The 72,089-nt window shown below is 39.0% G+C and overlaps 2 protein-coding genes across 4 annotated transcripts in view; one reads left to right on the top strand and one right to left on the bottom strand.

Annotated features, from left to right (window-relative positions):
• Window positions 1–4,672: 4,672 nt before the first annotated feature.
• INO80C (INO80 complex subunit C) lies at window positions 4,673–32,058 on the bottom strand. Its single transcript, XM_029958901.1, has 5 exons — window positions 31,853–32,058; window positions 14,579–14,756; window positions 11,873–11,984; window positions 10,123–10,190; window positions 4,673–5,454 (listed from the first exon to the last, which is right to left on the bottom strand). Exons 1-5 carry the CDS (start codon window positions 32,056–32,058, stop codon window positions 5,323–5,325), a joined length of 696 nt encoding a protein of 231 aa, XP_029814761.1. The 3' UTR covers window positions 4,673–5,322.
• Window positions 32,059–58,128: 26,070 nt separating this feature from the next.
• Window positions 58,129–72,089, top strand: part of GALNT1 (polypeptide N-acetylgalactosaminyltransferase 1) — an 88,756-nt gene continuing 74,795 nt past the window's right edge. For 2 of the 3 annotated variants that reach the window (XM_018070074.2, XM_018070073.2), the window contains exon 1: window positions 58,129–58,227. The gene's annotated coding sequence lies outside the window, so the exon portion shown is untranslated. The remainder of the gene's footprint in view (window positions 58,228–72,089) is intronic. The other variant, XM_018070076.2, reaches the window with a different exon arrangement.

The following is a 72,089-nucleotide window of genomic DNA, read 5'->3' on the forward strand; positions in this document are numbered from 1 at the left end:
GCACAGGTAGATAGCTGTCTTCAGAAATTCCAAAACCTGATGCTGAGAACTTGCTTGTGTGTGACCTGTGCTGAAACAGAAGTATCCACACACAAGACATTTATTCTTCTTTACCACAAACTATGCTTTGCATTCAAGACTTGCAGAGAAAAGGGACATTATTCTCATGGGCTATGCCTGGTTAGAGACTTGTAAATGATTTCTTCACTTGAGAGAAGAATAGTTTTTACATCCCAGATTTTGGACACTGGAGAAGAATTCAGATAGTACATGAACCAGATGCAGTTTTCTGGGTGCTGTGCTGGGTGCACTGGAGTCAAGTAACAAAGCCACAGCAGTCAGAATGTGAAAACTGATGGGAGCTCTTGCCTAGAGAACATGCTGGTAAACAGCAACCACAGCCAGTCCCAGAACCAATTTATTGTCTAATCCACTAATATTATGTTTTTTATGTACAAATTATTGATTTTAGGCTACAGTGTCAGAGACAGCAATGTTCTCTGCATGTGACCTCATAGTTCATAAACCATGTGCAATTACACAGGCATTACTTACCAGTATTTTAAACAGTGTTTGTTAATTGTTGTTATTATCTCTCACAAGAGATTAGTGCCATTGCTGTCTGTAGGCTGTGATTTACAGTAGTGTAATCATCTGAAAATACTGGATTTGTTAAGCTTCTCAGATAATACAAAAACAAGTCAAGCAATACTTACAGATACCCAATGGACTTAAAGAAAATGTTTTTCTTTCCTCAAGATGTATTATTTTATTACATTCCAACCATCCACTGGCCAACAGGCCAAGTGGTCTCTCATTGGGAGACACATACTAAAATGAGAAAAATATGAAGGAATTTCTATGAATTAATATTAGTGGTATGATCATCTTAGTGTGTCTGAAGTGTCCAGTAACAATACATACACCACTTGACTCTTCTTGCTTAAAAGTCAGGGTTTTTCTCCCAGAACCTCACATCAAGTCTGTGAAAGTCTTCTTCCTTGAAGTTATTCAGATAGAAAAACTATGTGCTATTTGTTTTGACTATATAAACAATGTACATTGTTAGAGATTGTAAGAGGCCTTAAAACCAGTTGCTAAGTTTTCTAATAAATAATAAATTATTGTTGTATGGATTTATTAAAGATTACTTAGCCCTTCAGAAGAATATTGTAATCATGCTTTTCAAGCTTTTTTCTTTAATAGAGTAGACTTAGAAAAACCTTTTTATGCTTATACTGGTTAATTTTTACTTTGATATTTTTCACCAGTAAAAAGCCTACCCCTTTGTTTACCTTTATTTCCTTGTGGTTTGGTGGGGTTTGACACTTTCAGGCCTCTATCAAAGGAGATCAAGGCACATTTCCTTGCATGTGCCTGCTACTCCTATCCTCCACTGAAGCCCATATATAGAAACTCCATAGGGATCCAGGAGGTTATGATGGGAGAAAGCCAGGAAATATGGGATAGTGAAATGCAGGGGCTACAAAACGAGCTGGCCCAAGGCCTCTCTGAATTGAATTTTGCTGCTTTCCAGGACGTGGGGCCAAGGTCATTCCTAGTACAGACACAGCCAGGGGAAGGGCTGGGGCAGGAAGTTTCCATGGGTACACACCTGCTGTTTGAACCAGCAGCGAATAATAAAGGCAAGAGCCCTGGAGCTCCTACACCCTGCTTTCCCATACACTAAAGAGCATGGAGGCAGCAACTGCAGCTGTTGAGAGCTTCATTCCTCTCATAGCTCTCAGTGAACCCCTTTCCTTGGGAGTAGCTGGCTCCGCAGTCCCAGAGCCCCACGGGATCCAGCCTCTACCCCAGCTCAGCACAGCATCCTTTCAGCGCCAGGGTTTAGGCCACATCAGACGGTTCAGCTACAGAGGTTCTGCTGTCCTGAGGCTGACCACTGCAGAGGCAGTTGCCTGCTTTTTCCTGGCCTTTGAGAGCAAGCAGATCCACCCAAAGTATGGGGTAAATACAAGCTATTGCAGTCTTAAATAAAAACAGAAAACCCCACAGTAAGCTGGATGCAACACACCATCTCCAGTATTTGCTGGACCAGTGGTGTGTGTTAGGTAGGTAGCTGCATAGGGAAACAGGAGCTTGGCCTCTGGGATAGGACAGATGAGGCAAGGAAAATATGTTTTCCACCTGCCAAAAAGACTAAGGCTAAAGCTTTGCCAGTTGGACTGCTCCTTGCAAGTTGCTGGACAAGCTCAATTCCCATTAATGTCAGTGGGATTTCTGTGGGAGCTTAGCAACTGGTGCACTGTAAGCCGTTACAGGGGGACGACAGGGGAACATATTAATGCAAATGCATGTGAGGCTGAAGCCATCCATGGTCTGTATTAAGTAATGCATTCAGGTGATGCTTCCCAGATAGTAACAGTCGTATTAGAACAGATTAGTCCTCACTCTGACTGCTGGCTTTCTGCTTTATAGATGTGGCAGTGCTATTAGTCAAAACATATTCTCCCCAAGTCTGAAATGGTATTTGTTGCTGCTTCTCTTTTCCTTTGTCCTTTTTTCAATTTAAATTCAACTTATGTATATTTATCTAGATAACATCCTGTTTATATATAAATGTACTTCTCAATTTTCACTTCTTCTAAAGCTGTCAATAAGACACTTTAGAACTACTCTGTGGCACTGATAAGCTTTTCACTTATCTATATTTTCTCTTATATAAAGCATGGGAGGTGTTGGTCTGTTCTCTCAGAGAGGGCACTGATGAGAGCGCAGGTTCACATGCTGTTCCCAAAAGGAACCCAGCTGGACTGAACAGCATCGTACATGTTGGCTGCTAGATCTATTCTGTCCTCAGCTTCCTGCTAAAACAAATTTGTTTTGATTGTTCCACATAGTAAACAGTCGTTGATCAATGTAATGCTGAATGGTGCTGGTGGCTGATTCATCACTCTTGGCTTGACTACTGCACAGTGTAAGGAGTAAAAGGGAAGTACTAACGACTAGGAAAAAATAGCCAACAATGGAAGAAACATGGAAAGGAAGAAAAGGGAATCTAGCAGCCATCATATGGATACAGAGCATTGAGAGAAGAGTCACTAATGTTTCTTCCAAATCTAAGATGTATTTACTTTATGATGCTGATTTATTCAGCAGGACACTTAGAATTTGCAAATGAAATGCATAAATGCTGTGCAGCAGAAATTAGCCAAGAGGCAACATCTTAATACAGAGTGCAGTAGTGCATGGAGCACTTCTGATAGTGGAGGAACCTGGGCTCCTACACAGTCATTCCCAAAGAATGTTAAAAATATTTGTGGGAGGGAACAAGCTCACAAAATTGATTTTGTGAGCTGCTGTCTAGTTATTTAAAACAAAAATGATCTTACAGCACTTCTATGTGTTTTTTCATATCAATGCTAAGCTTATCTTATAAACACATCTTCAGAATGTAAAGTAAGTTAAACACATCCATTATAAAACTCGGATGCAAAGAGAATGTGGCTTGGATGCTTACAGGCATGCAGAGAGATATCCTGTCTTATTCTTTTTTGTACTGTGATACAGTTGTAGCCTAATCTGATATCTAGGGCTTTGAAGGATCTATTGTAAGCACGTCAAAGACTTAGAATTTGGTTTTGGTAATATTAGATCACAAAAACTGAGGAATGAGTCCCACCAACTTTCATTAAACAATGTACGCCATTATTGCTTTTCCTGGTTTGGAGTTGAAATTAAACTAGCATAATAACACTTTGCATATTTATTCTTTCAATGAGAAAAAAATAATCTTAATTGTCATGTCTATAGAAATGTGCATTTAAAGTGCAGCTTAGAAACTAACTAGTCAGTGCTGTGTGCTGCTTGGGCAGTCAAAGAGAAGAATGTGCCTTGCACAAGATCCTGATGTCCATGATGGAGCTTCTGTGCGACAGAAGTGCTGTCCTGTGACCAGCACCTTATCTTCTCAGTGACCTGGGAAGTCCAGAACTAACAAGCTATGGTACAAGACTTCCACTTGGCAGTTTTATACATGGGAAGAGAGCATTTCCACAGCAAGGAGTAACTTGCCTAGCAGCCCTTCAGGCTAACACCCACTGGCTCTGAGAGATAAGGGAGGGAAGTGCCACAACTAAAGGGCAATTTATGGAGTATGGTAGTGAAGGCTGTGTGACTGGGGGCTAGAAGCAGTTGAGCCTGAACTTGGAGTCCAGATCAAAACCCTACATGAGCCTAAGGCGGGGACAAGGATTCAGAAGTCAGAAGATATCAAATCAGCAGCTTGTCATAAGAAAGAGGACAGAAAGGAAGAATGGGCAGAAAACCCTCTGCCCCCTTGGCCCCTAGACTTTGTTTCAGGAAGTCATGGTCATTCTGACACTTGTCAGCCATCACCCCAGCAAGAGTCCAAACTCTCCTTCAGTCTCTTTTCTCAAAAATGTGACAATGTTCACTTGCTCTCAGTTATTCTTTCAGTGTCTCATGGTGCTAACTTCAGTGCTCTCATGTAGAAGGTCTTGCCTTTCTGAAGACCATCTGGGTAGCAGAACACTCCCAATGGACAGTGGAACTCCTGCTCTTCAGCATCTTTTTTTAAAAGTCTGGGAAATAAGTACTTTTTTTCATACTAGTTAGTACTAATACTGTTCCAACTAGGAAAGGTAGAATAGTGAGGTTGAGAAATGAAGCACTCAAAAACTGCAAAGTGTCACGATTAAGAGTTACCCAGTGATTTGATTTAATCCTGTTATGTGTATTCATTAGAGTGCTTTACAAACAAGTATGAGTCCAACTTTATTTATGCTGGCAGTGCTTCAATGGAAATATTTGTGTGAAGCTGTTCATTTCCACAGTGCTCAGTACCATAAACAGTCATCACAATAGCAGTACTTGCTAGGTATTTTAGCTTCATTTTACAGATGGGACAAACTGATTTATAGCCAAGTGGCAAGCGCAGCTGGTAAGGGGGTTTAGATGTTTGGGTATCTTGGTGCCTTTTCCTTAATTCAGATGAGGATTCCCTCTGAGCCAGGGCAGTACATAAAATATACAGGGTGGAGATGAAATCCTGTCTCTACAGAAATTAATATAAATGAGACATTATGGTGCAAATACATATCCTTAAGGTCTAAGTTATTCTGTTCACCAAACCAAATTGCTAACAAATTGGCAAACTAACAAATATCAGCATTTATGAAAATTAAATCCATATGTTCTTCAAATGCATGTATCATCAACTACTTCCAGATGTAAAAATCCGTGGATAGTTTTAAAGAACCTCAGTTCCACAGTCAGTTTCCATCATGATGCTCAAAATTAGCACTGTTCACAAGCGATGTACGACAATATTTAGTCTCTTCAGGAAACAATACTTGTTGCTTTCCTTAGAGCTAGGTATCCTGTAACCACATCTGAAGGGAGCATCCGAATATAAGCAAATTCTTCGATAGTACTGAACCTTAGTTTGCTCTGGGGATCTGTGTAATTTGCCTGAAAAACAAACAGTGGTAGAGACACTATTCAAATAAAATTTCAAATCATAATAGTAAAAAAGTGTCTTAATTACAAGACCACAAAATAGTGAGTTTCTCTTCCCAGTAACAGCACTGCTGTTCTACCACGTGACCAAAAGTTTGTCTCTTTTTCTTTCTCCTTATGTCAGAACTTATGAGACGTTAACAGACCCCTATAAAATCACATTAGAAATGCATTAAACATAACAGAGGGCTGAAATAAGTTACATACAAAACACAGCGCAAAAGAAATTCCTCAATTCTAAACTCACCCTAGCAACTCTGTGCCTTGTGCAATCTCTTGCAAGGCAGCTCTCCAAGCAGTCAGGCTGCTGCCAATAAATTACCCACAAAGAGGCTGAATTATGGGCACTCTCATAGCTTTGGACTGCTTTTCTCTTGCTGCATACAACTTAGCTTTTAATTTACTTTAAAGTGGTTGTTAAAGCTAGGGAGTCTCAGCTTATGGTTCTGTGCCTGAACCGATAAGAAATTTGAACTCAGCATTGTGTTTTGCTACAGATGCCTGCTTTTAGGATAACAGCCTGGCCAGCTCACCCTGGGCTATGCTTGTATCCCCAGCTATATTTGGACCCTGGATGCCTGGGAGTGGTGCCAGTTTCCTTCTATCCTCTCCCCTTCCTTGTTGCTACAGAAACCTGGAGCTCGGATGAGCTCAGGGGTAGGCCAGGAGGCTGTGCTGGGAGAAGGCAGGCTCCAGGGTATTGCCTCTCCACCTTCAATCTCCAGGACAATCATTGCCTGTTCAGCAATGGATTACCAAGCATCTCCCAAAACTTTGAAAGTGTTTTCCATACCGCTCTTTAACATGAGATGGTGGCAGGCTGCAAGGCACAGGCAGTTGAGATCCCTTAAGACATTGTTACTAAAAATAGAAAAGGCCAGAAAGAGCTGGAGTATTCTCCCCCTCCATACTGTTATAGTGCAGAGGCCTCTACCATTTTTATGTTGGGAAGCACCTGTTGACTACGATAACAATCCAGTTAATCGTTTGGTGTGATATGACTCAGAAAATTTAGTGTTATTTGTAGCTTGTTTCTTTACAAAGAAATGCCACCAGGTTAATTAAATGTAGTCAGCTAACAGTCAAGTCATCAATTAATTTTCAAACATAGAACATTAGGAATAAATTTATCAGTGGTGGTAACTTCATGGTTACAGCAGGTCTAAATTTATTTTTATTTCAAACTTTACCTCTGGCCTCATGTAAGAAAAGGCTAACCAATTAGACAGCTTTTCAAATGTGCATGATTCAGTAATAAACTAGTCAAGCAATATCTGCAATTTGTATTATGCACCAATCTAGGTTAAAAATACTATGGCAATTCTCCACCATTCTGATACTTTGTATTGGGCTGCACTGTTTGCAGACACTAATGTATGATAACTCATTTATGCCATGACTTCAGTCTGAAAACAAACTTTACCAATACTTCAGCAATAATTAAACAGATTAGAAGAGTAAAGCAAGATGATTTTGCAAAGAAAAAACTCTGTCATGTTTAAAAAACTAAGTCAAAGGCCAGAGAGACATACTCTTAAAACACAATAAACTAGTTATCTCAATCTGTTTCTATAGTAACAGGGCTCATCCATTTTCAGAAAAGGAAGAGAAATATAAACATTTGAAGTTTTGGTGGTTTTTTTTTAATCTCCTTTACAATAAATTACTCTGTTTTGCATGTTAAAATATCTAAATATATATCTTGCAAGTTTATTTTCCAGTGTCAATATAGTAAATAATAGCTTTTGAATTCTAAGCTGCCTTACAAAAATACATAGGTTGTTCTGCTGAGAACATTGGTAAATTTAATTCCATTTGTGTTACACATAGAGAGAGAAGAGGATCAGCAGAATTTAATTGTGGCATTTAATACAACTGCAAGTATACTGATTGAGAGTGTTTTAATATATTTCTCTTTTTGTACCTGCTAGACCATTTAATTCTTCCCTAAATGGGTAATGCTAAGGAATTTATTTTCTTTTTTTTTTTCCCCATGGGGAATCCAGCATTTCCATAGAAAATATATTCTTACACAAATGCTTTTAGATTTTACACAGAAGATACAGGGGCATTTTTCTAATACTAGATTTCTAAAATATTCTATTGTCCTACATATCTTTCCACTAGGAAATGATCTTGAAAGTGTATTTAGCGCTTCTTATGAAACATTTCTAGACTAGCAATTTAAAGGACACGCTGTCTCGGTTATTTTAATAAAAAAGATTTTTTTAAACACAGTAATTTTATCATAGTCTGGAGAACCTTGCAGGCCAGGTAAAATAGGAAACTTGACTCACAATGCAATTAGAGGATGGAAAATTAAGGGGAAAAAAAGTGGAAATAGAGAAGAAGGAAACAAAAGAAGCACTGAATGGATTTGTATAGAGAGTATTTATACTGAGCTAGAATACTTAGAGCACATAAATCACTGATGGAAAGCGGGAGATGGTCAAGAAAGCTGGGGAACTGAGAGAATGATTTATTTCCTATGACTAAACTGACCCTTAACTGGTAGGGATGTGGTCTCCACTCACATTTACATCCTGCATCATCACCTTGCTATAGGTGCGACTGACTAGTTTTGAAATGCATCAAAGGTCAGCGCTGGAAAGCATTATATCTCCTTGGAGGTGGGCCAGTGAAAGGAACTTATGCTTCTATGCCTTCTGCCCCACAGCTTAGCAGCAAACAGAGCAGAGATGTTGCAACAACTTAATAACAGCTGGTGTGAGCACTACTAACACTTGCAAAGCAGCTCTAAGGGGAGAGGATAGAGAAAAGATGAGCACCACTAAGTGATCCAGTATAGAATTTTTGCTATGTTGGTGAAATCTGCTCATTATTATTTCATATGCCCACCTATCCCCCATTCCTCTATCCACTGCATCTTTATATAGAGCAGGAGTACTTATGCAAAGTGCTTTATTCAACTGATCCCTGCTCCTCCTCTGAAAACAAGCTGCTATTATATCAAAGCAATACTGCTACAAGTACAAGAATGTAAGTCTGACTGGCTGGAGGGAATTATTTTCCCTCAGTTTGTGAGCAGTCTCTTCCATTTGCTGTCTGCCTGTTCATCTGTGAGGGAAATGTTGCTTTCCCATTCCCTCTTGAACACCAAGGGTTACCATCCTCTATCTGAGCAACCCACTCCATTTCCAAATCACATTAGGAGGCACAGGCTGCAAATATGCCACCTCCTAGGTGCCTTATTTAAATGTGTTAGTTATAAAATTAAAAAGTCAAAGAAAACACATGCTAGAATGTGCAGAATTACAGCTGGTGCTATAGCTGTTCTTTGATGCCTCACACTGTGTATGTACTATAAGGCAGTCCTTAATTAAGGGCTCACTCATTTTGTTTCCTACTGAGGACTTTCACCTGATTCAGTGTACAGAATGCAAATGGTATGTTAACCTGCATCTGCATAACAAATGTGTACCTTTAAAGACATCTCTTGTGAGGTGATATCAAGCCTGTGAAGGCGGGCTAGTGCCCTATGGATGAAAAACAGATTAAACCAGGAAAAGGGGCCCCAGAAATTCTGTCTAAGATTCTTTGGCATTATAAAGTCTTCATTACTGTAGTTAGCTAGTGTAACCATTACTTAAGCAAAATACAACATTCACATTCATTTCAATTGCAATAAATACACAGGCTTCTGCAAAATAAATCACCGGGAGCTGACGGTGAAAACTGAAAAGATATGCTGTTACTAACAACCGTTTTGTTTTAAGTAAAATTATTCATGTCACAAAGGAACAGTTTCAGCAGCAGATACAAATTTTTTGCTGGGCAGAATTCAATGATTTACTCCTATTTTGTGCCAACAGAATCTCTGGGGAATTCAGGCACCAAATCGTAACTACTGAGACTTTTTGGAGCATGTGCAAACTATCTAAGTCAAACGTGAGGGTGGGGGGTTTTCCCCTTTTTCTTTTTTCTTTAACAAAAATATGTAAAAGAGGCCATATGTGACACACAGGATATACATCTGCCAAACTCCAAGTTCCAGCTCTGAAGCATGAGGGTATTTGAAATTCTCAAAAGTCTACGCCAAGTGTCTGTTTCTGGCTGATTTGTTTGAGGGAAAGTTTGAGAGCAATGATAACAAAGATTTTTTTTAAACTGGGCCAATCAATATAATTTTGCCTAATCTCATTATTGAAAATTGCTGAGCCATCTTTTTAAACTTCCTCTACAAGATACGATGAAATAGATTGGCCTCATGCAAACATTCAGCATGGAAAGTTTCAGTCAGTGTGGTTATAGCTTGGCAATGCTAGCAGTCATGAAGACTGTGGACTACCAGCTTTCAATGCAATGATCTAGAGAATTAGAAATGGTGGGGACCAATGTAGATTCTACAGCTGAGGAAATGGTGTCATAGGAGCCACCTGGCAGGACAAGCTATTTAATCTGTCCTGACATTTATTAACAACCTAAGGATTTTGTGAGGTAGTGATAGTAGCTGGGATTTGGCCCTAAATCATTAGATAACTATTAAGACCAAGGCTGAATAGGAACCTCAGCACGTACATCTTTTACAAAAAATGCACCAGCACTACTTCATTGTGGAAAGTTAGATGCCAATTTTGGAGGGAAAGATAAAATACTTACTGGAAGTCCTGAAATGTCAGAATATTTCTTGGTAGGCTTAAAGGAAGGAGGAGCATCAATATTAAAATCTAGAGACAAACAAAGGGATAAACTCAGTGTTTTATGTATATTTTAATACATAATTTCTGAGATCTCTATTAATTAGCAAGACCAAGGCAAAGAAATATGAAACAGAATTACCTCTGAAAACATTTAGCCTGTAATCACTGTAAATCACAGCCTGATCCTGCTCATCTCTCTAATGGAGTTCAGCAAGCAGAACTTCCCTCCCCAAAAGGAAAAATGCAAGACCTATTCAAACTGTGTTGATTTTTTCCAAGTCTTAATGAATTCCCTTACAGTCAGTCACATGCAAAGAATAGCCTTTATCATATGCATGTTATATGTTAAGATCATGAAACATTGCTCAAGATCGAAGCTCTGAAATACTATAATCCACAAAAGCAAAGTAATCTTTTAAATCAGTTAAATCTTTAAGCATGTACCACTTTAAGCCCAGTCAGTGACCTAGAAAATTGTCTGAATGTTTAAATTAAGTGGTGGAAATTGCTGGGTTTTGGTGCCCTTTAGATGGCAACTCTCATTCATAAACATTTTTCAAGATACAGTTGGTATGTTTAAGCAGTTAAATCCCCAATTTTGGATGTTTACAAAAATATCTTGTACCTGACTCATTTCTTTGTTCTTTTATGATCTCATTTGCAACTCATTCAGATGCTATGATCAATTCAAATGCTCCCTTCACATCAGATTTTTAACATATCATCTCATAATTCAAAAGACCCTAATGCCACAGACAGCTGGTTTTAAATATGAAACTGAATTTCTCCTTCCTCCTTTTTAAAAAAATCCTGTAAATTTATGGTTGCAAACAGAGCATAGTAGAAATAGCAACATCAGCAGATTGTCAGTTACAATAGCCAGGAACACACAGTAGTCTGCATTTTTCTTTAACAGTTGTGTCTAAAACACTTCAAAAAATGGCAAGCTATTTTTGGATAAAGTACCGCATCTGACAAAAAGTATATGCATATGCTCAATTCTGAAATGCCTCCACTTGCCTAAGTAAAATCTGAGGATCCCATTCTGCCTCCAGCTAAGTTCAATAGTATCCTACTTTACAAGTAGACTTGAAGTAAATCTAGATTAAGACCACTGCTGTTAACTCTGCTCCTGTGGATGTACACCAGCTAGGACTGCTAATCAGGACTGATAATAATGTAGTTTCAGCTGTGCTGTACTAAAGAGGGGATGTAGGATTTAAATCTCCCAAGAATCTAGGATAAGGGGCTAGATAGGAAGCTTGGGCTAAGGTCTAAGCTTCTGCAGGTATGTGGCTTAGCAGAATCAATTTGAAAATAGTTCAAATATAGCTAATCGAATAGCAGCCACCCATCAGAAGACCTCTGGGCTGTATGCAGAGGAAGAGCAGGCTCCTAATCAGTGAAGAGGTGACAAAAACCTGATGGGAATAAGGGTTTCTGACCTGGTTTGGATAAATACATTTCCTTTATTAAACTCTCTCTCCAAATGTATTTGAACTTTGTCGTGATACTCGAAGTTATTTGCTTTCCCCTGATTTCCACTTGGGGCTCACCATTGTGATTGGACTAGTCTTAAATATAGTACTGACCCCTGTTCAAGCAGGATATGGCATGCACTGATGAAATAATTTAGATTTGTTTTAAAGAAAGTTATTTGTGAGGATTCTATTATTTATAAATACATGCGAAGCGTCTAAGCAGCTTACAGCTAGGATCATTTAGTTGCCATGGCAATGCCCTTTCAGAAGCAAGAATTTGTTTTAGGTTCTTCCAAGTTCTGTTCTTCTTGCCAGCTGCTGCTCCACCAATGCCGGAGTGCTAGAATTAAAAATATGGTGTTTAGAGAAAAAAATAAACAAAGAATACTAATAACACTTCTATTCCATAGTCTTTCTGATACGTCTCATCTTGTCATGAACCATTTGTTATCCTCACTTATTTCATCAGTAGGATAATATGTACACTTTAATCTTGGCTGCAAGAAAAACAAAGCTTTTTGGACTGTGTCAAAGCTTCTATGTTTTTGATTAAATGAGGGAAATTAAAATCTGCTCTTCACATGGAAATAGAAAATCAATGTGGTTAGGTTTAGCCTGAGATTACAGGATTCTGTATGTACTCCCTTCGTATTAGAACTTATTACTATGAAGCTGTGTCTGAAATTGTGATTACACAGCTAAATTTCCTCTCTCCTTTTTATGGCATATTACAGGTGAAACTCTAGCTCTTTTATAAATTATCCATGACTGTAGCAAACACAACTGATCTTGCAAAATGTAATAAATACTATGAGAAACTTTCTGGAAATTTTATTTTTCTTTCAAAGGATAAAAGACAGGATAATAGAAAAAGAATAATAAATAGAATGTTGGCTGCCAAGACAATTTTGCATTTTGAAAGGTACATTAATGGAAGGCTTGTCACAGGTACTATAATGGTATTTTCAGTTATCAAATGTGATTGCTAAAGACTAATTTATTTATGTCCCTCCAGAGATAGAAGCTGCGCAACATACTGTAATACTTCTAAATGATCAAAGGACACAGATTTATAGCTCTATGTCAGAAAAGAAAATGTTCTTACAATTGGGGAGTTGTTATTTTTGTCAATAATTACTACCTGCCACATGAGTCTCACAGAAACTCAGCAAAGTTCCACAAACAGTCTTCTGCTGTGAATGGTTTCTAAATTAACCTGTTAAATTGATGAGAATCATAGGAGGAAAGATTCAATGAGAAAGCTTTTTTTGTAGACATAAGATATATTAAGATAAGATATATGACCTGAGCTACTTCTGCACTAGTGAAATTCAGAGAAAGCTGGAGCTAGGACAGGTGGAGCTACTGCTCTATAGCAGATATTGCTCTATACAACTGTCAGAAGGTCTTCTTCCCCTTCCCCATTGCCAAGGAATGTAAATTCCACTCAGAAAGTTTAGGAAAAGGTAATTTCTTCTTTATTCTAGGCTCTTAAGTATATCCTCTGCTGTTAGCTAATGGTTCAAACTTTGGCATATGTATGACAGATAGGTACTATTTAATTTATTTTCTTCCTTTTAATGCAAATTAGGTGAAAGGATGCAAAAAGTCATCCAAATTGTTACTACTAGGTCATACCAATGAAATACTAGCTAAAACTCAATGCATTTCTTCTCAAATTAGTAATTGTATTGGAGAGGACAATTTCAGATTTTTTATTATAACTGCCTATTATTTCTGCAGCAGTTGCCAAAGGCCCTGTACATTCATTATTATGTTAAGCATGCAGACATTAGTATTGCCCCTTTGGAAATAGTGACATTCTCTAAGAACTGAAGGATCAGCGCAAGGCCTCTTGGCTATTTAAATCCTATATGGAAGCTACATGGAATGCCTTTGGGCACAGAAGGAGCTTTTCCAATAAGCCTCATTTCTCAAAGATGCTGGTGCTTGCTGGAGGATTAGTGAGCAAACTATACAGTCGTTTGAATGCCCCACTCATGACAGAAGTTGTCTGCAAAGCAGATATAGAGTGACTTGCATGTCAGAGGTAAATTTTATACCCCCTGCCAAACCTGTACTTAGTCAGCTGTGCGATGCCCAATTACCCAGGGTTTATGCTGTGAGATATTGTACCTTATTCATACAGAATGAAATCTGTGATAAAACCCTTCTTTCTAAGTACTGGCTTAGGACCAGCAGTCTGAGAAGTTTGCTTGTCTAGAAAGCATTTGTACAGTGTGCCAATGAGTTAGTTGGCTTTGGCACAGCAAGATAAAAAGATATTAAAAACAAACTAGCAGTGACAGCATTACTAGCTGTAATCTTCCTTCACCTTCTCCCCCAGTTTAAACCTCAGAGTGTTTAGGAGCCTGCATTTCATCAGCTGTCAGCATTTACATGACTGAATGCCGGCAGGCCAGTCTTCTGGCATTTGCTTCTAAATCTAGCAATGACGGGAAGAAGACACTACAAGTCTGTTAAGAGTTTCAGGGACCAGAAGAGGAGCAAATGCCATTCACTACTGACTGTCTGGCTGATTTCTAGTTCAATTGCTTTGCAGCCTGCCTTGGCTGGGAACTGGAACATGGGATTCCTACCTTTCACAGCGGTGTTAATTGTTCCTCTCTAACTTTGGTAGTTTGTGAGATACCACATCATAAAACTTCCAGACTTACCTGGATCTAGTAGGTTTTCTGACTCCATTCCAGAATTTAATATAGCTGTTCTGTCTCTGGACCAGTGCCATTTTCATGTTATAATATAGTCTTTGCACCATAGAATTGAGGTAAATTTCTTAAAAACTGTCAACCTTTTATTTGGCTGTTAAGCTGATTTTGTTAATATTTACATTAGGAATACAGTTACTGGAATCTTAGTTAATGTTTTATGGGAAAAGTTTAGAATTTCAAATTGTTAAAATAATATACTTACGATGAAGTTTGGATCTTTAAATGGTAAGGGCTTGACGGTAGTTTCCACTGATCCTGTGCTGGAGTCTGTGTTCAGAAATTTATTTTCATTCATGGCCTCTCCCCCTGCACTCTGCAGAAAAAATACAATCTTACTGCTTGTTACTCTGAGCAAGTTTAACTGGAGATGGAGCCGTCTGCTGTATTACCTACCTGTTGCCTTTTTAGCCTTCCTATGTCTTTTGAATCTTTAAAGATGTTGCAAGCCAAGAGTGGGGAAGCATGAAACAGAGCATTTATCAAGCAATTTACAACTGACACATAAAGGGGAGGAAGGGGATAGAGTGGCCAAAGCCCACTGAGTAAAAAACGCATTCAGTTTACTTCAGTATTAATGAAAGCCATCTCTGTATAAAGTGCAAGATGGCATGTGCAACCCGAAACAGCAGAAATGTACACTGGATCTATTTCAGAATGTTCTGTATAAAGTATTAATAGGAATATATAAAATTTATAAAAAGTTTTTTCTCAAGATTCTAGAGAAAAATTGATCAATCATCTTATACTTCATCCTTGGCTTCAACTGTGCCTGAGTGAGGACTGAGAGAAAAAGTATATTATTATGTATTATTTTTATATACAAGCCTCACAAAATCTACCTGTGTGCTATAGGTTTTCCAGGCTTCTTTTATGGTTTATTTATTTAGCAGGAAGAGCAGTTGGAGAAGGTGTGTGTGTGACTGGAAAGCTAAAAAAGTTGTGCGGTGTTCTAACCAATTTCTGATAGTTCTGCACGGCTGAGTTTGAGTTTTTCTTTTATTTTGTCAGTGACCTGTAAGTCTCCACACTACTAGAACTAGCCCATGCTACATACGTACATGTTTCTTTTGAAATCCTATAGGGAAGCCAATGAGAATTTTGTCTCCAAGTTTGGCATTTTAGTCAATAGGATATCATACCTTGATTTTTTTTTTTCACTTGGAGAACAAAAAGCTTGGCTAAAAGCTAAGTCAATATTTACTGAATGGGTGGTTAAAATGCTCCTTTATGTTACCTTCAGACAGATAATACTTAAAACAAAAAATATTTTCCTGTAAAAACCTGTATTCAAAACCTTTTGTGTTGGTACAATACTCATTTAAGTAGGAGAAAAAAGGATCATTATTATTGTGATTTATGGGAGTACTTCTAGACACTGAGACTATATAGCAAAGGCCATGATTCATCATATCCTTCTCCAAGTGATTACAAGGGAAGTGTTTTTACTCTTAACTACATGCATAAGTAATTACAGGATTAGGAACTAGGCAAGTTGAACTCTTCTTTGGGAAAATACTTCAATGATTCTGCAGTGCCTGTTTTTAACACAGCAAAGAAACGTCTTAAACACTGAAAGTATTGTATAAAACAAATGTTTCTAGTGCCTTATTCAAATAAAATATATTAATAGAAATAATCTATTTTCAAAACAATAGTCAGTCCTCTGTAAGTAGGGGGAATACTGCCATAATAATATCAGCAGAAGCAAACTGAAGTCTGTACCTTAAACTTGATTCTTCCCTTAAGAGAACAGACAACATTAAAAGGCAGTGACTGTCAGAGAAACAGAAGAAATGCAAATGGATATTTAGAAACATGTACATTATGTGGCAGTGAGCAGAGAAAATACCTTAATAACTCCTGAATAAAGTGGCTTTATACAATGAGTTTCTAGGTTTCAAAGTATATTCTTGCACATGCATGCTTCCAGCACTTCAGATTTCAGCAGCAAACATTAGTCAGTCTTAAGAAAGACAAGGCCTGAGATACAAGATACTTCTGATGAATTAATTATCTCTGATACTGCTCATTATCAGTGTAAATTCTCTAAGTGGAGGAATCAGCAGTCACAGTTATTCTTCAAAGCATTCTTGCCTCTTCTTTGGTACCATCTGGTCTGTGTTAAATCCAATCCCACAGATAATTACTTTATCACTTTTGTCCCTTCAGTGATCTTCTCCTAAGTATTCTGGTTTTTATGAAACAGGCTTTGAGTAGCATTTCACCCATATCTCAAAACAGTAACTAATATAGTGAGACAGAGCAAATAAAAACAGTTAAACAGTAAAAGAAACTTCCTTACACATATAGTCCTTAATTTCTGCAGCTGGATATACTTACATACTACACTGTGTGGATTCAGTGATAATCTTGTTAGTGCATTGGGAAGGAAAGTAAGGAATTCTTCCTGGCAGGAAAATTCCTCAATGTAAATTCTATATGTCATTTCTTTTTCGGACCAACTCCTAAGGGATTTCAGGTATTAGTGCTGCTAAGAGTTGGGCTAACTCTCATTACAGGCCAGATGCTGATTTTCTTTTTGCCGGTATCCCTTGCACAGTGGCAGAGGCAGCAGGATCTGGAGCAAGAACTTCTGCTTTTTTAGGTCATAAGGACACTCAAGTCATACTCCAGTCCCAGTGAGAAACAATGCCAGCAGTAGCTTCTGGATGTGTCATGGACAATTTGAGAGCAGAGGTTTCCTCTCCAAGGCAAAGGGTGCAGGCTTGTGTGCAGGACTGTAAAGCATACCTGATTTCAGAGACCTGTGATAGACTGGGAAGCAAATAAGACCGAGTACTATGATACCAGTTAATGCTGGGAATTGAGATAAAGACATACTGTAGAGGCATGTCAGTTCCCTCACTCAACATTGCTTGTATGAAAACTCTGATTTTTAGCAGTGGCACTATGGAAGAGACACACCCACCTAACATGCTTTTCTTTCTGGAAAAACATTAAAGAGTTGAGAAGAAGCACTGCTTCCAGAATAATGTGCTACTGCACAGAGCCATGAACTCCGGCAAGTACAGAGCTTTGAAATGCTCTTTCCATGCAGCCTGCAGAAGTCTCAGCTGATATCCTCTGCAGCTTTATAGCCACAAACTGCAAGTGTCTCCAGAATCTACAAATCTGTCCAGCCTATGTTTTAAATGTCAGGATTTAAAGTATAGGAAACATCATGTAATGCTTCAGGACTTTTTTTGGAATGTTTTTTTAAAGTCAGGGGATATGGATCTATCTTTGTACTGCAAAACTCACATTTCCTGAAAGTGAATAATACAGTGATAAAACAAACCATTATTTACAGCCTGATGAAAGATTCCTCAGTGAACGATTACTGCACAGTAAAGGTAATCTTTAACTTTTAACATCAGTTGAACAAATCTCTCCCAAATGTGCTTGTTTTCTTGGTCATCCAGATTGGAAGACAGTACATTCTTCACTGTCATGTGCTGGGACAAACAAACAGAAAGAATTCAAGTCCCCTTTGTAGTCCTGTGAAGTGATGGTGGTCTCATGAGCACAGTGAGGAAGTGCCTGTCACCAGCGAACACACACTACTCAATGTGTGCCGTAACCCCCAGCCACACGGGGGGCAACTTCCCCTTCCTGCCCATTTCACAGCCAATCCCCAGAACATTTGGCCTACCCAGCCAGTCTCTTAGCTAACTCTCTCACCCCCAGAGTTCTAGGATAATCCCAAATGCTTTGCTGTGGGGCTAGAAAGAAGGTGTAATCATGTGCTGAAACTCTCAAAAGCTTCTTTAAAGCTTCTTTTTAACTGATCTTGTAAACAATCTTTATGGAGAATTCAATATACACTCCAAGGAGAGAGCAGCTTTTAACGTGCACTTTATAACTAAATTGTGTCTCTTAAATGGTGGTTTATGTAACTAGAGCTACAGGGAATTTGTGCTACATTAGTCACTAAGCAGTATATGTTTTCCTCCATAGTCTGTTGAAGATTATAGCAACAAAGACTTTGGAGTGGCTTTACATTTACAGGGTACACCTGCATGGGAAAATGAAAGTGTGATTTCAGTACAGCTGAACAAACTTATGCTAGTTTTACCTCAGGTAATGATAAAAACACTGCAGTAAAGACTTCATCTAAGCCATCAGTAACTATATTCATCCTCTCCCATTAACTCTTGCTCTGGCTGTTAATCCTCACTGAAGTCCATGCTGCCATACCTTCTCACGTTACCCCTCTCTGTTCTCCTCCTCCTCCCAGTATCCCCCAGGCATAGTATTCCCCCCTGACTGAAATAGTATGTATTAAAAATCATAGGCAGTGGGTCAATTACAGGCTTCTTACAGCGCCACTTGTGCAATTTTATTCCCTCTGTAAAGTTGTGTTTATGCGCTTTAGCTGAATTTTAACTACAACCACAGGATGACAGGTTGGCAATCCCTATCGCCTTGGACAGATGAGAGCAATAGTGAGGGGGTCAGATTCTATTCTGCATTTCTTTTCACGAGACTATCTATCGAGTATTCAGTGCATCCCTGCAGGATGGGACACTGCCTTGCCTGGTATGTACAAGGACTGGGTGACAGTCACCCAAGGGAGGAAGCTGGCTGAGGACTTCACTTGGTTGATAGCAAAAGTTTGACAGTGAAAACCTTCAGCAAACACTTGGGAGTCCCAATAAGTTGGTTGTAAGAACAGCCAAGTGTGGGGAAGAGACCTGAGTTAAGCTTTGCTACCTTTACACTGGTTTCTTTTGAGTAAAGCCAAACCCCAGGAATGAGCCTAGTTTGGACCCTGCTGTTTATGCTGCCTGTAGTGGGAGAAACCACACTGGGAGGCTGCCTATTCATATACTACTTTCAATATTGGGTTTTGGTAGATCTATTAATTTTTTAATATATTTTGTTCCAAATTCCCTACTGCAGATGTTTTCACATGATTTCCAAAGATTGCTCCATCTGTCTGGTTTTATTTAGAGAGAGAACAAGCAAAACTTGTAGACCACAGAAGCTGAATTCTTTGTTTTGGCTATTTCTAGGTAGAATCAGCATTGTGGGGTTTGGGATGGGTGTCTGTGATGGGGCTAAATACCAGGTGGATTAGCTTATTATAAAAGTGCTTGTTTGACTCATGATTTTTTTTTTTTTTTTACCCAGCAAGGATTAAAACTGTGCAGTATATTCTAAAGTATCATTTCTTACTTATTTCTGTTTTGATTATATTCTGTAAGAAGTTTTTTTATTATTTTAGACTAATAGGATTTTATGAAGTATAAAAAAACCCTTAAAAATATGAAATAAAAAAGTCAAAGACATAAATATATGCATTTCTGGCATCCTATCACTGCATACCATGCATGTCAAGGCTTAGAAAAAAAAAGAATTTGCACATCACTGAAGGTACACTATGATCGCCAATGGCCATTTTCACTAGGTGTTACAGTTTTACGTGCTAAAACAAAACTTACAAACAGAAGGCAACTGAACAGTGTGCTGGTAAATCAAAACCTAAATGCATAAATAAATTCCATAAGAACTGGAAAGGGAGTTTCTAGTTTATGGAAGCAAAAAATGATACTGAAAACATTGCTGCAAATCATTCATCAGTTTTAACAATACCGGATATAATTCCTGGATATATATATATCCAGGAATTATAGATGAAGGTGATTACATATGTTGTCTTTTGGTTTTGTTTGGTTTCTGCATTCAGTATTTCTGAAATGCTGGCTTTGTTCCACAGTGATGACTAGGGTGTTGAATGTCATTGCTGAAAAACAAGAGGGGTCTGGTTCTAAATCAAGCCCTCACCCCTGGTGATAACTTTGCCCCAAGCAGCCAGTTTGGCTTACTGAGGAACCCACTTGCCTCCAACCTCTGTATGTGAAATTCAATAAACAGTTTATATTATTTTTACTTACTTTTGGTAGCTGATTTTCATAATCACAATATTAGAACAATATTGTTTTAACTCAGCTTCAATAATGGCATATGTCTAATTATTCCTGTAGTAGGTTACTTCTAAAGCAGCAATATCCAACTTGTAGCAATTTACTCAGCTTTTAGTTGAGTGTAAGTTCTGTGATATCCTGACAGAGCTGTGGCATGCAGCCAGGGAAGAAAATGGTAATTTATAAAATCGATGGATAATACCTGTATTTTCACTAGCAGACAATTACAGTGAGTGAGAATGCCATGTGGAAACAGAGCACGAATGTCACTAGATGACAGCAGCGATGATATGAGTAGACATTTTAAAATTGGGAGTAGATCTTGAATGTCAGCTATTTAACGGACTACCAGCTAATACTGCTCATACTGGAACATATATTAAGCTGTTTGATTAATATATTAGCTCTCACTATAACAAGGCTGGCCCAGGCTTTTGCACATTCTGAATATTTGAATCATTTAACTTTGCATGATGACATGACAGGAGCCATTAAAACTTGAACACGTACCCTCTGGCAGACAAAAATGCAGCTCTTTACATTGCTGGGAATAATTTACAGAGAAAGGTGTCAGAATTAGATGTGCTTAAGCTCAAGTTAAAATGATGGCTAAAAAATTTCTCATTGCCAACATTCTTACCATAGTATATTTCTGAAAGCAAACTCACTGAAGACTCAGAATGTAAGAGTGAGGAAACAGCACTCTTTTGAACAAGGCTGACTCCATGTATGTGACAGAAGGGTTTGCTGGAAACTTATTCAGTAAGATGTATAAACAAGTTCCTCATCTGGTTGCATTTTACTAGTTCTTGGGTTCAGCAGGAAACACCTTTTTGCTCTTCCTTTCATTCACTAAAATAAAGCCAAATAAAATTTCCCCAGCCTTTTCTCTCTCAGCACTGGTACATGGTAGCATTTTAGGAATGTTCTCCCTTCACAGAATGTCTTACCTTATTTTGGGATAGGATAAAAAATAGTTAAGCTTGAAAATGTTCAAGTGCCAGGAGGGAAAAAACCCCTAATTTTGCATATTCACAGCAAACTTTGTTCCACAGAAAAAAATCAGAAAAACTGAATTTACTAAACAAAAAATCCCTGAGTAGTAGCCAGCTGAAACCAGCTATGAAGTACAGTGCAGATCATTGTCCTTGATTTCAAGCAGCTAGTAGGACTGGCAATATATTCATGTATACGGTGTAAACTGGGAGTAAACCCACTTAAGTCAGTGGGTTTAATAATTATAAACTCGTCTCAAAAGACAAAGGTCCTGGTATAGGTTTCTGCTTCCACTGACATCAAAAGTAAATCTCCCAAAGGCCTGACAACAAAAATATTTTTGTTTAAATTACCACGTTGTGCTCAGATGCTACTGCTGCTTTCACTTATAAAGAAAGCTGAAGGAGGGTTGTTAAAAACAAATATAACAACATAAATCTTGAAATTAGATCGTTGGATTATTATAATAATAGTCTATAATTCCAAGTACATGTCACTAAATGTACTTCTTCTTCTATGCAGTCCCCAAAGGACTTCTGGGTCATGTGCCAAACTACTTATCTGTGCGAGACTTACAAAATCTGCCCTTCCTAAAGTTCTTTCTTTCCAGCACTTCTCTCCCTCTAGCTTGCGGAGTATTTCTGCTGATTATCAGGAGTTAATCAACTAAGCAAATTAACCCCAAACATGTGACTGAAATTTAGCTATAATCTCTGCTGTTAAGTATATAAGAGCTAGGGGGGAGGTTTTTGAAGCAGGACATGGAAAATATTCCAACTGCAATCTAAATAAACACAGATAATACATAAAGAGACATACACTGTCCGGATAGCACTCTCTACCTTATGCTTTCAAACTTTTGCTGCTTTGAGGTGAGTTAAAACATCTCACATTTCAACTGCCTTAGAAAGGCTGAATAAAATTTTACTCATGCACTAAAAGATTGGACTGTCACAAAGTGATGGATGGCTTTCCTATGCTCTCTGTAGGGCATTTCAATACCATAGACTCCAAGCGCTCTTGATTAAAAGGCGACATTCTCATTTAGGGTCCTGTCACTGCCTGAGCTTCAAACCATTATCATTCACCTGCACTGGTGCTTCCAGTGACAAAATACTTACAAAAATGTATAAAATACTAATTACTTTAGTCACTTTGATAGAGGTATAAAACACCCTAACGCAAAGCTCCATTATACTGTGTGAGGGCTTGAATTGAAAATTAAAAATGCAGCCGAAGGGGGAGTAAGATTTTAATTACACTCCCCACCTCTCAAACATTTCTTAAAAGTCTAGGGGAAAAAAATGTAGCAATTCCATGACACAGGATCTCCTTTCATAATGCTCACTTAAAAAAACCCCAAAATTAAGCCAGAAAAACTCAAGTTTACTTTCCTCTCTTCAAAATTATTACACCATCAAACACAGAAAAAGACTAACAAGCTTCAATAAAAAGCTTGGATTTATTCTCAGGGGATTTCAAATGCCAAACATGTTTTTCCATTTAAAACTTTCAGGTACTGTGATAGGCAAAATTTCATAACTTACAGATATTTAAAGGAAAAAAAAATTACTATTTCCTGTGGGGAAAAGCCTCAAATAAAATGTAATTGAGACGCAACTGTGAATAGCTGCATGCTATCCCAGAAAAGCTTGCTTTAATTTGCATTTGCCACAAAGCTGCCTTCGGCTTAAATAATTGCAAAGGATCTCTTACTTTTAGATTTCATTTGGTGGATTGGGATTACTCCTTGCTTATAAAGCTTGACAGTTTTCTTTATTAAGAAAATTGTAACTTTGACAAATTCACAAGCTGAATGGCACACTGAAGCACCTCTGAATCTAAAACTTTCAGTATATGTGGAATCGAAAAGCACATGTTAGGTCATACTTTCACCAAGGGTAAAAGTGAGCCCAGCTAACAGAGTATTTTGATCCCTCTAGAGAAAAAAAAAGTGCTTCTAAATTGATGAGCTTTAAGACTGAAAATGGATGGAAGCATACCAGCAAAAAGGACTATAGTAAATCACAATTGAATTTTTATAAAAACTGCCAATACGTTCCTTTCTCTATCAGAAAAATTCAGTTCAGTCAAGGACTTTGGCTAAACTGCTTCTTAAAGTTTAAAATACATCATTTGATACATAACAGTTAAGGTCAAAGTACTTCTGGAGAAAAGAGTGGAGGATTACAATATGCTCATGTGCTGTTAACATTGTAATGCTGCTCAGGGAGCATACCAGAATCCCTCTGTCAAGTAACAGGCTTCAGCCAAGGCAGAAGAAGGATCCAAGTCCATTCATCTACATGTGACTGAATCAGCGACAAGCAAAGCAAAAAGTTATTGGCTCCTATGACTGATGGGAAAGTAATTTGATTCTGAAAAAAAAAAAGAAAATCAGTTTCTTGATTGTAGTTTATTCTGTAAAACATTATCCATTCTGACAGGAAACAATGTTTGAGTAACAAAGAAAAACAAAACAACATTAGTTTCAAGTGAAAACAGAGTGTATCTTTCTTTCAGAGCTCCTATTCTATCTACCTTGCTTAGGAAAAAACACGCTGGGATTAGAATAGTCAAATTTTACCTTCAAGACGTTATGGACTAACTGGTCAAAAACCTATACAGAAAATGAAATTTTACTTTTGTATTTTTCCTATTTTTTTACACATTTTAGCACTTTCTTCTGTCTTTCTTGTAACTTTAAGTAGACAAAAATTCTAATTTTATTTCATTTCTGCTAACTACACTACTACTGCATTGCAGTCTAAAGTTACTCAGAAGGTTTTTCCATTTGTGTACAGTTACATAAGACTGTCATACCTGAAAACTATCTCAGAAAGACAAAGGTTAGGTACACTGATGTATGGAACATTCCACTTCTACAGGAACCGAGAGTAAAAACATTCTTTCTACAAACCTTCAAAAAGTTATCAAAGGCATAACGTATCAGAGAGTACTAATTGTATCAGATGCGCCAAAGGTCTTTTAAGGAAGACAAGAAAAGAAACTATACCTTAGTTTTTAAAATCCTTCAGACTACAAATGCCATCTTTATTGTTTGTCTCATATTATGGGACAAAAAATCTGGTTGCACATGCCCTGAATACTGTATTCACTTTCCTTCATCTAGTAAACTTAACACCAACCATTCCAGCTTGAAGAGCACACCAGGTCTCCTGTACTCAGCAAAATTGTAGGTGCATTATCCTATGGATACCTACATTTAATTGGATAATGAAAAAAACCCCTAATGACTGAACCAAAATAAACATACGGTAAATTCTAATTTAGATGAAAATAAGGTAATACAAGTATCTATTGTACGTTATTTTGAGGCAGCTCAGGAGGAAAAGGGAGGAGAGAGTTGTATGGTAGAGCTAATTTCAAGGCAAATTTCTCAAATATTTCTGCAGAAACATTTGTACAAGTAGGTGGTTGTTTATTCAACTATAAAAGTTCTGTAGCACTTCACCCTGATACTATATATTGAAGCTGAGGAACTGCAGCAGATCTGAAAAGCGCCAGACAGTTCAGTGTTTTGCTTATACACTTCTATCCCGACTGCCTTTTTTGCTGGACTTGAAACAGAACAGAACTATTAAAAGACTTTTCCACTACATTAGAACTAGTGAAGTTTTGCTATCACATCCACTATCGTAGGTGAAAGGGAAACATAGTATTTCATATTTTGTGGTTGGTTTAACAGGATTCTATTTTAGAATATTTCCCGCAATGAATTATTCAGCAAACAAACAAAATACCTCTTGGGCAGATGAAAAGTATGATAATAAAAAGGGCAATTCTATATCTGTATAAAAGGCAATTCTGGCTGCAACATATAGGTTTTACAAGAAAATGGAATTTCTGACTTGAGAAAATTCAAGGTCAGTAATGTGAGACTCAAACTAGCATCTCTAGTTCTAGACTACGTAAACAAAGGTAATCAATTTAAGGAATAAAGCCTTTCCAGATTATCAGTTTCGTTTGAGGAGCCTGAATACACAGCATATGTCAAGGAAAAATGGCCTTCTCCTATTTCAGTTTGTTCATTTTAACAGTTAATTTTGCTGTAAGAATATTGTCCTGTTCTTTCCAGGGAAGAGCAGTTCTATGAAAACTTAACCACTGTTACAGTGTAGGAAGAATTAATGCTGTTCATGGATATGAATTCTGCTGTCAAGACCAGGTGTATTTCACAACACAGTGAGTGTCACAACTTTTATGGCTTTCTGCAGGTCTAAATAAACAGCTAATCTTTCCGTTTGTTTTCTTGGAAAATGTTAATCTTTTTGTTTTGAAAAATGTGCTCAAAACCTTCCCAGGCTACCAAACTAATATTTCTATTAGCTTTTCTAATCCAAAATAAATACACTGATAAAACTACCAGTGCCTTGCTACAGCAAGAACTGAAGTTACTACCTAACACAAGTATTATACTTTAGAAAAATGTGAAAAACAGTCTGATACCTCTATAAATCTGCACTATCTAGACAGTTAAGTTATTCCACATTTTCTTTTGCTAATCTGAACCTTTTAAAGAACTAACTGGATTCTGAGACCACTTTTTAGCATTACTACCTCTCAGAAAAAATGTCATTCTAAGGTACATGCATGAGGTGTTTTACATTGCTCTTTCTTTCTCAAAAAATGACCCATCCTATTCTATCTCCTTACAATAGAAGCAGTGAGCCATCTTTATTAACTCTCCTAAGTTTCTTCCATGTTTATTATGAATCTTGAAATTAGATGTGATCACAGTAAGACTCCATTTCCGGTTAGCTAAAAGAAAGATTAAAATTATCTACTAGGATAAGTGGAGAAGAGTAAAAAACCCACGACACCAGCATACTGAAACCCATAGTAAAAGTCAACACACGTGCTTTTGCCTTTCTACAACATAACCCATCTGTGTTTACTCTAAATTTGAAATCTAATCACATTTGGTTGGGGGGTAGATAATTCTCTGAGACTGGCACAGTATGGTTTAGAAATTCACACACTTTTAAGATTGCAGGTCATCTGAAGCCTTCAAAATGGTATACATGTCAAGTAAAGTCAGATCTTAGCTCTGTTTTGACAGTGTCCATTTTAACCAGATTGCTCTATAAAAACAATGCCCTTTTTAAAAATGAAGCTAAACTTAAAATACACACAAATGTTGGCAGATTTCTCTAGAAAATCTGCTAATTATCTTTTAATTACCATTTTTCCCCATCAGGCACAGAGAGATTCTGGATCTTTAACAGATTTGACTTCAAATGTGCAAGTGACAAAAACTGGATAATCCTGGCTCTCATTAGTGAACTGCCTGAAAATAAGATGTTTTTTGGGATGAGTATTTCAGCTATTCACTTTCAGCTTTGTTGCAGAAAGTATCTTTGTGGTGCAGCATCTGAAAGGATTGGGAGGTAAAAGCAGTGACCCTCTGAGAACTTCATACAGAGAACTGCAGGTTTGGGGAATTTTCAGTGCTCTGTGGTCTGGTGACATGCAGTGTGATGCCAGAGTATGTTACCTATGCGTAGGATAGCTATCTCAATTTAAACACTACATGCTCAAACTCTTGTTGAGACATGTCAATTTGTTTTAAAGTGGCTGCTAGTTTTGTAAGAGCTAAGACTCTTTGGTAGGGTTGGGAATAAGTGTGCAACTGGCTGAACTTGAAGAGCTCACCTTAGCAGCTCTTACCAGTAACTAGCAATCACCTGTAATGTATCAAGATATCTATACTTTATCAAAGTCTCATTTAAATCAGTTTAATTATGTTTGAATTAACATCCCATGGGAACACATTATATCTTTTAAAGATATCACTCCAAGCAAGCAATAGCTTCAGACTGGCACTGCTTCATTGGTTAAATTCACATATTTTCAGTTACTGTCATAATTTTAAGGGCTGAGAGATGTTTTAACACAAAAAGTGTAGTCTAATGCATAATGACGATAGCTGCACTAGAGCAGATATATGTCCCAGAACATGGAGAACAGTAGTTCACCTCAGCAGTTGCAGTGGTACTTGCCAATTCTATAGTTAAACTCCTTCACCCTAACCTCGTTTTTCAGGAAATTACAGCCAGATCAAATGGACTCTTTAAAACAAAGTAATTTTTAAACTGATGTGATGGTTTCCTACTAAAAGCGATAGGTTTGGTAAAATAGCGTAACAGGAGAACTGATTAAATTTACTGATGGTTCAGGGTCCAATTCTATGCTATTTATGTACTAGGGTAAGCTCTCTGTTTTTAGTGGGCAGCTTCTGAGTATGTAACAGCAACCATGTATATATTTAAGTCCACTTGTTGAACTTACAGCTCTCTATCAGAACTTTGAAATCTGATGATCTTCAGTTTATGACATACAATCATAATTTAGTTATCTTTAAAATAAAAATGGATTTCTAAGAGCATCTTAGAGTCACTCGGGTTTTTTTCATGTTGTACATTAGAAGAGTTTATTTAAGAGGATGGTAACTTTAAAGCATTTTGATTTTATTTTCTAATATTGTTGTATAGCTTTTATTTTTAAGCATAGAACAAGAAATACAGAAAGTGTTAAGTATACAAATGAGAGCTAGTTACATAAAATGAAGGTTACTAGTATTGCTGCAATAATCCTAACTGTAGATAAAATCCATATATTTAATAATTTAACTTCTAAATACCACTACAACCTTTATTTTCTAAATAGTACCAAAATCTGCTGTTATAAAAGCAATGGAGAGGAGAGAAGCAAAAAATATTCTCTGTGTATTTCTGTACTTTACAGGGCAGTTTACATCAATTAAAAATGTAAGACAAAACATGATGTCATTCTCAAAGTAAAGTGTTTATTATACTTCATCAGGTTAAGTCTAAAGTTGTTTCACAAATAATGCAAGCAAATATAGATTTACCACAATATTTAGCATATTTTCTCTTTTTAATTGTCCTATGAAAAAATCAGAGATTTTTTTTTTCCAAATCATTCTCTTATCTTACTGGAAATTTTATCTTTAAGCTTGTTGGATGTCACAGGCAAGCATTTTGTTTCATTAATTACATCTAGAATATACTCTTTTTAAAGCTCCCTGTTGCTGTATAATTTATAAAAATAATGGTGTGAACACTAAGGTAGAAGAACCAGTGGCATTTTAAGACCAGTGTCAAAGATTCTAACCCAGGCTAAGTGAGAGTAATTAATAAGACAGAAGACCTGGAGACAAGTCCACACAAAAGCCAGCAATGGAGCTGAATCAGCACAGCAGCTGTTGGGAACCACTGGGCAGGGACATCTGACTGAATGGTGCTGTGTAAATCACTACACAGCACTGGTTTTGACACATTAATGTTACCATTTAATATACATAATAATCCTCAACATTGCTGCAGCAAAGACTGAGGTCTTTTTCAGTGGCACAACAGCATGGGAGGAATACTTGTGTAATGCTAATGAAAGTGAAGTAATCAATTTGCAATCATACTTTCCTGTAAACTCATTTTAACAGACATTATATCTAAAAAGCATGTGTCTCCTTCTGCTGACATGACTGACAAGCCCTACATACAATGTGCTTCCAAAACAAACATGGCTCAATACCTTTGGGTCGGTAACTCATACAAATCCCACAGAATGTTCTGAGTTGGAAGGGACCCACAAGGATCATCAAGTCCAACTCTTAAACTGAATGGCCCATATGGGGATTGAACCCATAACCTTGGCATCATGAGCACCATGCTCCAACCAAATGATGGAGAATGTTTCTTAGTAATGCTCCTAAAGTGTGTCTTAGAGAAAGTAACAATTCACATGCTGGAGAAACAGAATCAAACTGGAGTTTAAAAAAATCTGTATGCTGTGTAATTCTGCATGCCTTCTTGTAGGATACACACTGTTACTCAAACTAGTTGATTACATTGCTAGGTTTAAGCAAATTTGTTATATAAAAAATAAACACATTTTTTAAATTTACACTCTTACCAGACTGGTCTGTCTTTCAGGGTGAGCACTGTGATAGCTACTTGTAACACAGAGCGCACAAAAGAAAAAAATAAGTATGTGTTTTGCAGAACTTACAAAAATCTTTTTTTGTTTAATTTCACAATGATGGAATCAGAGATGTGGGTATGTTCACAGCTGGAACAATGTGAAGTGTATTTTCACATAGGTTGGCACAAGGTTCTCAGCAAAAGTTACTAGTTAATATAATGGAAAGTCCCCAGATTCTAAGTTGACCCCTGCAAGTAGTTATAAACCTCCCAGTAGGGATTCCCTTACCTGTAGTTTGCTACTTAACTAAGAAATAATTCCCTATTTCTCTATCCCTTTCAGAATGTCAGTTTGCTTAAAATAGAAATCATTTAATGCTGACCTATGGCAGGACACATTTAGCTTCTAAAGGGCTGAAAATAGGCTATAAAAGGCTGTAAAATATCAAAGGGGTTAATTAGGAAAGTGAATGGTCAGAAGATTAACAAATGCTACCTCCAAACTTGTGCTGAAACTGGTGTGCATGAAAAGTGTATAATCAGACTACCAGATGAATGTCACTTGTTTGGAGTTAAAAAAACAAAATAAAATAAAAATCCCACATGATTGGATATTTGGTATATAATATATTCAGAAAAAGTATTTAAGTCATGGATGACCTAGTCCCTGACTGACTGAGCCACTTAAAGATTGAGTATATTATAAAAAAAGAGAGCATTAAGTGCTTGTTGACTGGCTACATTTTGAATAGCTCATTAGACTAGAATTATTGTTTCATTGTGTCACAGGTTCCTTATCCAGAAAAAGTATATTACTCAGCAATTAACCAAGGTCTTTTAAGGACTGCTGGAGATTAAGATTAAATAACATACAGCAGAAGAAGGTGCTCGATGATCAATGTTTCTAAGTCAAAAAATGCAAAGTCCCATTTCATTTCTGTTTGAACTGCCTCACTCCAGAGCTAGTCAGCAACATTGAATGAGATTGCCAGAAGATCAACGAGCTGTTCCTTGTCCCACTCCTGAGGTTACTTTTTCTGAGACTCATTTTTTCTTTTCCTTATTGGATTGATCTGCACTGCTGAAGTCAATCAATGTATACGCTAACTCGGACGCAGTGTTGAGAAATTACATCTTTCTCCACTGAAACCACTTGTGAGAAAAATTACAAAAACTGTTTATCAAGCAGTATTGAAACACAGTTTCAGTAAGAAAAGTCTTATAATACTGGAAGCTGTCCACAAGCTTTAGTTTGGCACCCACTTCAGAAAACAGTTTTAGAGGTAGAAGGGTTTGGGGAATTTTTTAAATATAAATGATTCTATACACATTTAAATAATATATAAATAAATAATGTTTTATATCTGCACACACACACACACACACACACACACATGCACAGAGCAGCTTGCTCCACAGGGGAAAATCCAGATTGTTATCTGTATCCCACCTTGAAAAAGTTGTGAAACATGATGTGGTGCAGTTTGTTAGTGACTTGAAGCACTATGGTGTGTACTCCCTCTCCTAGGGATAAGCCCACCAGACAAGAAACCGTGGAACTGCCACAGGGTGAAAACAAGTGTTACAAGAGGATCATCCAAATGAGGAAGGGTTTCTGCCTGTGCTCTGGCATGTGCACAATGGCTTTTATTTGCCTGGAGAGAAGATCTGCTGAAAAACGCATAAACATTCCCTTGATCTGATGGCTCACGTGAAAATAAGCAACCTAACTAGCAGTAGGGCATACTTTGTAGCTACTGTTATAGTTCATGAAATATGACTGAGAAGAGTCATTTCCAGGGGAAAGAAAAAAGACAGCCATTTTTTCCAACCATCTTTTGACCACTTTAGCTACCAAAATCTTTCTTGAAGAAGTAATCTGAGACATATGGCATCTCAAGTCTATACAGGTGTCGCATACACACTGATTCTGAAGACATTCTGGGACTTAGTTTTGGAGCATGAGATGTTTCCTTCATCAAGAAGCAGATGACATTAACTGGGGATGGGTGGTGGTGTCACATGATGAAGAAACAGTCTGTACCACCCGCTGTGATTGAGGGTTGGAGTTTAGAAGAAACTCACCTTAACAGCCCTTCTCCCTCCCCTGGCCCTGTTCCCTGAAACTCAGGCTCTGAGGTTACATCTTCATTTCACGTTTAAGTCTTCTGCTCACTTAGCCCAACTGAGAGAAGGCCACCTGAGCCGCACACAGCAGAACTAGCAGCTGTTGAACTGTGCTCTGTCCAGCACTAGTGTCTGCTCCGTGACACATCAGCTACCTCGAACTAAAATCACCATCGCGCTCGATCAGAGGTTTACGCGTGGGGGTGTGTGCACAGAGCTCAGGTACAAAGCTGAAGGCTGAGCGCGGGGAACAATGAACAGCCGCGGGGCGCTTTGATCAGAAAGTGTCACCGCACGCTTGTGTCACCATACATTTGTGACCACACTGGACACCTCGGTGCTTCCAAACGCAGCTCCCACCGCATCCCGGTTAAGCGTTGCCTCTGACCCACACATCCGGCTGGGGAAGGCGTGAGAACGACACCACCAGTCCAGCTGTACACATCGAGGGGACACAACCTCCACGATACAGGGAGACGAAGGAAGCGGCCCGAAACTCGGCATTCCAACGCCTGGAAGGGACTCGTAAGCCCGAGGGACATGGCGGTCCCCCGGCAGGCACCCAGCGGCCAGCCCTTCTCTGGGACTCGGCAGCTTCCAGCGAGGAAGCAGGAGTGCCGCAGGAACCCGGGCGGGAGGCGATGCCGTGTCCCGGGATACCGCATTACGGGAACGGACAGCCGCCGCGCGAGGGGCGGGAGCAGGGAAGGGAGGGAAGTAAGGGAAGGTCACCGCCGCGTGGCGCGCGATGGTCGCCCACTGCCACCGATTTACTGGCGGAGCCACCCGGCGCGTCGGCTTTTCTTTTTCTTGGCGGGAGCCGGCCGCCGGTGCCGGGCTCGCGGTGCGCTTTTTCTTGCTGCGGGACGATGGCGCCGGGGAGACGCGGCGGCGCGGGCAGCAGGCTGGCCATGCCGCCCCGTATCGGCTCCTGCGGCCGGCACAGTCCCTCCCGGCTGTGGTGGCGGCGCTGTGCGCGCATGCGCAGGTGGGGGCTCGGCGTGCCCCTCTCACGGCCGGCTGGGTCGGGCCGGGGGCGGGCGAAGCGTAGTGGGGCACCGGCCGGAGGCTTGATGAGGGAGCGAGGTCGGAGCGCACCGCGGGGCGGGGCTCGGAGGGGGCAGCTCGACCTCCTCCTCGGTGGCCCTGCAGTGTCGCGGACCCCTCCTTGGAGGCCTTGCTGTGGCAGCAGAGCCGGCCCCGGGGAGCCCGTGTGCGTGGGAGGTGACTGTGTGTCGAGGTGTGGGTTTGCTCGCCGTCGGGAGTGAGCGAGGCTGGAAAGTCTTGTGTGCCACAGAGGCCTTTGCAGGTGTGCAATAAAGAGCTGTGCGAGACCCGGCTGAACTCAGGCTGTGGTTTCGGAGATGGGGACCTTGTCACCGCACGGAGCGGGCGCAGCAGTGTGTGCTGGGCCTGCGGGCAGCTGCTGCCATAACCTGCCCAAGGCGAGGTAAAGCTTATCGAAACGCCCTCATAACGATGAGAATGGCGTGCGAGTCTCAGACATGTCAGCTTTTGTTCCAGTTGCCTCGATAAAATATTCAGAGGGGTTTAGTTGCTCCCTTCAGTTTACAGATGGTGAGCTCTGAGGACCCTAACCAGTAAGTGTTCCTTGTGGTCATCCACACTTAACTGTGTAAGCTGTTAAAATTCAAGTTGCCAGTAATTGCAATTGTCATTAAAAAATTCAGAATATAACTACAGATAGTTGGTACTTACTGCCTTTCTGGGTAGTTCATACTGTTACAGATTTGGTTGTTTCCACACTGTTTTGCCATAGCTAGTGTCCTGGTCTGGAGTTTTTAACACTTGTTGGAATCTGGAGTAGTTTTGCCCTGGAGAAACATACGAGAATAAATTTGAGGGGACTTGGACTGTGCTCCAAAGTGTTTTCGCAGTCCTTTTACTGTCTGTGCTGTTTCATACCATGCCCCAGAGAACTGGTTGGCGGTGATAGGGGGTTGCACACAGTTCTTAAGCTGCTTGATGACTGAGAAAACTTTTTATGCTTGCGTGCACCTGCATTCAACATGCTGGTCAACTTATTACCATATTTGTTTGAGCTACTTCAATGCAATGCCTGTCTTCTAGGTTTCTAGCTGCAGCTGTATGAGATCCTGCCCCAGCACATGCCTTGTGGAGAGGCAGAGGTCCAAGAAGTTGATATTCAGGCATAAAAATTAGGTCACATTTATAGACGGTGCTGTAATGAGGACAGAGCTTGGTCACAGTAGGGGTGCCAGGCAGTGCTGTGTAAAACAAAAGCTTTGAAGGTGGCCTGAAAGAGAGTTGAAGACAAAAGCCTGGACTTCCAGGCTGTGTTCCAGGCACCTGTATATGTAGCAGAAAAGCAGGACAAGATTTGCTTTCCAGGGGCATAAGCAAGGCCTTGTACAAACATCCAAGTCCCATATTCTCCTTCCCAACTGTAGTTGCTGTCTTTCTGTGTGAGCACACAGGCTGCCAGCAGCATCACAAAGAAAACTGGTAAACTCAATTGCATTTGCTCCTAGTGATTGTTTCAGGCTTGTGTGTGCTATGCAGTACATGTTGCTTCTCGCTTAAATAGACAGCCTCCCGTTGCATGCTCAAGACAGTGACTTGAGTGTGGAATTAGCAGGGGCACTGGGAATTGCAGGGGAGTTGTGTCCCTTGACAAAGCCAGATCTGCTTTGCTGTCTGCTCAAAGTGTTGATCTTGTCTTAGTCAGCCTTTTCTTGTTCCCAGGGCTGGGGCCCATCTCTTTCCCATGCACATGCTGTGTGCCCAGCTCTCAGGCATGACCAATTAAATAGGAAGCATACTTTATCACAGGGATGTTTTTACTGAGAGGAGCATCTTTAATGAAAGCGCATCATGCAGAGAATTAATGTGCTGCATCAGTGAAAGTTTTTAAATAGCACTTAGCCAGGCATTTTCTTACCTGTACCCACTTTTATCAGTTGGTTTACTAAAAATCACAAGGCCCACATGTATTGCAGCAATATTAAGTACAATGGAATTTTACACGGTACCAAATGGTTTACAGAATCACAGAATGGGTCCAGTTTGAAGAGACCACAGTGAGTCACCTGGTCCAACCTCCCTGCTCAAGCAGGGTCATCCTAGAGCACATGGCACAGGATTGTGTCCAGATGGTTCCGGATATCTCCAGTAAGGGAGACTCCACAACCTCTCTGGGCAACCTGTTCAGAATCACCTGCATAGTAAAGAAGTTTTTCCTCATCTTCAGATGGAATTTTCTGTGCATCAGTTTCTGCTTGTTGCCTCTTGTCCTATTGCTTGGCACCACTGAGAAGAACCTGAATCCATCCTCTTGGCACCTTCCTTTCGAATACTTATAGACATTGATGAGGTCCCCTCTTGGTTTTCTCTTCTCAAGGCTGAACAGGCCCAGCTCCCTCAGCCTTTCCTCATAAGGGAGACACTCCAGTCCCTTTATCATCTTCATAGCCCTCTGCTGGACCTGCTCCAGGAGTTCCCTGTCTCTCTTGTCCTGAGAAGCCCAGAACTGGACACAGCACTCCAGATGTGGCCTCAGGCAGAGCAGAGGGACAGGATCACCTCCCTCGACCTGCTGCCAATGCTCTTGCTAAGGCACCCCAGGATACCACTGGCTGCCTTGGCCCCCAGAGCACACAGCTGGCTCATGGGCACCTTGTTGTCCACAGGGACCCCCAGGTCCTTCTCTGCAGAGCTGCTTTCCAGTAGGTCAGCCCCCAGCCTGTACTGCCCGGGGTTATTCTTCCCCAAGTGCAGGACCCTGCACTTGTCTTTGTTGAATTACAGAAAGTTCCTCTCTGCTCACCTCTCCAACCTGTTGAGGTCCTTCTGAAGGGCTGCACAGCCACTCCTCCCAGCTTTGTGTCAGCAGTGAACTTGCTGAGAAAGGATCTACCTCTTCATCCAAGTCGTTGATGAATAAGTTAAACAATACTGGGCCCAGTGTTGGATCTTGGGGGACACCACTAGTGACAGGCCTCCTACTACACCCTGTGCCACTGATTATGATCCTCTGGGATCTGCTGTTCAGCCAGTTCTCAATCCACCTCACTTACAATCCCCGAAGACCCATAACTCATTGAGAAATAGCAACAACGGCAATGTAAATGGTGAGAGTGTCTGCAGGGATGAGTAGGAGAATTGAGGATGGGAGAAGGGCTGTGGAGTTGCACAGTTCCTTCTCCCTGCTCCTTGATTGGCTGTCCAGAACCAGCCCTGAAAATTAAGAGATGTTTTTCTGCTGAATAAGTGCCATGTGTATTTTGCTGGCTTCCTGTTACACGCTTACGTAGGCAGTTGCTTTGTGATATGGACAAGGGCTCACCTGAAGAAGTGCCAATTGCAATTGCTAGTCTGGCTGGGTGTGACATGGCTCTTCCTGCTGTTCATTTTGAACCTGGCTTGAGTTGAACACCTTTTCCCCTTCTAGTATGAAAGGTCTATTTTTTTATATATTACCTTTCTAATAAGAAAATTAAATACCGCTCAGCAACAACTCTGCATGCTCTTTGACATGAGCAGTCACCCACTTGTAATAGACTCAGAGAGCTGGAAAGGCTCCTGATAACTTTTTTTCACTAATATGTGGGGGAAAATGCAGGAATCTCCTGAATTAGGAAAGAAATCTCAGGGTCCTATCCCAGGTTTGTGAGGTGGGGGGTTGGGTTTTTTGTTTGTGGTTGTTTTTTTCACCCTTTGGCTGCATGAAAATTGATCACAGTAGTTTTGTTATCATGCAGAGGGAGTTACTCCAGTGTGAAGCTTGTTGAGGCATATGAAGAGTGGTGAGTGCCTCATAATTAGGATAATTTAAGTCTTAATATTTTTAATGCAGGAAGAAAGCGATGAGAGAAAAAAAAATGTTTGGAGAACAAGCTGAAGGATCTTTATCATGAGTTGGGATAAGCAGAGTGGAGAGGGAGGTCCCCAGCAGCTGTGAGGCCCCTGTGCAGGCTGTGGCCCTGGGCTGCAGGGGTCATGAGAGGGCTCTGCCACACAGAGGGCTCTTCTGTGGACTGAGAGGTGTGACATCAGCCACCAGGACAGCAAGGACCGACTGACCTGGAATGGAGGAGCATGGCCTACCAGTAGGAATGTCAGTAATGTGTATCTGGAGGTGCAATGGCAGCTGATGGAGAAGATCCATAGGCAGAAATGGCTGGGGTAGCATACTCTTCGTCAGAGCTGCTCCCTGCCCCAGCCCCAGGTGCAGCTTCCTAGCGAGGAGAGAGCTCTGCCAGTTCTCTTCCTATTGGGGAGCTGGCCCAATGGAGTGACTGGGAGTGGGATGCTTTCTGGCTGACACATTCAGGCTGCCTGGAAGTAAAAGTCTTGGATGCTTTCGGACCAAATGCATGGGTGCTCTTCAGCTCCATCAAAAGGAAAAGGCTGGTCTCTGAAACTGAATTTATTCTACTCTCAGCTTTGTTCTTAGATCTCTCTCAGAACCTAATTTACATTGCATCTGGCTGTTTAGCTTTCAGTAATCCTACTATTCATACTTCTGTCATCATAGCTAGGCTTCGCGAATGAAGATTTGGGAAGGGCTCTACCCACGTTTGTTGCAAGCACGTTGGTACCATGAGAAAAATGGGTGGGTTAAAAATTATATTGTCTGTGGCTTCACTTGTTGGCTATGTTGCAGTTTGTAAGATTATCAGGTAGCTAAAATGGTGTGAGAGAATATGTATAATCCCTCTGTATATAACTGAATTAAAGTGAAGGTTTTACAATTCTTACATAACCTCTTTCTGTTTTTTTTTTGTTTGTTTGTTTGTTTTGGTTTGATTTTTTTGTTTGTTTGGGGGTTTGGGGGTTTTTTTGTGTTTGTTTTTTTTTGTTGTTGTTTGTTTTGTTTTGGGGGTTTTTTGTGGGTTTTTTTGCATATCTACAAAGTGGTAATAACTTTTTACTCCTGGTAGGTTGAAATAGTGCTAGGAAGTTGTCATAGTTGAGAAGTAGCTGCTAGTGATTGTTACATAGTGATTTGTACTATTACAATTTCCTAGCAACAGTATCCAACAGTTTCAGACAACTCTGTTAATCTAGGCATCTCTAGCAGTGTTCCACAAGTGCAATTTGTGCTATAATTTCTAAATTTTTAATAAAAAAGACTTAGCTCTTATTAAAAATAAGAACAGCAACTGTTTGGTTTTGTGTTTTGGAGTGTTGTTGTTTTTGGTTTTTTTCCTTTTTGGTAGTGTATTTGTTTACTGGGTGTCTTTTGCATTTTAATAGAGGCTCTGGAAAAAGTAAGGATTAAAGTTGTTATCTTCACTGCTCTGTCAGGTAAAAAGCAATGGATTCCTGCAGGGTAGCTTGTGAGGTCTTGGTGGCATTTTGTACATTATTCTTTAAAAGTACGTGGAGGCTTTGATGACTTTTCAGAGCCTGCAGTGTGAACTCTTGTGATTTGCATTTGTTCCCTGCAATTTGCAGCTGCAGGCACTGCACTAGCTTTGTTTAAATATAATGCCAAATGCCTTTAAAATAGGTGTTTGAACTGTGGATTAAGGAGACTACTTTTGTAATATTAAAGGCCTTTTTACTGTGCACATCAAATATCTAACATTCAATGCAATCTTCTTGAAGCCTTTTCTATATTCTTAGCAACACAAAAAGAGAAGCAGGGTCTTTAGAAATGCCTTTTGTGTCATTTTCCTGGTAGCCTTTCCTTCTTAAAATTTGTTTTAAAATGTGACAAATTTGACACATCAGAAATGAACAATAAGAGTCAAAGTACTGTTCTGCTTGCAGTTTAGTTGTACTTTACTTGAATTTTTGCTAGTAACTCAAGTAAAGTTATGTTGGCAGCACACCTGCCATTTACCAGGGTTGTTGCTTGAAGTGTGGACTACTGACCAAAAATTGTATTCATACTGTGCCTGGCAAGTTTTACCAAAATATTGTGTAGGCAAGGGAAATCTAACCCAGAAGGTTTTGTTAAATACAGATTTCACTATGGTAAAATAGAGTTATATGCTGGAAAAAAAAATAAATTACATGTAGTATTTGACTTTGATTTTAAACATTATTCTCTTTGCATACACTGTAAAAGGGAGAAACTAGCCATTGTGCAAGTTAATGGAATTCTGTACTCTCTACATCCTGGATAATTAATTATTACACAATATTTAGCATATTTACATAGTGTCTCAAAAGATTTGTGAATTAATTTATCATATTAAATTTAATCTTATCTTTTTGAAAGTGGAAACAGGTTAAGAATTTCCTCATTTAGTTTGCATTCAGAGTCTGATGAATGTTTTCTGCAGTTATTCATGTGAACAAGTTCTTGATTTCCAAAATGCTCAGCTGAGAAAGATAAAAATGTCATGATACTCATTTGCGTAATCTTTAGTGCAGGAACCACCTTGAAAATGCTGTGGGTTTGTAGACTGAAAAAAATGTGGATTAGCTGAGTAAGTAATCTGGTTTATGAACATAAAATCTTGATGGGATGGCAAATAGTTTGCAAGCAATCTGGAGATTGAGCGTGGTCATGTAATTAATTTATTAATAATTTTAAAGAATAAATCCACAGAAAAATATCCCATTGAATTCATTAACAGAGCACGGCTTGAAGTCACTGAGTTAATTGCTCACAGGGATTAACTCATGCATCTCTACTTGTTAGAACAAGTTTTCTGGTGCTGTAGCACTATTAGTTCTACACTAATTTTGCATTTGCCTGTAGATTAAGGCTGTGGTATTTTTACTGCAATTAGGATATAAATTTGAGTAAGTTAATAATGACAACAGTATGTCTAAGTGTTCATGGGCCATCCGTGAATGTTATCTGCTTTGCTCACCGTTATATTCTCAATGCAAGAAAAAACCCCCGAAAGACGAAGATGCAAAATGTAGCCAGTATGTGACATCTGCTTGATGACATCTTGACTTTGTTGGTTATTTGTCAGTCTCACTTGTTTTCTTTCCCAAATGCAAACTAGGAATGCAAGTGCTAGATAAACCACTCTGGTGTATGCTGAACTAGTCAGACCACACCCAGCGTCTTAGCCAAGATCTCTGCTGAGTTGCTACTGTGCAGACCAGATGATTGAATAGACAAAAAAGCCCTAACTAAATTTACTCAAGATACTCAAGAGGAGCCTAGTTGGAGCACAAGATTAGAATTTAGAGAAAATGTTTCTGGGTTCATTTTGTTTTGGTTTAGTTTGGTTTGGGGTTTTTTAGGGTTTTTTTGTCTTTTGTTCGCTTGGGTTTCTTTTTAATATGTGTGTATATATATATATATATATAAAATAAATCACAGACAAACACAAATTCATGCTTTATTTCTACAGCCAGTGATTTTTAAAAGTCTCATCTGTTGATCCTGGCAAATCCTTAGACTCTGTGTGAAGTGGCCAAGAGAAGCAAATTGATACTGCTTAGCATCAGTGCAATTTTTGAGACAGTCCTAAAAAGATCATTTCTTCTTGAGTAAAAAGGTTCCGTACGAAAGAAAAAAAATTAAAATCATTGAAACTGCATAAATCATGGACTGGGGTAAAAATGAGTGGATAACAGTTGCAGTAGAAGGCATGGTAGAGCCTGGGTGATTTATGAGCTGGCTATGAATCAGCGCTATTGCCGTGCCTTGAAACACACACATCACACAAGCAGGAAGCCTGCAAGGCACACGCTGTAATCCTTTTGCTTGTCAAAGCTTTGGTTAGGCTCAATTTGAATGCTATGTCTAGCTTTGGGCATTACACTTCTGGACTCCCTCCAAATCTTTCCTGTCTTTCTTGAAGAGAAGAGGATACTCTGAGGTCTAGGGAGCATGGTCTGTGAAGAGTGATTGAGAATTTGGGTTACCTATGTGGTAAAGGATAAGGAGAAGAAGGGGACTAGGGGAGATTTCTGCAGAAAAGGAAGACTTGCTCTCTGTGCCTGTTACAGATGAACTCAATTTATTATGCACTATAGACCATTCTTTATATGCTAACCATACTTCACACGTTTGGGGTTTTTTTAGTTGTTTTTAGTTTTGGTTTGGTTTTTTGGTTGGTTTTCTTTTTCTTTGTTGTTTGGCTTTTTGTTGTTGTGGTTTTTTTGGACTAGTAATGACCCTACTAGAAGAGTCTGGTTTTTTACTTTCTGTGATACACTCAAGTGGGTAATACATAGAGGAATTTTGGTATTTACAAGGATGAAGTTTGGTTTTTTCTTTCAATGATTAGGTGACTCTAGTTTGAGAAGTCTTAGGTTTTCTTTCTAGGTTTTGGTAGATAAGTCCAAGGATATGAAAGGCCACTGCAAAGGGGGAGGGACCATCTCTCTCTGTGTCTGTAACAATGAAGAAATAAAGGGATTAACTTTCCAGCAAGGAAGATTCGGGTTATATCACAAAGAACTTTTTTCAGAGAAGGCTATTCACACTAGAATAGCTTGCTTTTGAAGGTTTTGAAAAACAGGTTAGACATCTGCCACAAAAGATCATGCACAACTGATTCTACCAAGAGACAGGAGAGGAGATTAGATGACCTCTCAAGAATTTTTCCAGTTCTGTTTTCTGTGATTCTGTCAATTCCATCGTTATACATTAAAGGCATGTGTGTTCACACAGAGGAGCGAGCACTGAGGCTGGCTCTATGGTCAGACTGTTTAACCCAGTACACTGTCCCCAGTGGGAGCTGAAAGCAGATGTGTAGGGAAGACTGTACAAACAGGGTGACTACACAGGATGATACTTTTTCTGTCGATGGCTTCTGTGTATTTAGCAGCTTTTGTTAGATTCCAGTTCCATAAATTTATCTTGTGTCCCTTGAAAAAGTTTGAGCTGTTAGTGTTCCTGGTATTCCACAAGCAGAAGCTCTTGTAGCTAATCCATGTGTGTGAAGACCTTTCTCTTGGTTTTAACCTGACCCCATTTTAGCTTCATTTGTTGCTTCTTGGTTCTTATTTTTTAGACAGACATTAAAGACTCACTCTCTCCATTGCAGCTAAAGACTTTATAGACCTTTACCTTATTCATTCTTAAACATTTCTGTGTCTAGACTCAAGAGTTCTGGCTTACTTAGCTATTTATTATATGGTAGATGATGCTTGGATTCTCCTTGTTGCCCTCTTTGGATCAGATGGAGGGAACAAACTGCAAGCAGAAGGTAAGATGCAGACTATAGGTAGCAAAGAGATGTTTTCTCAATTTCTTTTCAAATAAGTGATTTTTTTATTGTACTTCTGTTGAGCACTAAGTTTATGTTTCCATTATCTGGCTGTCCTAACCTCAAGGCCTCCCTTCTTAAGTAATAATGGTCAACTTATTGTATATATGAAATTTGGACAGCTTTATTCTCCTGTGTATCTTTTACCGTTTGTCTGTAGCAAATTTCCTGTGCTGGTTTATTGCTTAATTTCTAAGTCATATAAGGTGATTGTTCATTATGAGCCTTCACTTTCACTACCCTAAATAATAAAGTAGAGTCAGCAACTTTTGCCACCTCGCTACACCCCCTTTTCTAGCTTGCTTATAAATACAAGGAGCAGCATGAGTCCCAGGATAGATTTCCGTGAGGACTGTTTACTTCCCTAACTCTTGTAGGTAATTATATTCTAATTTTTGACAAGTTCTCTATCTGTGCAAGGGCCTTCTTTATTTCTTGGTAGGTACTTAGGTTCCTTAAGCCTTCTGGAAATCCAGATAGATTGTATCAACTGGATTTCCACTGGCAATGTGCTTTTGGGCATAAAAATAAGACAGTAGTAGCAAACAAATTTATTATCTTTTACATGAGAAACTGTTCTCTTCACCAAATACAAATTTGTTAGTTTAATCACACTATCACATTTCCAGTTCTGACACATGGACTTGCTGTGCTTTTTAATTCTCAGAACACAATTTCATCATCTGTGTCTTCATTTTTTGAATACTGGAATTGGTAATAATAAAAAAATATAATCATAAATGGATGCATTTTACTGCTTGAAGAAAGATTTTGATGAAGAACATTGTTAACTGAGTGCTGTTGAGTATTTCATGTTATACAATAAACAGTTTGCAAAAACATTTGAATCTTTTAAATACTAATCATGCCTATTGATACAAACAAGATTGTTTTTTCAGCACTGTTTAGTGTTGTGTTATTGCTGGGATTATTGACAAAAAATAGGTATATTGTCTTTTATATTTCCTAATTTGTATTTGAATACTACTCAGCAGACTGTGTGGGTGAGGAAAAAGAAAAAGTAGCTTCAAGTCAGGGTTATGCTCTCATGTCATGTTCATTGCTCTGAGTTTGGTAAAAAGAGTGAGTTTACTTGCTTGTATTAGGTAGATATATGCAGCCCTTTGCAAAAAAGAAATTTTGCTAGTTATGTCATTGTATGAACAAGCTAAGTTCTCTGCTTCTTTAATGAAAAAGAGTCAATGATTAAAAGTTTAATGCACATTTTTAGGTGATTAAAAATGATGCATCTGAGTACTTTTCAAGGTTTTTCCCTTCCCCCAATTCCTTCCTTCCTCCAACACACTCCTGGCATGGGAATGTGTTGTTTCCTGTAGCAAATACTGAGGGCTGATATGAACAGAAGATATTGTCTTGATCACCTTTCATCTTTTATGGTTGAAAGCAAATGTTTTCTGCATGGTTTTGATTAAAAAAAATCCCAACATGCTACAAATATTTAAATTCTTCTCTTGAAATGTTCCAAGGAATTTGTCTTCTCCAGCTAAGAATCTGAAAATGCATATAATTATACCTAATAATTTCACCACTGTCAGATTAGATTGATTTTTAGTCACTTTTGTGCAGATTAGATTCAACTCAGGTGCTCAAGCTGAAAGGAGGTGCATTAATCTGCAGTGACGTTCAGTCTCTTCCAATTAGCAAGTTCTAAGAGATGTTAGATAATGCAAGTTTGATGATGTGAAACATTTTTGTTCTGCCATGGTTTAGTAAAGTTAAGGACGTTTAGGCCTTCAAAGGCAACCATCAGCAACTTAAGTGTTAGGCCTACAAAAAATAATAAAAAAAGAATGAACAATTAATGGAAATAAAGAATATTCCTGACAGATTAAAAGGCTGGAGAAAAACGATGGTGGTTAAATCGAGACTTTGAGGGAGATGTTTAAAAAAAAACATTTCCTGTGACATAAGGCTGTAATGAACACATCTTTGTGCAACCAAAAGGTGTCTTTTAAAATTTAGGTTAGTGTATTGACTTTTATAATGTGCATAACTTTGCATGTAGTTGTTTCCCTAATGCTGCATAACCTGGTTATCTGTCACGTATGTGTTTCTGTGCAGTTGAAGGTCACACATTAATTTCTTCAAACTGCATGTGGTCAGACCATAATTTTAATTATTTTCAAAGCAATAGTGCATTAGCATTACAGAAGCGAACAGTGAAACACATAATACTGAAAAATGAAGTGTGAAGAAATGACACTGCAATGTGTGCATGTCTTCTGATTTGGCAGAATTAATGCTGGCAAATCTTTGCTGTAGCTTAAAGTATATGTGTGTTGCTTAATTATCTCAGTTACTAAATATGCTTATTGCATAATCTGGGGTAGGAGTAATTGAGTCCGTTACTGTAGATAAACAATTGACAATTTATAGTACTTCAGGAAAAAATCTTGACTGTAAACAGATGTCACAGAATCTAAAATATTGATGCTATCTTACTTTTACCATGATGAAAATCTTAATGTGTGCTCTGCCAATGCTTGTTGAAAATTGACAATATTTCCTTTTTATTTCTTGGAGAAAAGAGTCTACTCCAATTATATTATTTTTTTTTCCTTTTCACACTTCCCTTAATTTTTGAATGAGCTATTAATTTATTTTTGTTTGTTTAATGTTGGTATTAGCTAACATCAAAAAGCCAATTTGTTTTAATAACTTAACAAGATTGGCTTTTGATTAAATGAGAGCAATATGGGATGTGATTTTAACTGGTGGAGCAATGATGATTTTGTAGGTGGGTAGGCAGTTTTCCATCTCCTACTTAAAAACATGTAATAAGTGGATTGTATTTCAGGAATGTTTGCATAAATCTCAAATTAGTGTTAGAACAAACAAAAATCCAACCTAGTAGGACCTCAATATGAGTACCAGAAACTAGTTTGGAAGGCATGGCAAGGTATAGTTGTTCTCCTGCAGATCATAATCCCTTGTAATTTTAAGATTAAAGTCCTTATATTTTTCAGAATGTTAGCCTGCCTAATCCCAAAGCAGTGGTCAATATCCACTTTCCCACTTCCATAAAACTCTAACTGATTGTTTAAAATTGCACATTAGGTTGCAAAGAGGGAATTTTGCTACATCTGAAATAATCCATATAAGAAATAGTCTTAGTTAAGTGTGGGTTGGTTTTTGTGTTGTTTGGGTTTGGGGTTTTTTTTTCCTGTATTGGTGATTATGGTGATTATGAAATATCTACTGCTTTAAAATATGTAACTTCTGCATCGTAATCTTGTCTGAGTGATTTCTGTTTGGATGGAGAAAGGCTTAGGCTGATTCCTCATGGAAGCAGTGGAAAAGTCTCCATTGACCATGGCAGAAGCTAGAATTGCTGCAGAAAGAGAAGTTACTTCATGTGCTTAAGAAGATGTCTCTAAAACTGGAAGTCTCTGATGTCTTATGGGAATGAAGTTGTAACTTGTATGAAAGACTTTGTATCTAACCATCCCCTTGCTTTGTTAGGTTATTGTATTCTTATTATACTAGATGCCATGCAGCAGTGGTAGATTGGATTTCAATAAATATATATATCTATATGAATATATAGGGACTTCAGTATTATGTGACTGGAAGTCACATACCCAGACACAAATATATATATATATATTTACACACAAAAAAAGACAAAATATCTATATATGTATATAGAAGTAAGTGTATGTAAAAAGCACTTCAGAGGGCTCTCCTACCATCATTAAAGCTTTGCTATAGAGTACAGTAAGAGTGAGTACATGCCTCCTGTCATCCATAATTATTCTCCCAGTCTCAAGGGGCAATTCTCTATTTTACGTCTGCAGTATGAAACTGATCTCACAAATACTTAGCCCAGAAGTGTGCATTTAATCTTGGAAGTAGGCCCACAGAATTTAATGAGCCCTCAGATGGTAAATTCTTTGGGGCTTTTATTTTCCTTTGTGCCTTATTCAATGGTAAGGACAATCTCCATTAGCTTTTACATTAGCTTCTTCTGTTACTTACAGCAAAATGCTTTTAGGTTATGGCTTGAAAATGTTAATTGAAACACATAGGCACAAAAACTCTGAGGCAAAAGACAACAATTAAATTAGAATTATTCCAAAATTACATCTGAAGAATTTGAGTTGGCTTTCTGAAATTTCAAAAGCTACAGTTTTGAATGTTGCTCCAGGAGTTGTCTGATTTGGCCTTCATTGAAAAAGGGTCTTACAGAAATAGGAATTTTTTTTAGAGAGGAAGGATTGTAGACCTTGAATAGTAAAGATTCCAACCTGCGGATGAACACTGATAGTAAAGGTAACTTTGGCTTCTGTGTAGCTGGGAGTAAATGTAGAAAACCACAGCTTTCATTAGCTCTGTTACTGACAGCCAAAGGTATCCATTCTTACCCATCAGAGTCCTTTGAACTCCATCCAGTTAATAGCATTCTTCCAACTGTTTGCACCGGCTCTGGATGAGCCTTCTCTTCTGCTTGCTTCCCAAATCACCTGCCTAAAATAAGTTTTCTGCAGGCTGGGTTTGCTCAGTGGAATTGCTGTGGTCTGACTATATGTTTATTAATAAACTGTATGTAAAACACAAGCTTGTTTTAGATAATTGACACCTCGTTTTTTTTTCTTCCCAGAAGGTTTCAATCTTTCCTTTTGGAGCAGGGGGTTATTTAACCTTGCCAGCAGAGAATTTCTAAACTTTGTAAGTTTATAAACTTTGCAAGCTTTTTGATACAGTTAGAACAGCATTTCTATTCTACTGATGTAAAACAATGTCCCACACTGACCAGAGCTCAATTTTGAGGCTTACATGATGATATTCCTTTAGGAGCATGCTTTGAAAGAATTCATGGGAAATCGTGCATGGTTTCTTACGTATTTTTATCTTGAGGGTTACTCTGCTAGCATCTGTTTATCTTCTCTTTTGAAAAAAAAAAAGAGGGGGGTAGGAAATGGGAGGAAGATGAAGTTTTTATTTTGGCAATAAAAACAAACTAGTCTATCATTGTTATGAGGGAATTAGGTGAGATGAGTTAGTTTGCGTATTGGTTTTTATTTTAAAACTGTATTTGAAAGGCACATTATCTACTGCATTGGTTTTCTTGTTAAAAAATGGTGTTCTGGCTCAGCAGTGCTGTCAAGGAGTACAATATGTCCCACCTCATTAAGTACTACCTTTTTTCTTCTCCATCTGTCTAGAACAGCAGGAAAACTTGTTTTCAAACAGAAAAATAATCAGTTTAGTGCATTTTCTTTCTTCACCTCTGTATCTGTGTGCATCCAAAAATTCAACCAAATTTCCAGGGAAATGCCTCTAGAAAAACAATCCTAATAAAGGCACCATTCAGAACATCGGGGCCTGTTTGGTATATATTAAGGTGATCAACTATGAGAGCCCAAACAAAAAAATATCATAGTCACAGGTTGGTTTGGGTTGGAAGGGACCTTAAAGATCATCTAGTTCCAACCCTCCTGCCATGGGCAGAGACACCTCTCACTAGAGTAGGTTGCTTTTATTGGACACATGAGGGAAGGAAAATCTGCCTATTTAATAGAAATAGAAACTGTGGTTGACTGACAGCATAGCTGAAAGAAATATAGAAAGGGAGGTATTTCCTGCTCTATTTGAATATGTGATAAGGAATTCATCACTGTTTGGATGTTAGGAGCAGCGCAGCACTTGTGTATGGCAGTTATTTACTTCCATATAAATCATGCTTTTTAGGCACAAGAGAACTGCCCTTGAGGTTATTTGGTTCATTACAGAGAGTACTGTTCAGATTAAGGGCCTGATCCACCATAACAAAAGGGTAATACTTGTCACTTGCTTAGCTGGGTAGACAGCAGCAAACTGCAGATGCTGGTTTTACTACTGGAACTAAGAGAAAAACAACTCCAAAAGCCAGGAAGAAAAGGCAACAGCAAAACCATCAAAATACTGCCCATGTTCTCAGGTAATTGCTTTCATCACCATTCAGCTTTTGGGAATTCCAGTGTTCTTCAGGTTAGAGTGATTTTCCTCATGGGACTCCTATCTATGCTGTCTCTTTATTCTCTACAGCAGCAGCTCAGAGGTCCTGCAAGAAATCAATTTTAAACCTATATTGTCTTCCTGAAGAATAGTCCCAAAGACTGAATGAGGGGCTCTAATTAAACCTTTTGCTTTCAGAGGCATCAGATCATACTGATACTTTTCAACTAGTTGGAGTAGTGATACTGAATGAATAAAACTGTTAACTTGAAAAGGTTGCTCCTTTGCAAAGTCAGGGATAGTTGCTATGGGCAGAAGTTGGCTGCACAGGAGGCCCAAAGTTCCACATCAGAGGCTGGGTAGAAAATTGTATTTCGCATCTGAGGTAATACCAGAGGATGTGTAACTGTGTTAATGAGTATTGTTTGCAGTACAAAAAGTAGTTTTTAAAAAGTAAATAAACACAGGTTTAGAAAACAGCAAATAGGCTAAAATAATTTATTCCCTCAATCCTAAAATATTTACATCCTTAGTTCTATTTTAGACACAAAAGGTAAGAGACTCCAGTGAGTTGACAAAAGAAATAAGCATGCAAATCAATTTCAGACAACAGACACCAGTTACTAATTTGCCACTGGGTGATGTTTAACAATCTGAGAGTAATGAAAGGAATTTTCAGGGAGAATAATTTACTGTGTTCTGGGCTATGCATGTGCTAAGGATGATGTCATACCCTGAAAGGATATCTATGCAGACCATAAATAGTCTTTCAGCTGCAGAGATTTAACACTTATTTTGCAAGATGAGAGTGTATTTTCAAATAAAATGCTTTTCTCTTTCTCTAAAGAAGGATATTTCAAACTATAAAACAGGTTTTATTGTTAAAACTGTGCTAAACAGTGATATGCTATAATGAAAGTGAGATGCATGTAACAAAATGGAAGCATGAAATGAAGACTGGGAATGGAAGGTGAGACCTTGAATCCTTTTGGTACTATGTCATTGACTTGCTTTGCAGCCTGAAGCAAGACCCCAGTTTGCCTCCCAAGAAGCAGAGACAGAGGTCACAGGATTGCACCCTGCATTACAGGGTCACGTGTAGTTCAGTTAGGGATTCAGTGTGGTGTCTCCTAGCCTTGGTGCAAGTGTAGCTGTCCGTCTAAAAAAAAATGGGACTCAGACAGTTTCATCCCCAAAAGCTTTGAGAATCTCAGGTTAAAAATGTGATGGATATACATGCTTGCTCACCTAAAACTTGCACTAGCCAATGCCAATGCTCCCAATATTTAATAAAACTCGGATCTTGTGTACATTCAGATGAATAGCAAAAAGCAAGACTTTGTTTAGATGCAAAAGTGCAACTTTAAAACAATATTTTAAAAATTATAATATTGTGCTTACTCCTGACTGATGATTAGCCCCAGCATTAGTATAGGACAACTGGAATGCAGTTAATAACCCTGAGCAGGTACTATTTTACCTTCCATGGCCACAGCCCATGCTGCATCTTTCTGTTACTTCATTGGACTGACAAGTATGACAAAGGCTGTCATACTTTGAAATGGTTCAAAAAGGAAATAATATTCCTGCACTGTCTTTGACTTTCTTCCATTGTCTCTTTCCCATAGCAAGCTTCAAGATCCCACTGGGACTTGTGGTATTTGGCCATTGTATTAAGCACTTTATCTAAGCTCTCTGGAAATACCTACTTACTAAACTGTGCTCATGCACATCTGCTGCTCACTTATTATACTGGAATGCTCGTAGACTTTTCACTTTTGCATTATGGGAAACCATCTCAGAAATGGCACTCTGGAGAGTTAAAACTTTTTCTGGAACAGACAGGAGGAAAAGAACAGTATGAAAATAGATTCATATAGAATTAAATAAATTAATGCTGCTCTGCTGGTTCTAGACTATATGCTGAATCTTTTTCTCATTTCTGAAGTGTTTAGGTCATTCCTTGCATGGTCTCCATGTTTGTTACATTTGAGGAAATGATCTTTCTGTACTGTCCATGTGTGCTAGGATTTCTGATACATGATTATAACATATAATAGTATATAATTATTTAATATATAATTGCAGAAAATAACGTGGCTTGTGTTTAATTTAACATAATATTTGACTGGGGCTGGAAGAAGGAGAGGGAGGTTTCTGTGGCTTGTTTGTGTAATAGGGATGAAAACATAGTCTTTCCCCTGGATCCACAAGATTATTCTTGAGGTAGAACTATTTACATTACGTAAAGGAAGAGTTAAAGAATGCAGGCAAGCCACAAGGTGGGAAGGAGAAGTAGATCAGGCAGACCTTCCTTATTGTGTCTGTGCCAAGCAGTGCTGCTATGGCTGTGGCAGCTGCTGTAGCTCTAGGCCTAAAACAGCAGCTGCCAAGTACTGCCTTGAGGTGCTGGATTTTTTTTTTCTCTAATCCCTCCATCCTGGGCTTGTGCTCAGCCATAGTGCACTCTGTTCCTATACAGGATTTAGGAAGTGGGTAGTAAGCATTAAAACAGCTCCAGGTGGAGGGATTTTCATCCACCTTGTCTGAAATCAGTGCAAGGAAGGAAGAAAGGCAGCGAATATACTAAGATCAAAGATCATTGGTACACAGCAAGACAAAAGGAATGCCTTAAGTGTATTCTGCATCAAATATTTTATACTAGTATATACTTTGAGATTGTGGGGTAGAAGGATTTAATAATAAGAATGGAGCTGTAAAAATTTAGACATCTTCCTAATCCTTGGTTTTACAGAAAAGTGTCTTTGGATAAATTATTTGAGCTCCACACACTTGTCCTCCACTGTTTCCAGAAATCAAACTCCTAGGGAAGGTACGTGAATTCCCATGGTCTGGGCAGACCATAAGAGAGAAACTGAATTAAGACACAGAGGTGATTCTTGCCTTTTGCTTTTGCCAGCAGCTTGCATGTCTACAACGCTCACCTGCAGCAATTACATATTGTCGGTACATTTCAGTTAGATGTGTACTTAAGGAGAGAACTAGCTAAGAATCATCTTCAGCATTATTGCCCCTGCAGACACCTGCAAGTTGTGAAAAACAAGTGAACTGCAAATTACCTTTGTATTGAAAAGAGAAATGAAACCTAAGTTCATCTGGAAGCTGGGGAGGTGACACCATGTGTTTATAGTGGCCTGTGTAATCTTTTTCTGGGTACTCATTTTGAGAGGTGTCAGAGACAGGATATGGAGTTAGACCTTTGGTCTGACCCAAACCATACACTGGTGCAGGTGTAGCTCATTTGCAATGTCATTTTGGTAAATGGTAAATATAATTAAATAATTTAGTTGCAGTGGGTGTTGATTATTTTAAAAACCTAACAGGGCAAGCAAACTGGAATCTAGGTTAGGGGTGGAGTGCTTTGACTGAAAATAATGTGTAGGAATGCTACTCAATACACACTTTAGGAACATTTTCCTAATGGGAATACCTACGGAATAAATCTTAAGGGCTTGTTCTGTCTGAAAAGTGAGTGGTAAGTAGTGTATTTTTATCACATTAGTCCACTTCCTTCACCTGCTAGTAATTTCTTCTCATGCTTGTAAACAAACAAACAAAAAAGCCAAAAAAAAAGAAGAAATGTTCTTACTTTCATGTATTGCTTGTGCTTCACAAGCCATATATATAAGAAATAGTGTTTTCCTAACACACCTGTTTATTAAGTTTCAATCATTGCCTCCACTAGAAACCTACTGAAGGCAAATGGGCTATCCAGTTGTCACTGAAGGCATGATTTAATGATGTAGTATCTCTACACTGATGAATTCACCCTTTTTAATGTGCTTAATCTATGGTGCTTGAAGCAGATGGTACCTCTGCTTTGCAGACCTGTCTGTGGAAAGCCCATTTCCTCTCCTTTTCTCTTCTGCACGTGATAAACAGAGCTTATTTATTAAAGAAGCCATCAAGGTACAAAGTTGAAGCCTCAGGAGCCACTTTTACAGTGCCTTTTCAGAAGGTACCTCCTCCTTCAAGCAGTTGTTTTCCAAGTGGCCTCCAGCACCCCCTACATAATTGCCTTGTTTCACATTTGGAAAAAAATAATATTGCTGGCCCGCTGTGTGAACAGTGATGGTAAATAGTGAAGGATAGATGGAAGCAGTTGGGTGAGAAATCTGTGACAGGCTTTTGTGTGAAAACATTTAGTATCTGCTCTCACTTTAATCATTTATTATTTTTAAGTCAGTGACAAAAACATCCTGCTGAAATAGGAACACTGGGATCCCATCTGCGGGGAGAATGGGTGGTGTTAGACAGATCTTACTATCGTGTCGACGTGACAGTATATCAGGCAAAGATATTAGTTGCAAGTTTTACTGTTGTTTTTTAAGACTGCTCATGAAAAGTTCCTTTAGCCAGGCTTATGAACTTTCAAGTGGCTGCATAAAATTATATCTTGTCTTTGTTTATCCATATCATAAAGTTATTCCAGAAAAAATAAAATAGAGACTTCATCTTTTAGAAGTTTGCTATACCTTTATGTTGCCCTCAGGCCACTTCTATTTTTCTTCAGAGAAAGTGGATTCAGATTTCTTCCAGAATAGGACCACTTAATAAAGGCTGGAGCTGTTTGTGATAAATCTTCAGTCCTTTCAGTCACATGTATATTTGAATGAAATTCAAATAATTATTTTTCTTTTGTCTTTTAAACATCCACATTTTGTAGCTGTGGATTAAGTATATTGAAACATATCATTGCTGTGGCAAAATTGTTCTAATAACACAGGACTCGCCTTTTTTCCTGTTACAGGACTTAGAAATAAGTATCAAAACAAGGTATGACATATGAATAGCAACAGGCTGTGTAAGAGTGATGAATATGTTCCAGGTTTAATGTAGGTGGAAATGGAAGCACTTTTATACCTGCCAAAACCTTTTAACATTTTGAAAACTAGTGTTTACATTCTTTGAAATGTTTAGTAGAAGCAACCTCCTACTTTGGCAAACTTGTTTTAAATCCTCTTGGACCTCTGACAACCAAACTGACAAATAAACTGATATCCCCCGATGTTGTCTAAAAACTTGTTTTCACAGAATCACAGAACCACAGAAGGGGTATGGTTGGAAGGGACCACAGTGGGGCATCTCGTCCAACCTCCCTTCTCAAGCAGGGTCATCCTAGAGCAAGTCGCACAGGTTTGCATCCAAACGGTTCTCGAGTATCTGCAGTGGGGGAGACACCACAACCTCTCTGGGCCACCTGTTCAATAGGAGAGTTAGCAAAACTAAACATTTAAGGACTGTAATTTGAGAAATATCTGGTGATTTCTTCCAGTAGGCCCAATAGAAAACGTATAGTATCAGTCAAGATGAATTTTAGGAATATTGAAAAAAAATTTCAAGGGTCACCAACAGCATACTCTTTTACCAAATGCTTTGCTTAATGATTCACAGTCTCCTGCAACTCCTGACTATTCCGTGGTACAATATTACAGCATAGATGTCAGTAGCACCGTGTGGCTGCTATTCAGCTTGCACATGGTGCCAAATGATTTAACAGCTATTAGGCTGTCAAACCAACATGATATCTTTAGGACTAGGCTTACCCAGTCCAGTTTTGCCAGTCTAGTCTCACTGGTTTTGTGTCCTTAATTTTCTCCTCAGACACAGGATAGCATCCTAGTTCTGGTCCAATACAGGGGAAGAAGTGGTGTGAAGGAGACCTGTTCTCCCTCTAGTCCTTTCCAGCAAAGGAGCAAAGCAGACAAGGGCTGGGTGCTTATGGGCTCGGGGAACATTCATGGGAAGTGAAAGTGCCTTGCACTCCTCACCCTGGGAGATGAGGTGGTGTCCTTACCCTCCCTCTGGGTATCAGCACAGATCCCAGCTGTCCCCTTCTCCTACCCTTACAAGTCAGGTGAGATCAGATCAGCTGGGACGTGAGATTGGGTTCATGAAAGACAGACACGTTCTTGTGGTGCTCTCTCTTTTTACCATTTGCCCCAAAGGGTGTTTTTGTTATTATCAAGAAAAAAATCTACTCAGTACAGCCACAGTTCTCTTGGAGCAAATCAATTATTTGCGTGAGGAGTACAGAGATTACCTGCTTCTGTTGTTTGGTTTTGAGCAAAGGAGCTTTTCCCATCTTTATTCACTGCATGTCATGGGAACAAATGGAGGACATAAAGCACTTCATTCTTGCCCAGGCTCAAGGGGAAAGAAAAAAAAAAAAAGGAGGTTGTATTTAATAGACAGAAGTCTGAGACCCTAGAGTAGAAGCTGTGTATGACTGCCTCTCAGATGACGCTCCAGTTCAGGAAAATTGGTGAAAGGACATCTGCTGGCAAATTGCTTTTTTGGGTTATTTAGAGCAGCAAGTTGAAAAACACAGGAGATGAGGATATGTGGGATCCCAACTGACCATAAGAAATCAAATTGCACTCTTTAAAAGAAAACTGATTACCAGACATATTAAGCTTTAATCTTATTTGCAGTTAGTAGCCCCAAAGAGAATGCTTTGTTGGAGACCTTCCAAGAACAGCTATTGCAGACAGCTTGTAAAGCAACGACGATGCGATGGAAATAATGCAAATACAGTTCAACATTTGCTATAATAAAGTTAGTTTATGACACCCTTTGTAACAACCTCAACAATAAATGCCAATTTCCTCATTGGCAATTAGCTCTGGTGAGACAAACACTTCCCCAAAGTTGACATGAAGACAGTATTTACATATTTCTTTCTTTTTACAAAACGGACTGTGTCTGGCACATAAGTGTACTTTTTATTTCTAAGATTTCTAAGCATCATTTAAATATTGAATGAGTGCAAATGACCTCCACTAATGTACTGCTTCTGTGCATTCAGTTCAAATGGGATGCTGCTTCAGATACAGCAAGCTGCCAAACCCTGACACAGTGACCTGCTTCAGCTGGGGAGCACTTTAATTCCGGTTCTGTGAGGATTCCTTGGCAAGGCTGCTCCTGGCTGTTGTCCTCATGACACTAAGCCATGCTGCTGACGTGAATTATGGTTAAACATATCTTACCTGTGGGATCTGGTCACTGATGCTTCTGTTTACCTTGCAGGTAGCCTGAACTTCAGTTCCTCATCTGCCCAGAGCCTGGTAGCTGTGGCATTTGTGTTGGTCAACCTCAGTTCACCTCTCTGCAGCTGTAGGTGGGCCGCAGATGTAAGATGGAGACTTATGCAGGTAACTGTACCCATTAATGCCTGGTACAGTACAAATTACACAGGGGGTTCTCCTCTACATTTTCCTTAAACCTGGTATTTTTTGGAGTTCTGGGCACATCAGAGGAGTGGCACAGCTTGGGCAAACATGTAAGCAAAGAAAGAAAAAATTTTTTTTTTTCTTTCTCCCCTCCAGGCAACTCTGCAGTGTGTATGTTAGAGGAATTTGAGAGTCTTGTGAAATCAGAAGGCTACCATGGACTATAATTACAAACTATCACAAGGATTTTTAAAATGTATTTATTTGTTCTCATGACTCGGAGATGTACATATTTTAAAAGATCCCTCCAATAGTAGTTTTACAAAGTTGACTTAGTAGTATTGTACAGTCCATAAACCAGAATCCCAGTACACTTCTCTTAATACAAATACCACAAACTTAGTCCTTATAGACTACATTTTTGAAAGTTGACTTACTCCAAAATTACATCTTTTTATTTACACAGTTTAGTAAATTCATACCACTTCTTAAAGTGTCTTTGGCTGTATCTAGACATCTCGCATTGACTTTTTCTTTTCATGAAATTGATAATGTTTTTGCTAAGCGAATTTCCTGGACTTGGTTGCAGTGTAATAAAATAGATAATCAAGGTGTTATAAAGGCATTCCACCAGAGGGATTTGGGATATATCCTACAGCATCATCAGTCATAACAGAACAAGTGTTAAGCTGCTTGTATACAACAAATCTCAAACTTTTTAGTGTAAATTGGAAATACACATTTTTTTTTTCCACAGGAAAGCCTGATACTTCTTGTATTATCTATCTGTGTATAAGCACACACATATTCAGCCCCCAGCCTATAAATGCTAAATGAAGGCAGCTCTATAGCTTTTGTGTGCATTATGTCTCACAGGGAAGTAACCTGTCATAGTACACGCTCCCTGATGAATGTATCAGCTGAGCAATACAGCAAAGCTCAAACATTTAAGTTGTTTAAGCACACAAGGTATCTCATTCAGCTCACTGAAGGTGAACATATGTGGGAGCCATGTGCTAGGCTAAGAATGCTTCCTTGTGCTACTGTTTATGCATTGGCTACCTTGGTATTTTCACAGGAATGTTTACTCTGTCACCTGACTACAACTTTAAGCATTTTTCAAAATGTTTTTTATTCAAACTATTTCTGTCAATATTAGTCAAATCCTCTTTTAGTCTAATCCTCAGGTCACCCTGGCTAGATGTCTCCTCAGGAATCCATCCTGCACTTTTGACTCTTCCTCAGTGAGGGGAGAGCAGGCAGATGGAGTTCAAGTGCAACCACTGTGCTGCTGCCTAGCACTCTCCTGCTTAAAGAGGCTGGGCTTGAAACAGCTTCAAAATATAAATCAAAATATATGGAGAAATAGTGTCCTGTATGCTACCTAGCAAACTAAGTACTCATCCTCAGCAGATCTGGATATGAGGATTCTGGTTTTGTCTGAAGAAAAAGTATCACAAGTGAATGGTTCAAAAACCTAAGAGCCTTTAAAAAGGCCTAAGTTACTTTTGAAGAAGGCAAGAGCAAATAGCACCTGCATATGTGGCAAACAGAATAAAAAACTCAGTCTCAGAGTTAGAAAAAATAAAAATACCATAGAACTAGTGGCGCTGTGTGGTGAGTAAAGGGCTATTACTAGTTAGCATCTGAACAAAAAGATCTGTAAAGAGAGAAATAAATGGAAGCAGCAGCAAAATTCCACACAAAATTATGAGGCATCAGTCTGACACATGTTTGGCACTCACCTAACTTTGTCTGCACATTTTTTTTTCCTTTCCCTGTTTAAATTCTATTTTGAATATAGGGTTCCTGCCAAGGAACTTGTTAAAAATGTTTATAATGAGCACAGCGTGGTTTTTGGGTTCTGTAAACAAATACCTCTTTAAAGTTGTACATCACTTCACTTTCAGAGACTTAAGATTCACTCGTCAAGGAAACCCAGTGTTTTCTTCACTGAAACTTTGCTAGTTAGACTTTTCTAAAGAGGGCATACCAACTTTGATCTATAAGCTGTAAAAAGCTGAATTTAAGAGTAGGAAGATGATAAAACACTTTCCAGAATTCGAGTGTCAAAAATATTCTTGAGGGGGGTGTATGTGTTTTTGTGCGTTTTTGTGCGTGATAAGTAATTTTCTAGTTATATTGAATAATCTGAGTCCACAAACATGGTTCTAGGGCAGATGTCTTAACATTTTGATGCTGCCTTGCCCAGGGGCCACTGCTAAGAGGCTTGTTGCAGCCTAACGAGGCGCTGCAACATTCTTTCAGCCATGGGTCCCAACATCGCTGCAACATATTGTCATATAGGGAGATTGTGGGGCACCACGTTGACGGTACCCAAGCTATGCCAAAGCTACCCGTGGCCCAGCAAGGAGCTGGAAGCTGCCGCTGACCCCCATCTCAAGGCGTAGGAAGGACAACTCAGTACCACGCGGTTCTTGCAAGTCCTCACAGCCCAGACCTACTTTCAAGGCGCACGTAGCTGCGGGTGCAGCAGGTGCCAGCACAGCAGGAATGACACAGGAAAACACCACACCTGCTCACCAGCTACAGACCCGAGACACCACGGGGAACCGCAACCCCGGGCGGCGGCCACGCACCCACAGCCCACAGGGCCGTGCACGAAGCACCGCACACCCTGCTCAGTCAGGGGCCCCCGGGGCGACACGTGTTGGACCAGAACCGGCCCCAAGGGAGCAGCGCTCCCCGCACGGCGACAGGCGGGACCGAGGGTACTGCCGCCCGCCGGCTTTGCTACACCAGGGCGGTGGGCGGCAGTCCCCGACCTCGCCAGGTACCGGCACCCCCGCGACAGCGACCCCCACCCCACCACGGCGACCCCCGCACAATCCGGGGCAGCGGCGGGCGGAGCGGGGCCGAGCGGGGCGGTCACCGCCCCTTCCCTGGTCCCGCCTCCCGCGCCGCCGCCGCCGCTTCCGCCGCCGGTGATGGAGACGCGGCGCTGAGCGGGTCGGGCGGCAGCGGTGGTGCGCGGGAGAGCGGGCGGGGGCGCCGCCGTCGGCGGCAGCAGCGGGAGCGGCGGAGCGCGGGGCATGCGGGGCGGGGGCGCCCGCCGGGGGCTGCAGCTGCGGGCTCCGAGGCGCCGAGGGAGGCGGCGGCAGCGGCTCCTCCGCGGGGCTCCGTGTGACCGCGCCGCTGCGCCCGGAGCGCGCTCCCCGGCAGCCGCAGGAAGAGGGGGGCCGAGGCGGCGGCGGTGCGGCGCTGCTTCCCGGCCGAGGGGCGAGGCGGGCGAGCGGAGGCGCCGGCTCCCCGTGGCCGTAAGCGGCCGCCGCCGGCAGCGCAGCGGCAGCGGCGGCCGCGCCTCAACTTGGTGCGAGGCAGCGGCCGCCGCGACGAGCGGGCGGAGCGCGGCTGGTCCCCGTCCCCGCCGCGCCCGCGAGGATTTACCCCGCTGGACTCTGTTCCCTCGGGCGGTGACAGGCGGGGTCGGCGGAGCCCTTCGCCTCTCCCCGACGCCCGCCCTGCAGCGACGGAGAGGAGGGCCGAGGTGAGTGTGGGCTCCGGGCGGCTCGGGTTCCGCTTCCCCCCGCGCTGGGGCTCGGGGGAAGGGAAGCGCCAAGTTTAGGCAGCGCCGGGCTTCTTCCCTCTCGGTGAGTCCGCGGGGGAGCCGCCGCCTGGGCCGATCGCGCTTCCTCCGAGCGGAGTGGCCCCGCCGGTGCTGCCCCGGGGGCAGCCGCCCGGGGAGGAACGGGCACACACAGCCCGCGGCTGCCTTCCGGCGGCTCCCCGAGGTGCTCCATGGTCGGGGGAGCTGGGGGCGTCCTGTTGCTGCGTCCGGGGGTCGGGAGCTGCTGTGTGTCAGCAGCCTCCGGCAGCGTGCCTCTGTGTGTGTGTGTGTGTGTGTGTCTGTGTGTGTGTGTTTGTGCAGGGGGGCACTACCAGGGCAGCATCCCCGACTCTACCTCTGCACCGCTGTCATATCAAGTTCGTTCAGTTAATGTTTATTATGTAACGTGTGACTAATATTTTAGACTTTCTCTTATCTGCTGGAATCCGGATCAGCCTTATTTTATTTCCTTTTAATTCATAAAGCTGAAGAAGGTCGGGGAAGCTAAGACTCTCATTCCAAGTGGTTGCCTACAGGAACTTAGTTTTCATGTGACTTTACCCGTGTTAACAGAGGGTTACTACCTCCTCCCACTTCAAGAAAGCAGAAGTGTGTGTCATCTGCCTTCTCCACCTCCACTCCCCTTTTATTATTAAGTCCGGGGAAGTTTCTTTAGGTCCTACTTGGTTTCAGCAAACTCTAGAACCTGCTACTTTGTAAACTTACTGGGTGAGACACTGAAATAGAAACTGATTTTTGTGCAGCAGCTGCTCAGAGAAATAACTTTTATGGCGATGAACAGGAGTGAAACAGTCTCTTCTGTTTATATAAATGATGTTGGCACTACATGAACTGTAAATGAACATAGCCAACAGCTGTGCAAACCAAAACTATGTAACTAACCATGTATTATTATACACTGCTGATCTCAACTTTGCTTCTTTGCAAAGGCATTCAAGATCATGCTACTCTGAACACTTGGAACACCACAGAAGTTGTTTTTCTTGCAAATACAAAGGATTGCTTATATTGGGAGAGCACTTTACTTTCTAGTGCCAGCTTCATCATTTTCTGTGACTTGGAATTTTGTCTCTGTCCTCCTGTGATGCTAGCCTGTTTTTTGAGTGGTATTACTAGCACTCTGAATTTGATTTTGCTGCATTTTATCAGCCTTACCTGTGAAACATGAATGCACATCAGAGGCAAATATTGTCAAATAGGGAGATTGTGGCAGCATGGTCATCTTAAGAAAAATGATACAAATGGTACCTGGCAAGGACACCACACACAAGCCACCCTTGAGATCAAGGTGATAATGACAACACATGGACTATTACTGGATGCCGTCTGTCTGTTCAGAACTGTAAGCTGCATGAATGAGTATACCTTATTCCTCATATACCTTGGTCCTGTAGGAATAGGGCTATTCAAAGACACTAATTAGAGTCATGGAAATGCTTTAAAAATACCATGTGACAGTCATTGCATAGCCTAGTGGTAAGGTGGTACTGTTACACTTTTATACAAAGATTTATTCCTCCCCCCTCATCATCTCATATTGGATTTTTTCAAATAAGTTCAGGAATAAGCTATACAGAAAAAGAATGGAGGTACTTTAGAATAAATTTCAATGCCAAATTGCTGCTTTAGTGAATAGTACCCTGTTGTCTTTGTTGCACCTGTCGATAAGCTATATGTTAGCTATAAAGTTGTTAAATATTTTTCTTTTTTTCTGTCACAGAAAGAGCATAATATTTGGGCTGAGAAGAAAATGTAGCTCAAGGGACACATCCAAAAATAGGGTACTTCCAAATACTTAAATCCTTTGAATGCAATTGACATTATGTTTAGTTCAAGAGGCAAGAGATTATTGACAGATTTTGCCTTTTATATTTGTAGTGATTTTTATTTTAGGGCACATAAGTGTCAGATTGTCCACCTAGCAGAGAAGTTTGATTCACAGGACCAAAATGGTATGGTCTTTGGCTCTGCAGTCTTACCCAGCCTGTGTCTTTAAGTGGCTTCTATGTGGAAGTGCAGGAAACACCTCTAGATGCAAGTTGACCTGTATTGGGAACTGTCAATACTTGTAAGGAAAAGGAATAGCCTACAGATTTAAATAGAACTATTTGTTTTGTGTGTGTGTGCAAGATGCATTAAAATACCTTTTAGCAGTTATTGTGGTGCTTTTTAAAATGGTGCTGTTTCATACCTAATCAATCACTTTATTAAGAATTTTGAAGTTCTTTTATCTATCTTAAATGATAATCAAAATCTGGAAGTATGTAGTGCTGTCCTTCAGGCCAAGTTATAGTGCATGTTTTTCATTCCAGCTTTACTCTTCAGGATCTTGATTTTTAAAGTTTGTTTGGAAGGTAGTGTTTTTGGTGCCCCCCTCCTCCCTTGCATGGTCAGTATGGTGCTTTTAGTATTGAAATTGTGACCCTGGGGTTTATCTGGAATTCATCTGGATGAATAGCTCATGACAGATAGAAGTGTTAAAGGAGGCAAATGTTGAATGTTTCTTTTATGGTATGGGTCTTGCACCAGAGCTTAATAAAACTAGGCTTGGATCCTTAAATGGGATGTTCCTCATCTCAGTCCATTTTTTTGTCTTCCTTTGAATATTGACAGATTGTTTATAATAAAGATGCACTAGAGATAACTTTGAATATTTAATTATGCATTGTATCAAAATAGCATACCTCTGAACTCTATACTTCCCCCTTTCACTGAGCAGTATCCTTATTTCTGAGGATTAAGTTATTTCCCTTTTGCTTACATTGTTTAGTCATTTTGTAACTGTGTTTTTTCATATTTTGCTTTGTGAATCTTTGATTTCTAATTCTTCACCTAATCTTACACTGCAGCAGCCTTTTTCAGGTAACAATAAAGCATTAATTTTATTAGAAGATACCACAGTTTTGCTAATGCTTGCCACTGCTGCTTTTGAATCTTGATATTCTTAATTTTCTACTGCAATGTTCTCATGTTGAGCAGAGATCTTTCCTGAGTTCCACAGGGATGCTTGTAATCCTCTTGTTTATACTAGGCCTACTTAATTTGGTAGGTTGCTGACTATACTAATAATTATTTAAGTTGCAGTGACACTTCTTCTGCATTTATTAACATGGAATTTTGTCTGCCACTGTATTATCTGTACATCATGGTTGATTAGCTTCCAATTGATTACATTTTTGGTCTTATATACTTGACTAACCTATATAAGTATTAAGTTTTCTACTTTCTTTTTCAGCTCATTAATTAATACCTTTAAATGTTGCTTGCTTTATGGATCCTTGAAGCATCCTGTTGTTAACCTTTTGCCGTGTTGAAGTTTGATTACGTATTCATAGTCCAAGCTTCCTGTTTCTTGGGTAGGAATAAAATATTTAAAGCAAAATGTAACTGGAATCTGCAAAATATATCTGCAGTGTTGAAATCATGGCTTTTACTCGACTGTTAGCATCAGGTCTATTCTTGACAGAGGTATTCTAAATTTAGCATTCCAAAATAAAATGTTTTAACTGTATGCTTGTCACAAAAGCGCTTTGACACCATCTTCCACTGACTCTGGCAAAGCATTTTTTCCCATTTATGGCCTTTCTAGCGAGCTTAATCCATTATGTGAAATCAGCCCATTGTAAAAATCAATGGAATTGATATACTTTTAGCTAATGTATTAAAGAGCTGGCTAACTGCTCTATTATTCACTTTCTGATTGCTTAAATACGGTTTTGCACTATGAAATATGAAGGTTCTTAAGCGGCATTTACTTTCGGCTAAATTGGAATCTTGTGACTTTGAGCACTGCATAAATATCTCACGCATGTGCTGTTGTAGTAACTCCCAACTCATTGAGGCATTCTTACCATTGGGTTCACATAAAGGTCTTTTTATAATCCACGAGAGAGAATTAACTTGAATTCTGAAGACCTGGACTATTCACATTACTGGATAATGGTTTGTAGTTTCTTGTAGGAGATAAGATTTTGATTCCTTGTGTCTTTGTTTGAAGGGCCAGTGGAACTGTGCAGTCAACGTTGAAAGATGTGTCTAGTCGATAACCTCAGTTGTCACTGAAAGCAAATGTGCTTGGAGACCTGGTTAGTTAAGAAAAGGTACCCTTGGCAAGATAGTCTCCCAAGATTGTCCCTTGATAGAATTTACCACCCTTGCTTTTGTGATCGAGCGTTTTATTTTCAATTATTAAAAAAAAACCACATAATTTTTTTTTTCCCTTCACTTCTTTTGCCTTTAAGTAGTAGGTAATTGTGATATGGAACTTGATTTGGAAATAGCTTCAAAACTTTTTTTTTGGCCAACGTATTTGGTTTTGGCACTAGAGTAGTCAGTTTTGTTTCTTTGGAATAAAAAGTTATCCTCAACAATCAGAGCTTTGTAATGGTGCCTTTTCACTGGAATCTGTGTTTAATGACCACAGCAACTCTCATTGATAGTTTCAGCTCATGTGTTTTTCCTTTTTTATCAGATGTTTTCCAGCATTTAAAAGAAATATACAGGTAGGGGTATTGAACAGTGTGTTGTGTTGCTATTCTGTGTAATCTGATGGTCCTCAAGACATTTCTTTTTGTTTTCCTATGAGAAGTTACTGCTAGTGAAGAACAGTATAAAGCAGCAGCAATTTGCTGCTGTGGAAGTTCAACTCTGGGACCAGCTGATGTACAGCTGCTGTGAAATTCATTCCTAATTAAGGAGGGAAGTGTTTTCATAATTTTTTTTTCCTGGTGCCATGCTGGTATCAACTTGCAGAAACTTATACTCTTAGAAAACTTATCCAAAAGATAAGCCAGTTCAGTGTTTTGTTGTCTAGCTGAAAGAGCCTTAGCATCCTTTGTAGGCAGAATGTATGAACTGCTCTTTTATTCTGTAATTCTCATATTGCTTTGTAAGACTTTGTCCTGTAAATTGTAAGCCAGTGTAATATCGTAAATGTTTTGGTAAGTCTACTTTGTTTTCAGTAGTACTAGTATTGGTTAAGCTGTACAAGTGTTAGAATCTCTAGGAATTATATTTTTGGTGGAATTTCTTACAGTAGGCAAACTCTTAGCATTTTTTGTAGAAATAGTATTTCTTTGGAATGGGATGCAGTACCATTTTCATGTTGAATACCAATATATCTTCATATAAGGGAGTTCCTGTTGTGTAAATGAAGTCATACAACAAACTTTGTCTTCCTGGTTAAGTGGAACAAGTGAGTCAGGATGATATTCAACATTCAAGTTGCTTGTGAAAACTTGTTAAAGGCAAACAAGAGGGTATGACATGTTCCTTGACTTTTTATTTTTATAGTGCATTAGAATAGACTCCAGAGTTTCAGCTGGTGCTTCCTGTCAGCAACAGGAATGATGATAATAACACAGTGCATAAATATCTCACAGTAAGTAGTTCTACAGGAGGCAGGAATGCTAGCCTCATTTTGTAGGCACAACATGACAACATTTATAGGTTGGACTTGATGATCTCAGAGGTCTTTTCCAACGAGGCTGATCCTGTGTTTCTATGACAAAGACCAACAGAACCTGAAGAACTTGAATCCCAATCTGTTTTCTTTTCCATAGCCGCAGGTCATTGTTACCTTACCTTTTTTCATACCTTTTAAGCTTGTGCTCTGTATACTAGCAATGCTTTAGTGCAAATTGTGGATGATAATTAGAATTATGCTGAAAATTAAAAGGAAATTGATAATGCCAAATTATTCCAGGGAGAGGGAAACAAATTTTGAGGTTTGGGGCTGCTTTTTTTTTTTTTTTTTTTTTTTTGTTGTCATTTGTGAGGAACAAACCAGGGGATAGGAATACTGGTAACAGGTCGGAATCACTTGTCAGTGTGTCGAGAGAGATTTGGGAGTGCTCATTACATATCTGAATTAAGTAGCTGACTGAAAAGCAGAATGAGAAATTGAAAAAATGATCATGGACGTCTGTAAAGAGAAAAAGATATTTAGTGCTGGTCTTAATCAGATGTCTCCACTACAGTGTTTTAAAATGAGTTTAACTACTGTGGCCAGGATGAGCAAGGACTGAGATCAAGCATAAAGATGTCTCTCACCTCAATCAAAAGTGGATAACAAACAGATGTAATTTCATGTGATCAGTTCTTAACTTTGCTAGGTGATAAATTTTTTTAAAACAAAAAACCCAAACCAAATGTACATCTGAATCTTCAGATGGTCCAAATGCATATTAGTTGTAGGGGAAAAAATAGGATTGATCAGAGTTGTGTTTTCACTCGGTGACATTTATCAGTTTGATTACCATCATGAATAATTTAGCATTAAGATCAGCCCAGGCTCTTATGTGCATATCCTGTTCATTATGTTTCTGCATTAAATACATTCAAGAGAACATTCACTGATGGGGCATTTTTAAAGTATCTTTAAGGACTCATTTAAGTTAAAATTAAACTAATGGATTTATTTAATTTTCAGTTCATTATGTACTCAAGGTAATTGGGATTGATACACTTTTCAAACACAGAAGCTGAATCCTAATTCTAGATGCAAAAATCAGCTATAACTATTATTTCCAGACAATACTTCTGTAAGGAATTACTTCAGTTTCTGCTGATTAGAGTACTACCTTGAAGGTGCAGTTGGTGAGTTTGCCATAAGGAAGTTAAGGATGCATTTTCACAGAACTTTCTTTTTTTAAGACAAGTTTGTGGTTTTAAACTCTATTGTCTATACTGTCATGTGAATGAAATAAACGTCTGCTGTCTTTATCTTTGAAAAATGGTTAAAGACAGCATACCAGAGCAGTCCTGTTTCAAAGAGATAACAGGTCTATTTAGAATAACTAAGAAAACCCCTACCCCTGCTAGCAGTGTGGAACTTCGTTCATCCCTTTTCCAACATACTCTTGCAATTTTTTCTTCAGTACTCTCTGTTCAGAAGTTTAAGAAATATAGGTACTTAAATTAGTAGCAGTTTAGTAAACCTGTTTTGTTTTCAGTCTTCAAATTCTGGAGCTAGTGTGGACAGCACACAACAAATCCCAAGCTTCCTAAAGCACACCAGAGGTACTATGATTTAAATACATTTATTTTAAATTTATATTTCAAGAAAAATAAAACTTACCTCATAAGGCTCTCTGCCTGCAAGAATGGTTATAAAATTGAAGTATTTTTTTATGCTGACGTTCCTAAATATTTGATTTTGTGGTTTATTTTTGTGAAATGAAAGTCTCAGAAGTGGCATGAAAGATACAAAGTTGTTCAGTAACTTTAGGGAGTAGAAAGGGACAGTACCACTTCCAGGAGCCTTAATATATGTCAAAAATTATACATTCTTTGTACCTTCTTACAATCTTTGAAAGGCATTCAGGTTCTTACCATGATCTGCTCCTTGCTCCAGTGCTGTTTATGTATAGAAAGGGTTACAGATAGGATAGGAAAGTCCAGTAAGTTAAACTTGGGTTTACTTGAGACTTAACTTTAATGTAGTTATCTGTCCTCTTTAAAGAACAACCTGGTAACCATTTGGAAATGTGGTCTGAGATAGCTGTGGGAAAAAACTCCAAGCTACTCAGTGGTCCCTTTGCTTCAACTTCTACTGTGGTTTATTTGGGTGCTGAAGTGAATAGGGAGAATAATGTGACAGGAAGGATGCCCAGGAATTTTTCATTCTTTGTAAAAGCTCAAGTTCCCTGCTAAAGCAGAACAGTGGGGCAGCTGCTGCTATGTTAGATGGCATACTCATCAAAAGTGTTTTAGTTTGGGGGTTTTTTTCAGCTTCAAATTCGTTTTAACATATGGTGTCACAGGTTTTATGAACATTGGACTAAAGTAGTTTCAAACTGTATAGATCAACATCATCTTTAAGGACAGCTTAGGCTGCACAGAAGTAAATGGTTGGTAATCTACCCTTCAAAATAACCAATGTACTGAGAGCTTAAAAGTATTGTTAGTATAGCTTTAGAAAAAATAGTGTTCATTATAGGTTTTTTGTGCTCTAAAATCCGTGTTTGATGTTTGACTGTGAATAAATTCATTGAATTGCTGGGAACTGCATTAATATTTTATCAAGTCTAAAATAAGTGGTATGTCGGTAGTTAAAATACTACTTGGTTGTACAAAATGTTAAAGAATGAGAAAAAAATTGGTACCATAATTGTCCAATAACACTAACAGACTCATGCAGAAAATATTAAACAATTCATCAAGTCTTGTGAAAGTGTAGTTGGAAGATAGATACCTAAATATAGTACATCAGAATCAGAGTTACTCTGACAAGAGCATCTGAAAAAAGTCTTAACTTGCATGCTCGCATATTCAAAAGGCATATTGTACAGTTTTAATTTTTTTCCTTTTTTTTTTGTATTACAAATTCAATTGCTTTTTCATAATATTATTCACATTAATCTGCTATAGTGTCATCTCATCAAATGAAAAAGGGTGTTTAAAAACATGAAGAATTCTAGGAGTCTAGTGAGAAACTAGATCTGGTTAAAATATTTTAATACAATGAGCAGATTGTGTATGCAGAATCAGCAGAAAACTTTTTTTCTCTAGCAAAATATACTTGTCAGGCTCTATATCTAATTTTGCACTGCACTTCTAAATCATAAAATCTTTATATCTGCAGCAGTTAATTTAAAAAAATTTAAGGTAACCAATTCCCCAAAAGAAACAAAGTAACCTTGTATGTTGAATTTGTTAAATCTTTAAAAAACTAACCCTGTAAAACCCAGAAAACCAAGCCCCTTGTTTACTAGGCATTATTTTCATTCCTTCCTTCCTCATGTTTCTCTTTTAGTTGCTTTTGGATATTGCAGAGTTCTCAAATCATATATTTTTATTTTGTCTTTCCATGCCCAGGAAAACTAATCACTTTTCTGCAAGCAGCTAATGCTTGAAATCTGCTGTGCGTAAGAAACCAATTGACCCAATCTCAGCTGTGATCTGATTCACAGAAGTACAACAATATGTAATTTGCTTGCTTTGGATCATATCAAAGCTTTCTTGTACAGTTTTAGACTATCGTGACTATTCTTTTTTTTCCCCCAAAATTGTGCTTTCTCAAACACAGCAAGAACTTCTAAGAACTGAAACAATAGTTCCTCTTTATTTCACGAGTGTTGTGTATATTTGAAAGGCATCTAACAGCTCCTTTTCTAACCACATTTTCCTTTTTGTTGAAAACTTCATAAAACATCTTGGCTTCTGCCAGAAAAACAATGCCTTTTATTTTATTTTTTTTCTGGAATACCTCATGTTGCAGTAGAGTTCAATAGCAATGAGTTGCGGTCACTAATTTCCGCTAGTCCAATAGTTTGGATCACTAGCACTTTTAAACAAAGAATGCACAATGGAATGGTTTTTAAGATGAACAGGCTTTCTTTATTATCACTTCAATGCAGAAGAGTTAAATAGCATGCAAGTCAGGCACTGATTTCCAAGTCAGTTTCCAAGACCTTGCAGTCTTCATAGCTAAATTTTCAACTCCGCAACTGTAAAAATATTTGATACCAACTTTCTTGTAATAAAATCATCTTTTATTGCAGAGACTAATGAAATTATGATTCACTACTGCTTCCATGTGCAGGGATGAGTGGTACAGTATATTTCTATGGAGCAAACCCAAGAAGAATGTCTCATTATTCTAAGAGACTGCTTCTTTATCTATCACTTGTAAAATGTTTGCTACTTGTTAGTTTGAAACAGTTCGTATCAATTACTGTTGTAGCATACCAGCTTAAGTTTTCCATAATTTGTGATTTCTCCATTTCTGCCGTTTGTTTGGGTGTAACATTAATTTTTATTCAGAAGGATGTGGTAATGATTCAAGAATGAGAGTGGAGAAATGTATATGAAAGAAATCAAAATAATAGAAATTGCTAATAATTTGGGTTCCTTGATACATAGTTTCACATGTCTTAGAGACCTGGCTTCTGAAAATGAAGCTCAATGTTTTTAGAACATCATCACTTTTAGTATAACTCAAGTATTTCCAAAAAAAAAAAAGGAAGTAAATTACCTCAAAGTTAGCTTGCTGAGAATGTTCATTTTACTGTACTGGTCTTGGAGAGTATTCAGAACGATGTAAAGTTTTGTGTTTTTCTTTGCATGCCAGTTTTTCTTTGCATGCCAATTATTTGACATAATTTAATTTACTAGAGATATTTCAATGTATTTTGAATAACGTAGAGTTTCTTTGTGTTTTAACAATGTATCAAACTGTTACATAAAAAGGTAAATAGAATATGCCAGGGGAGAGAGACAAGACTTCTTTAAGAGAAAAGTAATGACTCATTTTTGAAGTAAATTGAAATCTATTTATGGTCAGACATATTGAAGAGGAAATGATCACAATGGCCCAACTGACAAACACTAAGTTTAAAATTTCCATATCCAAGTCTTAGGTTTGGAGGAAAAGGAGATTAGTTTCGCTCTTTGGTGGTGTCTGGAACTGCTGCTACTCTGACATCATGAAATTTGTAATGCACTAAGCAGTCGCTTTCAGACACAAAAAGGAGAAGTTTAGACAGTCTTATGCAAACTTGTTGAAGAATTATTTTCCTTTTCCAAAAGGGATTTATTTCAGATGGAGGGGTAAAAATTATAAAGTATTTGTAAAATCTTGAGTGTTTATGGAGGAACATAACTGGAAAACTAGGGAAATTTTAAGACACTTCTATCTTAAAACTGTGTATATGTCTGAAAATCTTTGTATCCACTGTAAATGAAGGTTTATGGAAGAAATACTGTTTTCTGTTTAGCTTCAAAAAGAATGTTTAAGATTTTTATTTTTTTTTTCCATGCATCCTTCAGGAGAGAGGAAAGTTAAAGACAAAACTTTAATACACAAAAAGTGAATACACAGAACTTGAAAGCATTTGGCTTTGATTGCATCTGTATGGATCAAATGTCCAGTCTTCAAGTGATGGGAGGGGCATTTCCCTGGCTGTACCAGCACTGGCTTGGGTTCTGTTCTCTGCCTGCAGTTTGTCTGTTTTCTAGTCGTATGTCAGATATGATGACGACATACCCTGTGGTAGTCATTCTTGTAAAAGCTAATAGTGTTTGCAGTTGAATGCTTGCCCCAGTCAGGCAACAGAAATTGCTTTGGCTGGAGAGGAAAAGTTGCCTTTTTGAGACAGTTTGATCTCCTGCTCCGTTTATCCTCAGCCCTGCATCATGCTTACCTTGTGCCACCCTTCTCCTCCAATTTTTAGACTGCTTGTAGTCATACTTAATGGGCAAAAATCCCTAAAATATTAAATTTGCACAGGTTTGGAGAAAATTGATCCTAAGGAAGAAAGGCAACTCAACATTTACCAATTCTTTTCTATCCTTCCAGTTCACCAGCGAGCTGAGCTTTTCACTGAGCAGATGGCATACCTAAACCTTGGAACAAACCCTAGCTTCTGATGCCTCTTGCTGATTTAGTAATTAAGAGACACAGGGAAGAGATCATAGTACTGTGTGGGGAATGGACATTTTAGAGGTGGAGGAATAAAGGAGAGCTCATAAGGGGCAGCAGCAGGGTGCTGGGGTTATGGCTGTCTGTGGGAGATCAACCCCAAAGTTCCGCTTTCCATGAGGAAGCATAACTTGTTTTAACAAGGGCTGTTTGCAGATAGACTGTAATTTATTTCTAAGGATCAACATTACACAGACATTTTTTTTCAGTGTGCTGCAGCTCCTACTGCATTTGGTTCTTTTAAATTATATAAAGGTAGCCAGCTGCTGCTACAGAGTAGTTTTTTAGAAGAACGTAGTGGTAAAAGTTAGTCCACTTTCCTTGCATTAATGAGTAGTTTGTCATGTAGTTCAGTATGATTTTACTGAATGTGTTATTTTCTTATTTTTTTATTTTTAATGGGAGTAGTTGAAAGCTGCTCATAGAAAATTAGCTTTTAAAGTGGCTATTTTGTAAGTATAACATCTCTTCTTCCTCTCTTGGAAAACCAAAGAGGAGAACAGGAGAGCAGACTACAGACAATTCATACATGTAAAGTATGAACAACTATGTTGTTCATACATGTAAAGTATGTAAGCTGATGTAATTAGGGAGAGCGATAACCTAGGTTATTTCCTTTCTGAATTGCATGAGGAAAAGGAATGAAAGAATCGCAATTTACTGCAACTTTCAAATTGAGTTGTTGGATACTTAATTATGACCTTGTATCTTCAGTGGACGTGTTCTACACGTTCTGGGTAGCATCACAGAAACTATTAGGGAAGACTTCTTATGTTGCAAATAATAGTATAAACATGATATCCTCTCACTTTTCTGAATGAATGCTACTAGATGATATGAGGTGATATGATTTTAAAACTTGACTGTTGCTAAAGTGAAGTGTTAATGTAAGAATGGACATACTTTTAACATCATTGTCACCTACCCTGCCTCTACTTTAAAAAATAAAATAAAATCTGATAATGAGACATTGCTTTGTTGAAAACTGTTACAGAAGTAAATTGCCTCAAAGAGCAAATGTTTGAGTCTGAGGAAAATTGGGACTGGATGGCATAAGTGGTGTTACCAAGCATCTTTTAGTGAATAAAAGTAGTTGAGGGTGGGTCATAATTAGAGGCTTCGGTAGCATCTGAACAGGTTTTAAATGGGAACTCTTGTACACAATCCTTTTGATGGGATTAAAGCTGTGATCTCCAGCCTTCCCTGGGCAACTGCACTGATCAATGTTATGGAAGTAATGACATCCACCTTTTCAATTTTTTAACTTATTGCAGCTACAAACAGTATTGAAGAGTCTCCTGGTCAGTGCTTTGTCTAAAGGCGTTGGGGGGCTCAAAATGAAGGCAAACAGGAACTGGGCAACATAAAAGCTGTAGGAGAAGAGAACAGAAGAATTGACAAGAGAGAACAAAATGTAAAAATTTTGCCGTATTTAAATGGCTAAATAGTATCTCCCTATTTCTTTTGTCAAATAGTGACAGTTGTGGAGGTGTAGCAAGCAGGTTAAAGTTTTGACTAGCATGATTTGCCTGTCTAGCCAATCTCACAGATGATAAAATCAGTTTGACCTTCTTCCTTCCTGCCCCTCTTGACCCTGACAAGGGTAAAATTTACTCTTGACATAGGATTTAGTTTCCAGGAAAATACCAGTGAAATCTTTACAAGAAATAGGATGAGTTTATATACCCCACTAAAATGTAGAATAGACACACTATCTGCTTTCATTTACAGCGTAGGGCATACCACTATAGCCCTGAGATGTGTTGGAGTAATTGTTTGGGAGGTAGATGTAGTTGATGTATTTGGATGTGATGTCCTTTGAACAAAAAGTTACGTGGTAGTCCAAACCATGGACCATATATAAAAAGTTAGGTGTACATGTTCTGTAAATACTTGTGATTTTCTTTTTTGTACATATAGTGAAGATAGCTCTGAACTATAGTCTTTTACGAACCTTTTTTGCCATATTCATTCTTGATGAGTAAGCAGAATGTTGTTGTTATGGTGTGGAAAACAAAATTGAATTTTCCATTCTGTATGTAATTTTTCCATGAATATGGAATGTTGATAAGGCTTTTGCTGAAAGGATCATGTATAAGTCGTCATATTTTTATTTAGAGTTTATGTAGAACTTACTTTCTGGAAGTGTGTAACACTTTTGGGTGCAAATCTAAGAGCAATACTGACAAATCAGTGGTTTGAGCATACTTGGTTTGTAGAACACTTCTGCTTGCAAAGCAAATAGCCATTCTCAGCATTTGGTACTCTTTTGAAGCTGATGAAGCACTTGAGCTGCTACTTATAAGTTGGTTCTACTTATTTTCTTTGAACGTAATTTGAAGCTAAATGTTCATATGTC

The sequence above is a fragment of the Manacus vitellinus genome, unplaced genomic scaffold, assembly GCF_001715985.3.
Source record: "Manacus vitellinus isolate BGI_N305 unplaced genomic scaffold, ASM171598v3 scaffold_17_pilon, whole genome shotgun sequence".
Lineage (NCBI taxonomy): Eukaryota > Metazoa > Chordata > Aves > Passeriformes > Pipridae > Manacus > Manacus vitellinus.

Bases quoted from the DNA above. Each gene is read 5' to 3' on its own strand.
- INO80C (XM_029958901.1), bottom strand. From the start codon at position 32,058: ATGCGGTATCCCGGGACACGGCATCGCCTCCCGCCCGGGTTCCTGCGG. The intron at 11,985-14,578 runs GTAAGTATATTA...TTTTAATTCTAG, and splicing joins TTAAAGATCCAAACTTCATC to CACTCCGGCATTGGTGGAGC. The intron at 5,455-10,122 runs GTAAGTATTTTA...TTTGTTTTTCAG, and splicing joins CTGACATTTCAGGACTTCCA to GCAAATTACACAGATCCCCA.